This window comes from Oncorhynchus mykiss, chromosome 3 (genome assembly GCF_013265735.2).
Source record: "Oncorhynchus mykiss isolate Arlee chromosome 3, USDA_OmykA_1.1, whole genome shotgun sequence".
Classification (NCBI taxonomy): Eukaryota; Metazoa; Chordata; class Actinopteri; order Salmoniformes; family Salmonidae; genus Oncorhynchus; species Oncorhynchus mykiss.
The window spans coordinates 3,898,020-3,970,108 of NC_048567.1; the positions used below are offsets into that span (position 1 = coordinate 3,898,020).

Sequence of the window (72,089 nt, forward strand, 5' to 3'; positions counted from 1 at the left end):
CCACGTCCCTCAGTAACTTGGCTATTAGCAGCGCCGCGTCCCCGGTCACCCTAGTGTCACGAGAACCCTGCTTACCTCCTCCGGAGTGGTACGATGGAGATTCCGGAACCTGCCAGACTTTTCTATCCCAGTGCTTCCTCATTTTTGAGCTGCAGCCTTCTTCGTTTCCCTCAGACGGCTCGAGGATAGAGTACATCATTACGGTGATGTCTGGGAGGGCACTCGCCTGGGCCACAGCGGTGTGGGAGCACCTCAGTCTGGAGGAGTTCGTGGAGGAAGTTCGGATGGGGTTTGATTCTACGTTCTCAGGGAGAGAGGATGCTCGCAAGCCGCTCCAGCTATGCCAAGATACCGAAGTGTGGCAGACTACACAGTAGATTTCCACACGTTAGCAGCTGAGAGTGCTTGGAACCTGGAAGCGCTATTCGACACGTTCCTACACGGAGTATCGGAGGAAGTAAAGGGCGAGCTTGCAGCCCAGGAACTACCGATGGATTTCGAATCGCTCATCGCCTTGACCATTAGGATCGATGTATGACTATGGGAACGAAGGAAGGAGAGGAGAGTCGATTCTACTTTGCATTCGAGGTATACTGGAAGTCCCCGACGGCTCTGTTGGTTACCTGAGTTCCCACGAGAGCCTCCGAAGACTGATGATTTATCTCTTCCCGAGCCCATGTAACTAGGCAGAGCTAGGCTGTCTCCAGCTGAACGGCTATACAGGCTTCACACTAAGAGTTGCCTGTATTGTGGGTATACTGGTCATTTCGTCTCCACCTGTCCACTAAAAGGCTCTGGTGGGCCATACGGAGAAATTTTCCTCTCCCCTTAATCACATTCCTTTTCATGCCATATTGCTGTGGGGGAACCATTCTAAATCTCTCTGGGTACACATTGACTCTGGAGCTTTACGGACGCTACCCTGGCTTCCGAGCTGGGTATCCCCACTCAGCCCCTCTCCATTCCCATGGACGTTAGAGCAGTAGACGGGTGCTCTATTGGCCGGGTCACCCACAATACCATCAACCTACATGTGTCAGGGAACTACAGAGAGATGACCCAGTTCCTGCTCATTAAGTCTCCTCAGGTTACTGTGGTATTGGGACTCTTTGTCGGGTCTGGAGATCAAGGCTATGGAGACCTACATTGAGGACTCCCTAGCTGCTGGGTTCATCCGTCCTTCTGTCTCCCACTTATAGTATTGATACAGGAAGGGGACGAGTGGAAAACTGCCTTCAATATGACCAGCGGTCACTGCGAGCATCTGGTCATGCCATATGGCCTCAGCAACGCCCCTGCTGTGCTCCAGGCTCTGGTTAATGATGTTCTCTGCGACATGTAGAACTGGTTTGTCTTCATCTATCTCGATGACATCCTCTTCCTCTCCTGCTCCACCCAAGAACACATGTGGGTCGAAAACGCCTGCAACACCCTTCCCTGCTCTGCCACGGGCCTATCACCTTTTGACTGTTCCCTGTTATTTTATTTTTTTTACAATTTCTGCATCTGAGTCATACCTGATAGCAGAATGTCCTCAAACCTGTTTGTCAGTGTTCTTGGCCAGCTGTTTGGCAATGCATGAGTAATAACAATACAATTCTGAATTATAATAATTAATTAATACGTTTTATGTTTTCACTTCAAATTGTCTTTTTCAGTCAGGGCTCAATTCAATCTGTATCGTGGAAGTTCCCCTTTATGGCGCGATTGAAATGTAAAGGCAATGTTCTCGTGTTGGTGGCGACTGCATTCAAGGGAAAACTGCATATGTCAGCTCAATAGGAAATTATCTTCAACCCCGCAGCGCACACACACACACACACACACACACACACACACACACACACACACACACACACACACACACACACACACACACACTTACTCACACACACACACACTTACTCACACACACACACACACACACACACACACACACACACACACACACACACACACACACACACACACACACTTACTCACACACACACACACACACACACACACACACACACACACACACACACACACACACACACACACACACACTTACTCACACACACACACACACACACACACACACACACACACACACACACACACACACACACACACACACACACACACACACACACACACACACACACACACTTACTCACACACACACACACTTACTCACACACACACACACACACACACACACACACACACACACACACACACATTTTTTCTATTGCTTTGTTTGATATTTTCTATATTATCCCATTTATCCCATCCCATATTAGCCCATTTTAATATACTGTGCTGTATGTAGCCTTAGAAATAAGGTTCATGAAAACAATAACTTGATAACATCAGATAAGATTAATATATTAGCCATTTCTGAGACTCACTTAGATCATTAATTTGATGATGCAGCAATAGCAATACAAGGATATAACATCTATAGAAGAGACAGGAATGCTATTGGGGAGGAGTCATATCCCTGTAATGCTTAGAGAAGATCCTATGTCAAGTGTTATTGAAGTGTGGTTGCAGGTTCACCTGGCACATCTAAAGCCCTTTCATTTGGGGTGTTGCTATAGGCCACCAAGTGCTAAAAGTCAGTTTCTAAATAATATGTGTGAAATGCTTAATAGTGTATGTGATGTAAACAGAGAGGTCGACTTTCTTGGGGACCTGAATATTGACTCGTTTTCATCATGTAGTCCGCTCAAGAGGAAGCTTCTCACTGTAAACTGTAATCGGGTTCAGGTTATTAATCAACCTACCAGGGTGTTAACAAACACTACAGGAACAAGATCATCCACATGTATTGATCACATTTTTACTAAAACTGTAGAACTTTGTTCTAAAGATGTATCCGTACCCATTGGATGCAGTGATCACAATATAGTGGCTATATCCAGGAAAGCCACAGTTCCAAAAGCTGGGCCTAAAATAGTGTATAAAAGATCGTAAAAAAATATTTTGCTGTGACTCTTATGTGGATGATGTTAAAAATATTTGTTGGTCTGATGTGATTAATAAGTAGCATCCAGATGCGGCACTTGATACAATTATGAAATGACTTATTCCAACTATTGATAAACATGCACCTGTTAAGAAACGTACTTTTAGAACTGTTAAGGCTCCCTGGATTGATGAGGAACTGAAAAACTGTATAACTGAAAGAGATGGGGCCAAAGGAGTGGCTAATAAGTCTGGCTGCACATCTGACTGGCTGACTTACTGCAAATTGAGATGAAAAAAATAGGAGGATGGTAGCAGACTCTATAGCCTCTACTATCCATCAAATCTTTAATCTGAGCCTAGAGGAAAGTCTTTGTCCTCAGGCCTGGAAAGAAGCCAAAGTCATTCCCCTACCCAAGAGTGGTAAAGCGGCCTTTACTGGCTCTAAAAGCAGACCTATGAGCTTGCTGCCAGCTCTTAGCAAACTGTTGGAAAAAATTGTGTTTGACAAAATACAATGCTACTTCTCTGTAAACAAATTATCAGACTTCCAGCATGCTTATAGATAAGAGCACTCAACATGTACTGTTCTGCACTGACACAAATGACTGATGATTGGTTGAAAGAAATTGATAATAAGATGATTGTCGATAATCAAATCGATAATTTCAATAAGCATTTTTCCACGGCTGGCCATGCTTTCCACCTGGCTACCCCTAACGTGGCCAACATCTCAGCACCCCCTGCAGCAACTTGCCCCCGCCCTCTTCTCCTTCACCCAAATCCAGACAGCTGATGTTCTGAAAGAACTGCAAAATCTGGATCCCTACAATTCAACTGGGCTAGACAATCTGGACCCTGAAATTGATGCAACCCCTATTACTAGCATATTCAACCTCTCTTTCGTATCGTCTGAGATCCCTAAAGATTGGAAAGCTTCCGCACTCATCCCCCTCTTCAAAGAGGGAGGCACTCTAGACCCAAAATGTTACAGACCTATATCCACCCTGCCTTTCTAAAATCTTCGAAAGCCAAGTTAACAAACAGATCACAGACCATTTCGAATCCAACCGTACATTCTCCACTATGCAATCTGGTTTCCGAGCTGGTTATGGGTGCACCTCAGCCACACTCAAGGTCCTAAACGATATCATAACCGCCATCTATAAAAGACAGTACTGTGCAGCCGTCTTCATCGACATGGCCAAGGCTTTCGACTCTGTCAATCACCGCATTCTTATTGGCAGACTCAATAGCCTTGGCTTCTCAAATGACTGCCTCGCCTGGTTCACCAACTACTTCTCAGATAGAGTTAAGTGTGTCAAATCGGAGGGCCTGTTGTCCGGACCTCTGGCAGTCTCTATGGGGGTGCCACAGGGTTCAAATCTTGGGCTGACTCTGTTCTCTGTATATATCAATGATGTCACTCTTGCTGCTGGTGATTCTCTGATTCACCTCTAAGCAGACGACACCATTCTGTATACATCTGGCCCTTCTTTGGGCACTGTGCTATCAAACCTCCAAACGAGCTTCAATGCCATACAACACTCCTGACGTGGCCTCCAACTGATTTTAAATGCTAGGATAACTAAGTGCATGCTCTTCAACCGACTGCTGCAAGCACCCTCCTGGCCAACAAGCATCACTACTCTGGACGATTCTGACCAAGAATATGTGGACAACTACAAATACCTAGGTGTCTGGTTTGACTGTAAACTCTCCCTCCAGAATCTAGAATCCGCTTCCTATTTCGCAACAAAGCCTCCTTCACTCATGGCGCCAACATACCCTCGTAAAACTGCCTATTCTATTGATCCTTGAATTTGGCGAGGTCATTTACAAAATTGCTCCCAACACTCTACTCAGCAAACTGGATGTAGTCTATCACAGCTCCATCCGTTTTATCACCAAAGCCCCATATACTACCCACCACTGCGACCTGTATGCTCTCCTTGGCTGGCCCTCACTAGATATCCATCGCCAAATCCACTGGCTCCCGGTCATCTATAAGTCTTTGCTCTGTAAAGCTCTGCCATATCACAGCTCACTGGTCACCATAGCAACACCCACGCGTAGCACTCGCTCCAGCAGGTATATTTCACTGGTCCTCCCCAAAGCCAACACTTACTTTGTCCGCCTTTCCTTCCATTTCTCTGCTGCCAATGACTGGAACGAATTGCAAAAATCTCTGAAGCTGGAAACTTATATCTCCCTCTCTAACTTTAAGCGTCAGCTGTCAGAGCAGCTTTCGACTATGTCCATCACTGCATTTTTATCAGCAGACTCAATAGCCTTGGGTTCTCAAATGACTGCCTCGCCTGGTTCACCAACTACTTCTCAGATAGAGTTCTGTGTGTCAAATCGGAGGGCCTGTTGTCTGGACCTCTGGCAGTCTCTATGGGGTTGCCAAAGGGTTCAAATCTCAGGCCGACTCTTTTCTCTGTATATATCAATGGTGTCGCTCTTGCTGCGTGTAATTCTCTGATCCACCTCTACGCAGAGGACACCATTCTGAATACATCTGGCCAATGACTGGAATGACTGGAACAAATTACAAAAATATCTGAAGCTGGAGACTTATATCTCCCTCTCTGACTTTCAGCGTCAGCTGTCAGAGCAGCATATCGATCGCTGTACCTGTACACTGCCAATCTGTAAATAGCACACCCAACTACGTCATGCCCATGTTATTACTTGCCCTCTTGCTCTTTTGCACCCCAGTATCTCCACAGGCACATCATCACCTGCACATATATCACTCCACTGTTTAATTGCTAAATTGTAATTATTTTAGTCTCTAGGGCCTATTTATTGCCTACCTCCCTACTCTTCTACATTTGCACACACTGTACGTATATTTTTCTATTTATTTTATATTGTGTTATTGACTGTACATTTGTTTATGTGTAACTCTGTGTTGTTGTTTTTTTGCACTGCTTTGCTTTATTTTGGCCCAGGTCGGAGTTGTAAATGAGAACTTGTTCTCAACTGGCTTACCGTGGAATAAAAAATAAAAAAATAAAAGTTGTGGGTACTGTACTGTTAGATTTCAGCGAAACCTTTGATATTATTGACCATAACCTGTTGTTGAAGAAAGGTATGTGTTATGGCTTTTCAAAGTCTGCCATGTCGTTGATTCAGAGATATCTATCTAATATATCTCAAGGTTTTTTTTTATTTTTGGAAGCTTCTCAAATGTCAAACATGTGAAGTGTGGTGTACCACAAGGCAGCTCTCTCGGCCCTCTACTCTTCTCAATTTTTACCAATGACCTGCCACTGGCATTAAACAAAGCATGTGTGTCCATGTATGCTGATTATTCAACCATACTGTATACGCATCAGCAACCACAACAAATGAAGTCACTGAAACCCGTAACAAAGAGTTGCAGTCTGTTTTGGAATGGGTGGCCAGTAATAAACTGGTCCTGAACATCTCTAAAACTAAGAGCGTTGTATTTGGTACAAATCATTCCCTAAGTTCTAGACCTCAGCTCAATCTGGTAATGAATAGTGTGGCTGTTGAACAAGTTGAGGAGATTAAATTACTTGGTGTTACCTTAGATTGTAAACTGTCATGGTCAAAATATAGATTCAAAGATTGCAAAGATGGGGAGAGGTCTGTCAATAGTACTTTGGTCCCAGCTCTCTGCAGGTCATTCACTAGGTCCCCCCGTGTGGTTCTGGGATTTTTGCTCACCGTTCTTGTGATCATTTTGACCCCACGGGGTGAGATCTCACGTGGAGCCCCAGATCGAGGGAGATTATCAGTGGTCTTGTATGTCTTCCATTTCTTAATAATTGCTCCCACAGTTGATTTCTTCAAACCAAGCTGCTTACCTATTGCAGATTCAGTCTTCCCAGCATGGTGCAGGACTACAATTTTGTTTCTGGTGTCCTTTTTGGTCTTGGCCATAGTGGAGTTTGGAGTGTGACTGTTTGAGGTTGTGGACAGGTGTCTTTTATACTGATAACAAGTTCAAACAGGTGCCATTAATATAGGTAATGAGTGGAGGACAGAGGAGCCTCTTAAAGAAGAAGTTACATGTCTGTGAGAGCCATAAATCTTATTTGTAGGTGACCAAATACTTATTTTCCACCATAATTTGCAAATAAATTCATTAAAAATCCTACAATGTAATTTTCTGGATTTTTTTCTCATTTTGTCTGTCATAGTTGAAGTGTACCTATGATGAAAATTACAGGCCTCTCTCATCTTTTTAAGTGGGAGAACTTGCACAATTGGTGGCTGACTAAATACTTTTTTGCCCCACTGTATATATGGGAGGCAGGCAAATGCCTTTCACTGAGCTGTAGAAAGACAGATTGACAGGGGTGAGACAATTAATTGTAATTTATCATAATGTTATTTTGTTGTTTGCAGGCGCACTATCCTTCTGACCCTATGCAGCCAGGTTCCATCTACTTTTTAACTCTTCGCAAGTGTGGCTTGTTTGGTGTCTGCTGTGCAGGAATACCCCAACAAGTAAACTATTGATTGATGAAGGCATGTCATCCAGCAAAGGCAGCAGCACAGACATCAACTACATGCACCATTTCTTCACCAACTACAGAGTTGGGGAAACACAATTCGACCTGAATTGTGATAACTATAGTGGCCAAAACAAGAACAAGTTTGTGCTCTGGTATTGTGCCTGGCGGACAAATGTACAAGCTCCACCACAGTCTGAAGTACTACTTAAGTATTGTTTGGGGGTATCTACATTACTTTACTATTCATATTTTTGGCAACTTTTACTTCTACTTCATTACATTTCGAAAGAAAACAATGGATTTTAAAACCAAATACTTTTAGACTTTTACTGGGTGATTTTTTTAGTAATTTACTGGGTGACTTTTACTTTTACTTCTGTCATTATCTATTAAGGTATCATTGCATTTACTCAAGTATGACCCTAATACTTTTTCCACCACTGGACGTGGCTGGGGGTTATAGCATTTCTTTCACATGGCCCATCAATTTAGACAAGTGTGTCTGGGTAAGAGCCATCTAATATTTATAAAGTCTTTTGTATCTGGACACTTTCTGTTTACCTGGAATTTTTCCATATTGTTGGCTACTACCACTTTAAATCTTTACTACACTACTCACTGTTTAGCACATGACCTCACATGTGAATCTTTAAATAGATGGGTGGTGCTGGCTTAAGAGTGTGTGAACAATGCTGAATGGGTGTAGACAAAGGAGAGCTCTCCAGTAGGTACCAAAACATTCAAAGGCCCTTTTCTCAAAAGTGAGTTTACAAGTTTATCAACTTTCAAATCAGAATTACTTTCCCATTGTTCCTCAAAAATGCAGTGTATGATATACCATTTTGTAGCTCTGAGTCTCTACTTTTTACCAATGTAAAAAGACCCATTTAAAATGTTGCTACATAAGACCGAATCCAGGTGGTGAGTCACATTTGGTTTGCCTCCCTGTTGTGCTGTCTATCTGTCTCAGCATCTTCTCTGCTGTCACTCTGTGCTTCTTCTTGTTCTCTGTCTACCTGTCTCTCTGCTTAAGCCTTATATTTTATAAAAATAAATCTAACAACTTGGGCTATATTTTAAATCACGTGTCCCCCTGAATGAACATCTACCCTAAGTGTTACTACTACAGAGCTCCAGACTAACATTTTCCTCTGGTGTCACAACATTTTACAGTTGGGGACACCAGCCCTGAGTAATCATCTTATAAAGTCATTCTTATTGCTTTATTAAGAAGTATAAATAATAAACTACTGAGGTATTCAAGTTGTTTCATCTAACATGTCCAAGCAGGAATGCATGATGCAACATAATCCAGTGATTGTCATGAACTTTAGTTGACAACAGACTATAGTTCTTATATTTTACTGTCATAGTAGGACTCCAGAATGTCCAGATTTAGTTGTTTTGGTCAATAGAGATGAATTACATACATCTTCATGTGAACTAACTACTGTACACAGAACGATATAAACGTAACATAAAATGTTGGTCCCATGTTTTATGAGCTGAAATAAAAGATCCCAGAAATGTTCCATACGCACAAAAAGCGTATTTCTCTAAAATGTTGTGCACAAATGTGTTTACATCCCTGTTGGTGAGCATTTCTCCTTTATGGCATATTGTGTGGCATATCAAGAAGCTGATTAAACAGCATGATCACAGATACACCTGGTGCTGGGGACAATAAAAGGCCCCTCTAAAATGTGCAATTTTGTCACACATCACAATGTCACTGATGTCTCAAGTTTTGAGGGAGTGTGCAATTGGCATGCTAAATGCAGGAATCTCCACCAGAGCTGTTGCCAGATAATTTAATGTTAATTTCTCTACCATAAGCCGCCTCCAACGTTGTTTTTAGATAATTTGGCAGTACGTCCTACCGTCCTCACAACCACAGACCACATGTATGGCATGGTGTGGGCGACATTGTGAACGTTGTGAACAGAGTGCCCCATGGTGGCTGTGGGGTTATGGTATGGGCATTTTATTGTTGGCAATTTGAATGCACAGAGATACTGTGACTAGATCCTGAGGCCCATTGTCATGCCATTCATCCGCTGCCTTCACATCATGTTCCAGCACGATAATGCACGGCCCCATGTCACAAGGTTCTGTACACAATTGCTGGAAGCAGAAAATGTCCCAGTTCTTCCATGGCCTGCATAGTCACCAGACATATCACATGTTTGGAATGCCCCGGATCAATGTGTATGATCAATCAATCAATAAATCAAATGTATTTCTAAAGCCCTTCTTACATCAGCTGATGTCACAAAGTGCTGTACAGAAACCCATTGTAAAACCCCAAACAGCAAAGCAATGCAGGTGTAGAAGCACGGTGGCTAGGAAAAACTATCTAGAAAGGCCAGAACCTAGGAAGAAACCTAGAGAGGAACCAGGCTATGTTAGGTGGCCAGTCCTCTTCTGGCTGTGCCGGGTGGAGATTATAACAGAACATGGCCAAGATGTTCAAATGACGGTGTGTTCCAGTTCCAGCCAATATCCAGCAACTCCGCACAGCCATTAAAAAGGACAACATTCCACAGTCAATAACCTGATCAACCCTGTCACAACAGATACTGACTGGTTTTCTGATCCACGCCCCTATGTTTTTTAAGGTATCTGTGACCAACAGATGTATTTCTCCATAGATTAGGGCCTAATTTATTTATTTCAATTGATTGTTTTCCTTATATGAACTGTAAGTCAGTGAAATCTTTGTAATTGTTTCATGATGCATTTTATGGTAAGTTAATAAAGGTGTTCTTTGTCATGCTCCTTCCATCTAGAGCTGATGGAATGTTTAGCAGGTGTAAATGTTCTTTGTCAGGTCACATTTCACAATTAAAACAAGTGTATTTTCTCCCCCCCCCCCTAGGGGTGGTTGACCTGACAGGTAAAACGTGTATGTTATTTCCCCCCCTAGGGGTGGTTGACCTGACAGGTAAAACGTGTATGTTATTTCCCCTCTAGGGGTGGTTGACCTGACAGGTAAAACGTGTATGTTATTTCCCCTCCTAGGAGTGGTTGACCTGACAGGTAAAACGTGTATGTTATTTCCCCTCCTAGGAGTGGTTGACCTGACATGTAAAACGTGTATGTTATTTCCCCCTAGGGGTGGTTGACCTGACAGGTAAAACGTGTATGTTATTTCCCCCTCTAGGGGTGGTTGACCTGACAGGTAAAACGTGTATGTTATTCCCCCCCTAGGGGTGGTTGACCTGACAGGTAAAACGTGTATGTTATTTCCCCCATAGGGGTGGTTGACCTGACAGGTAAAATGCCTCTCTTGTTTTTATAAACTACTATGAAAAACATTATTAACAAACTTACTTCATGTTTTGCCATTTGAAGTGAAGTGTAGTGAAAGTGAAACTGAGTGAAATGAAAAGTCATTAGTAATGATGACTATCTCTTGCAGAATGTTCTCAATCGTGTTTGTCACCACAGGAGGTTGATGGCACCATAATTGGGGAGGATGGGCTCGTGGTAATGACATGAGCCGACTTAGTGGAATGGTATCAAATACAACAAACACATCATTTCCATGTGCTTGATACCATTCCATTTGCTCAGTTCCAGACATTATTTGGAGCTGTCCTTCCCTCAGCAGCCTCCACTGTTTGTCAGTGTTCTTGGCCAGCTGCTTGGCAATGCATGAGTAATAACAATACAATTGTGAATAATAATTAAATAATTAAATAATAGCTTTTCTGCTTTCATCAACTTGTCTTTTTCAGTTAGACTTAGGAGGTATTCTTTGAGACAACCTCTGATGGATTACAGCATTGCAGAATGTACTTTAGTAAATTAATCTGCACTTTAATCATAATGTGAAGATCTTTGAGAAATGTGTTGGTAAAACTAAAATCATGTATACATACATTTTAAATATAATGCCCATGTTATTTTAGCCATGAAAGATCCACACTCGTATTCCTCTGCGGTGGTTCAGGGAGGTGGCACCGCATTTGCTTCCTCCAGTGAGGGACGCACCACAGTGGTCAGTGTGTGGGAGAACATCAACTACTACTACTACTACTACTACTACAACACCAACACCTACATCAGCGGGTGAGCAGACCCTGACCCATGAACAGACACCACTGACTCAGTCCAACTACATTGCTCAACAGACACCACTGACTCAGTCCAACTACACTACCCAACAGACACCACGACTCAGTCCAACAACACTACCCAACAGACACACTCTTTCTATATGTATTGTGAAAATCCTGCTCTGGTTCTGAGGTTCTAGCTGAGATACGGCTACAACTGGTCTCCTGTGATTGGTTGCGAAGTTGGTGAAGAGCAGGAGATGGAGCCATCGTCCAGGTGTCTGGGAAGTACAACCCTCTAAAATACATCTACACCTTGGTGTTCACCACCAACCGGGGGCTCTCTCTGTTGGCCGGCCAGCCCTTCCAAGTCTCCTTCAACTTCTACCCAGCCCACATGGGAAATGAGCTGAGGCTGAAGCGGTCGCTTCAACGGTGCCGGCATCACCTCCATTGGAGCCCACTGGGGATTGGTGTACTTGGAAGAGGCTTGAAACAGCACCTTCTCTTAATTGGAAAAAAAAGTATGTCTTGCTCTTTGGGTTGGTTCCCTGGAAACAGATTAAGCCTAGTTCTGGACCAGTTCCGATTAATGGAGATTCTCCATTGGGCATTTCCAAAAGAAATATTATAGTTTGATTACATGTTAGGGTATCTGAGGAGTAAATATAAACTAATTTTGACTTGTTGAAACAAAGTTTAGGGGTAGATTTTCGGATTCCTTTCTCTGCAAGTTGAATGAGTTGATTACTCAAATCGATGGAGCCAACAAGACAGACTTTCTGGGATATAAAGAAGGATTGTATCTAACAAAACGACACTACATGTTATAGCTGGGCCCCTTTGGATGACAAATCAGAGGAAGATTTTCAAAAATTAAGTGAATAGTTAATAGTTATGTAAATGTAGGAAACCTGTTCCCGTGGAAAAATATTTTGATGTTGTCATGCGTAGATGTAATAGGTGGCAGGGAAGTCAGGCGCAGGAGAGTCAAATGGAGTGTAAAATGGAGTCTTTTAATAAAGTCCACGGAGTATGCTCCATAACACTAAATGTACATAAACATGGGTACAAGGACCCGACGCACACCTATACAACAATCACACTACACTGACAATAAAACAATCTCTGACAAAGACATGAGGGGAAACAGAGGGTTAAATACACAACAGGTAATGAATGGGATTGAAAACAGGTGTATGGGAAGACAAGACAAAACCAATGGAAAATGAAAAAAGGATCAATGATGGCTAGAAGACCGGTGACGTCGAACGCCGAGCACCGCCCGAACAAGGAGAGGCAACGACTTCGGCAGCAGTCGTGACAGTACCCCCCCCCCTGACGCGCGGCTCCAGCTGCGCGTCGACACCGGCCTCGGGGACGACCCGGAAGGCGAGGTGCAGGGCGATCCGGATGGAGACGGTGGAATTCTGATAACATGGAAGGATCTAACACGTCCTCCACCGGAACCCAGCATCTCTCCTCCGGCCCGTACCCCTCCCAGTCCACGAGGTACTGAAGGCCCCTCGCCCGACGTCTCGAATCCAAAATGGATCGAACAGAGTACGCCGGAACCCCCTCGATGTCTAGAGGAGGCGGAGGAACATTACGCACTTCAGCCTCCTGGAGCGGGCCAGCCACCATCGGCCTGAGGAGAGACACATGGAACGAGGGGTTAATACGGTAATGAGTGGGTAGTTGTAACCTATAACATACCTCGTTCACTCTCCTCAGGACTTTAAACGGCCCCACAAACCGCGGACCCAGCTTCCGGCAGAGAAGGCGAAGGGGCAGGTTTCGGGTCGAGAGCCAGACCCTGTCCCCTGGTGCGAACACTGGGGCCTCACTGCGGCGACGGTCTGCGCCAATTTTCTGGCGCCTTATTGCACGCTGAAGGTGGACGTGGGCTGCCTCCCAGGTCTCCTCAGCGTGCCGAAACCAATTGTCCACCGCAGGGGCCTCGGTCTGGCTCTGATGCCAAGGAGCCAGAACCGGCTGATACCCTAATACACATTGAAAGGGAGTAAGGTTAGTGGAGGAGTGACGTAGCGAGTTCTGAGCCATCTCTGCCCAGGGCACGAACTTCGCCCACTCCCCCGGCCGATCCTGGCAATAAGACCGCAGAAACCTACCCACATCCTGGTTAACTCTCTCCACCTGCCCATTACTCTCGGGGTGAAAACCTGAGGTAAGACTAACCGAGATCCCCAGACGCTCCATGAACGCCTTCCAGACCCTTGATGTGAACTGGGGACCCCGATCAGACACTATATCCTCAGGCACCCCATAGTGCCGGAAAACGTGTGTAAACAGGGCCTCTGCAGTTTGTAAGGCCGTAGGGAGACCGGGCAAAGGGAGGAGACGACAGGACTTAGAAAACCGATCCACAACGACCAGGATCGTGGTGTAACCCTGTGAAGGTGGAAGATCGGTCAAAAAATCCACCGACAGGTGTGACCACGGCCGTTGAGGAACGGGTAGAGGTTGTAGCTTACCTCTGGGCAGGTGTCTAGGAGCCTTGCACTGGGCGCACACCGAGCAGGAAGAAACATAAATCCTCACGTCCTTAGCTAAAGTGGGCCACCAGTATCTCCCGTCAAGACAGCGCATCGTCCGACCTATCCCAGGATGACCAGAGGAGGGTGACGTGTGAGCCCAATATATCAATCGGTCGCGTACAGCAGACGGAACGTACAGACGACCAGCTGGACACTCAGGGGGAGAAGGCTCTGCACGTGACGCCCGCTCAATGTCCGCGTCCAGCTCCCACACTACTGGCGCCACCAAACACGAAGCTGGGAGTATGGGAGTGGGATCCATGGACCGCTCCTCTGTGTCATACAGCCGAGACAATGCGTCTGCCTTAACGTTCTGGGAGCCTGGTCTGTAAGAAAGAGTAAACACAAAACGAGTGAAAAACATGGCCCACCTTGCCTGGCGAGGATTCAATCTCTTTGCCTGCCGGATATACTCCAGATTGCGGTGGTCAGTCCAGATGAGAAAAGGGTGTTTAGCCCCCTCAAGCCAATGCCTCCACACCTTCAAAGCTTCTACGACAGCTAACAGCTCCCGGTTCCCCACATCATAGTTTCGCTCCGCCGGGCTGAGCTTCTTAGAAAAGAAAGCACAGGGGCGAAGCTTCAGTGGCGTACCCGAACGCTGAGAGAGCACTGCTCCTATCCCAGCTTCGGATGCGTCCACCTCCACTATGAATGGCAAAGAGGGATCCGGATGAGCCAGCACAGGCGCAGAAGTAAACAGAGTCTTCAGGTGCTCAAAAGCCCTGTTCGCCTCAGCCGACCACTGCAAGCGCACCGGGCCCCCCTTTAGCAGTGAGGTAATGGGAGCTGCCACCTGACCAAAACCCCGGATAAACCTCCGGTAGTAATTGGAAAACCCCAAAAAACGCTGCAACTCCTTTACCGTGGTTGGAGTCGGCCAATTACGCACGGCTGTAATGCGGTCGCTCTCCATCTCCACTCCTGAAGTGGAAATCCGATGCCCTAGGAAGGAGATGGATTGTTGGAAAAACAAGCATTTCTCAGACTTGACATATAGATCATGCTCCAACAGGCGACCAAGCACCCTGCGCACCAGGGACACATGCTCGGCGCGTGTAGCAGAGTATATCAGAATATCATCGATATACACCACTACACCCTGCCCGTGCAGGTCCCTGAAGATCTCATCTACAAATGATTGGAAAACTGATGGAGCATTCATCAACCCATATGGCATGACCAGGTACTCATAATGACCTGAGGTGGTGCTAAATGCCGTCTTCCACTCATCACCCTTCTTAATACGCACCAGATTGTACGCACTCCTGAGATCCAATTTTGTGAAAAAACGTGCCCCGTGCATTAACTCAATAATCGTATTGATCAGAGGTAGCGGGTAACTATATTTCACTGTGATTTTATTAAGACCTCGATAATCAACGCACGGGCGTAAACCGCCATCCTTTTTTTTCACAAAAAAGAAACTCGAAGAGACGGGTGAAATGGATGGCTGAATGAACCCCTGATGCAGGGATTCAGAGATATATGTCTCCATAGCCTCCGTCTCCGCTTGCGACAGGGGATACACGTGACTCTTGGGATATGCAGCGTCTACCAGGAGATCTATCGCACAATCCCCCAGTCGATGGGGTGGTAATTGAGTCGCCTTCTTTTTACAGAAGGCGAGAGCCAAATCGGCATATTCGGGGGGAATGCGCACGGTGGAGACCTGGTCTGGACTTTCCACCGTAGTAGCACCAACGGAAACCCCTAAACACCTACCTGAGCATTCTCGCGACCACCCTGTGAGAGCCCTCTGTGGCCAAGAAACAGTGGGGTTATGACAAACTAACCAGGGTAGGCCTAGCACCACAGAATACGCAGGAGAATCAATAAGGAAAAGACTAATCTTCTCCTTGTGACCCTCCTGCGTTATCATACACAAAGGTGCGGTTACCTCCCTGATAAACCCTGACCCTAATGGTCGACTATCTAAGGCATGAATAGGGAAAGGCATATCCACAGGAACAATAGGGATCCCTAAACTATGAGCTAGACTTTTATTAATGAAATTTCCAGCCGCACCCGAATCTACTAGCGCCTTATACTGGGAATGCAGTGAAAAGTCAGGAAAAGAGACAGAGACAAACATTAGTGCAGCAGAGGGCTCTGGATGAGAATGGTGCCTACTCACCTGGGGTGACGCCAGAATGCCCTGCCTGCCCTCTCTATTCCCAGAGGAACCAACCCGGCACCGACCAGCAGTGTGCTCTCTGCGACCTTGAATGGTGCTCGAGCGGGAACCCCCTCCGGTCTCCCTGCGCACCATCCCTCCCAATTCCATAGGTTCGGGAGAGAGGGTGCGGGAGGATGGAACAACCAGACCCCGATCTAGACGTCCACGAGTAGCCAGCATGTTGTCCAGCCTGATGGACATGTCCACCAGCTGGTCGAAGGTGAGGGTGGTGTCTCTACAGGCCAGCTCCCGACGGACGTCCTCGCGTAGACTACAACGGTAATGGTCGATCAGGGCCCTGTCGCTCCATCCAGCGCCGGCAGCCAAGGTCCTAAACTCCAAGGCAAAATCCTGTGCACTCCTCGTCTCCTGCCTCAGATGATAGAGAAGCTCACCCGCTCCTTTGCCTTCAGGTGGGTGATCGAATACTATCCGGAATTGGCGGGTGAACTCCTCAAAATGGTCCAGCGCCGCAACCTCCCTACTACACACAGCGCTGGCCCATTCCAGGGCTTTCCCGGTGAGGCATGAGACGAGGGCGTAACTCTTCTCACGGTCAGATGGTACTGGGGAGGCCGTGGCTAGATACAAGTTCAGTTTAAGGAGGAAACCCTGGCAGCCGGCAGTATCTCCGTTGTATCCCGTAGGTAGGGATAAATGGATCCTCGATTCCGGAGAGGAAAAATCGTTCACGGGAGATTCCGGTTGTGGTGGTGGTGGCGCTGGAGAAACTCCCTGTCTCTCCCAGCGATCCATTTTCATGGCAATGTGATCCATGACGGAGCTGATAACGTCAATCTCCCTAGCTTGTTCCTGAACGCGTTCCTCCAGCTCCATGGGCATAGTGTCCTCTCCTGCTGACTTCATATATTTGGTCAGAGATTCTGTCATGCGTAGATGTAATAGGTGGCAGGGAAGTCAGGCGCAGGAGAGTCAAATGGAGTGTAAAATGGAGTCTTTTAATAAAGTCCACGGAGTATGCTCCATAACACTAAATGTACATAAACATGGGTACAAGGACCCGACGCACACCTATACAACAATCACACTACACTGACAATAAAACAATCTCTGACAAAGACATGAGGGGAAACAGAGGGTTAAATACACAACAGGTAATGAATGGGATTGAAAACAGGTGTATGGGAAGACAAGACAAAACCAATGGAAAATGAAAAAAGGATCAATGATGGCTAGAAGACCGGTGACGTCGAACGCCGAGCACCGCCCGAACAAGGAGAGGCAACGACTTCGGCAGCAGTCGTGACAGATGTGGGGCGCCTTCCTCAAACAATTGCATGGCATGTTTTCGCTGTAATAGCTACTATAAATTGGACAGTGCAGTTAGATTAACAAGAATTTAAGCTTTCAGCCGATATAACACACTTATATGTACATAAATGTTTAAAATCCATAATATTCATGATTATTTATTTGAATTGCGCGCCCTCCAGTTTCCCGGAAGTTGTCCTGCTTGTGGGACACCTATCCTTAAGAAGTTTTTAATTAATTTTGAATGTTTAGAATATTATTGAGTATTTTCTAAATATGCACACTTTTCTTTTTGAGGTCACGCCTTTGAAGGAGAAGAGTCACATACAGGTCACATGCATTATTGTAGGTTGTATTTACCACAACAAATGAAAAGATGAGTATGTATGAGTTTATCAGAATACATTTAATATACAGTACATGAGTTCAGCTTGTTATCTTAGCGTTATACAGCAAACAAATGTTTTGTAAGGGAAGCTACCAACTGGGCAAAGACGTCAATTCAACGTCTATTCCACATTGGTTCAACATAATTTCATTGAAATGACGTGGAAACAACGTTGATTCAACCAGTGTGTGCCCAATGGGTAGTTATTGAGATAAATTCATGTTCTTACCCAACTAAAAGAAAATAGATAACTCAACTTACATACACAAAAGTAGTTAATATAGCAATTTTGATTCATTTTGACCTTTATTTTTGATAAATTAGGTCCTACATTATATATTTGTATTAATGTGTTAATTGAACTAACACATATTATGGATAGGTAGTCACAAGTGCCTCGGGTATTTCACCTTGTCATCTGTATACAAACTTTTATTTTATCACTTTGTAACTTCTACTGATATTTATCTGGTCATCTGCAGAAAAATAAATCAGATTGTTTTCCTGTAGTAACATGAACAGGTTGTCAGTGATTTAATGAAGATGTGAGTGTTGTAACAGACTGCAGAAAACGTTGGAAAATAATGGAGACAGAAAATGTAGAATCTCATCTGCCCCTCTAGAATTAAATGGAAAAACATGTTCTGAAACAAATATTCTACAATAAAATACTGTAGATATTTGAGCAAACCAATGAACTAACCATCCTGTTAATGACCAGCTCCACTTGTCTTTTTCAGCGTGTTAATGTTTAAAGGGAAGGAGTTCCTCCTGGTGTAATAAAACAACTGAAGATTGGGAGACTGATTTTGAGCGATTTTCGTACACATTCATACGATGCTGGTATATTATTTTAATTGTTCGGTTGTTAGATTGTATCTTTTTTTGATCCCTATTTCAGAACATTAATTTGTTACAATTCAAAAGAACACAATTATTATTTCCTTATAGTACTTCCTTGATACTCCCTCCCAAAGTAGCCTCGACCAATTAGAAAACAATGTCTGACTTCTCAATAGTGACTGACTAAAGGTGTTCTTTGTCATGCTACTTCCATCTAGAACTGATGGAATGTTCAGCAGGTATAAATGCAGTTCTTAGAGGAAGCAGTAGACTAGAAGGACCTGGCAGAGACAGAGAGACAAAAAGCTTTCACAGGTTTTGACACACATCTCAAGATAGCACTGTGGGTAACTACACAACTAACTAAATAGAAAATGTGCACTTGTATTTAATGCATAATACTGGTGTGGGAAATGTTATGAAGTTAATACTCATTATCTCTTGGTTCTTGGGCACAAACAATATGCCCTTTGGCCTCTAAATGTAAATGAAATGATCTGACTTTAAAAAAGTTTTACAGTAGCTTAGCACTGCAAGAGTGATTGTAGTAAACAAGAGGAGGTTCAACTTTTTAGAGCTGTTTTATAACATTTCACATTAAGAATGGTTTGTTGTTTGTTACGTCACAATTCAAAAGGTTATTTTCTTTTCCCTCCTAGGAAACACTGACCTGACAGGTAAAATGACTTATTTGTTTTGACAAACTACTATGAAAAACATTATTAACTACATTATTTCAAGTTTTACCATTTAAAGTGAAACGGAATGAGAGTGAAATTGACTGAAATTAAAGGTCTTAAGTGTTGATGCCTCACTTTTGCAGAATGTTCTTAATCCTGGTTGTCACAATGTTCTTGGCTGGCTGCTTGGCTTTGCGTGAGTTATAAAAATACAAATCTGAATTATAATGATTAAATTGTGATGATTAAAGAGGAGGAGAAAAGGTAACCTAACAACGACCAGCAGAGGGAGACAGGGTGAAGGGAAAGGACAGAAACACACAACATGACAATACATGACAGTACCCCCCCACTCACCGAGCGCCTCCTGGCGCACTCGAGGAGGAAACCTGGCGGCAACGGAGGAAATCCTCGATCAGCGCACGGTCCAGCACGTCCCGAGAGGGAACCCAACTCCTCTCCTCAGGACCGTACCCCTCCCAATCAACGAGGTACTGGTGACCACGGCCCCGAGGACGCATGTCCAAAATCCTGCGGACCCTGTAGATGGGTGCGCCCTCGACAAGGATGGGGGGGGGGGGGGGGAAGACGAGCGGGGGCGCGAAGAACGGGCTTAATACCGGAGACATGGAAGACCGGGTGGACGCGACGAAGGTATCGCGGAAGAAGAAGTCGAACTGCGACAGGATTAATGACCCGAGAAATACGGAACGGACCAATGAACCGCGGGGTCAACTTGCGAGAAGCCGTCTTAAGGGGAAGGTTCTGAGTGGAGAGCCAAACTCTCTGACCGCGACAATATCTAGGACTCTTAGTTCTACGCTTATTAGCAGCCCTCACAGTCTGCGTCCTATAACGGCAAAGTGCAGACCTGACCCTCTTCCAGGTGCGCTCGCAACGTTGGACAAAAGCCTGAGCGGAGGGGACGCTGGACTCGGCGAACTGAGATGAGAACAGCGGAGGCTGGTACCCGAGGCTACTCTGAAAAGGAGATAGCCCGGTCGCAGACGAAGGAAGCGAGTTGTGGGCGTATTCTGCCCAGGGGAGCTGTTCTGACCAAGACGCAGGGTTGCGAAAAGAAAGACTGCGTAAGATGCGACCAATAGTCTGATTGGCCCGTTCTGCTTGACCGTTAGACTGGGGGTGAAAGCCGGAAGAGAGACTGACGGAAGCCCCAATCAAACGGCAAAACTCCCTCCAAAATTGAGACGTGAATTGCGGACCTCTGTCCGAAACGACGTCTGACGGAAGGCCATGAATTCTGAAAACATTCTCGATGATGATTTGTGCCGTCTCTTTAGCAGAAGGAAGCTTAGCAAGGGGAATGAAATGAGAGAACCTATCGACAACCATAAGAATAACAGTCTTCCCCGCTGACGAAGGCAGTCCAGTGACAAAATCTAAGGCGATGTGAGACCACGGTCGAGAGGGAATGGGAAGCGGCCTGAGACGGCCGGCAGGAGGGGAGTTACCGGACTTAGTCTGCGCGCAGACCGAACAAGCAGCCACGAAACGACGCGTGTCATGCTCCCGGGTGGGCCACCAAAAACGCTGGCGAATGGAAGCAAGCGTACCCCGAACGCCAGGGTGGCCGGCTAACTTGGCAGAGTGAGCCCACTGAAGAACGGCCAGACGAGTAGGAACGGGAACGAAAAGAAGGTTCCTAGGACAAGCGACGGAGTGTGAGTGAGCGCTTGCTTTACCTGCCTCTCAATTCCCCAGACAGTCAACCCGACAACACGCCCCTCAGGGAGAATCCCCTCGGGGTCAGTGGAGGCTACTGAAGAACTGAAGAGACGAGATAAAGCATCAGGCTTGGTGTTCTTAGAGCCCGGACGATAAGAAATCACGAACTCGAAACGAGCGAAAAACAGCGCCCAACGCGCCTGACGCGCATTAAGTCGTTTGGCAGAACGGATGTACTCAAGGTTCCTATGGTCAGTCCAAACGACAAAAGGAACGGTCGCCCCCTCCAACCACTGTCGCCATTCGCCTAGGGCTAACCGGATGGCGAGCAGTTCGCGGTTTCCCACATCATAGTTACGTTCCGACGGGGACAGGCGATGAGAAAAATACGCGCATGGGTGGACCTTGTCGTCAGAGAGGGAGCGCTGAGAAAGAATGGCTCCCACGCCCACCTCTGACGCGTCAACCTCGACAACGAACTGTCTAGAGACGTCAGGTGTAACAAGGATAGGAGCGGATGTAAAACGATTCTTGAGGAGATCAAAAGCTCCCTGGGCGGAAACGGACCACTTAAAGCACGTCTTGACAGAAGTAAGGGCTGTGAGAGGAGCTGCCACCTGACCGAAATTACGGATGAAACGACGATAGAAGTTCGCCGAGAAAGCGCTGCAGCTCGACGCGTGACTTAGGGGCGGGCCAATCAATGACAGCTTGGACCTTAGCGGGATCCATCTTAATGCCTTCAGCGGAAATAACAGAACCGAGAAATGTGACGGAGGAGGCATGAAAAGTGCACTTCTCAGCCTTCACAAAAAGACAATTCTCTAAAAGGCGCTGGAGGACACGTCGAACGTGCTGAACATGAATCTGGAGTGACGGTGAAAAAATCAGGATATCGTCAAGGTAAACGAAAACAAAGATGTTCAGCATGTCTCTCAGGACATCATTGACTAATGCCTGAAAGACAGCTGGAGCGTTAGCGAGGCCGAAAGGAAGAACCCGGTATTCAAAGTGCCCTAACAGAGTGTTAAACGCCGTCTTCCACTCGTCCCCCTCCCTGATGCACACGAGATGGTAAGCGTTACGAAGGTCCAACTTAGTGAAAAACCTGGCTCCCTGCAGGATCTCGAAGGCTGAGGACATAAGAGGAAGCGGATAACGATTCTTAACTGTTATGTCATTCAGCCCTCGATAATCTATGCAGTGGCGCAGAGACCCGTCCTTCTTCTTGACAAAAAAAAAACCCCGCTCCGGCGGGAGAGGAGGAGGGGACTATGGTACCGGCGTCAAGAGCTACAGACAAATAATCCTCGAGAGCCTTACGTTCGGGAGCCGACAGAGAGTATAGTCTACCCCGGGGGGGAGTGGTTCCCGGAAGGAGATCAATACTACAATCATACGACCGGTGTGGAGGAAGAGAGGTGGCCCTGGACCGACTGAACACCGTGCGCAGATCGTGATATTCCTCCGGCACCCCTGTCAAATCACCAGGCTCCTCCTGTGAAGAAGAGACAGAGGAAACAGGAGGGATAGCAGACATTAAACATTTCACATGACAAGAGACGTTCCAGGAGAGGATAGAATTACTAGACCAATTAATGGAAGGATTATGACAAACTAGCCAGGGATGGCCCAAAACAACAGGTGTAAAAGGTGAACGAAAAATCAAAAAAGAAATGGTTTCGCTATGATTACCAGAAACAGTGAGGGTTAAAGGTAGCGTCTCACGCTGAATCCTGGGGAGAGGACTACCATCCAGGGCGAACAAGGCCGTGGACTCCCTTAACTGTCTGAGAGGAATGTCATGTTCCCGAGCCCAGGTCTCGTCCATAAAACAGCCCTCCGCCCCAGAGTCTATTAAGGCACTGCAGGAAGCTGACGAACCGGTCCAGCGTAGATGGACCGACAAGGTAGTGCAGGATCTTGAAGGAGAGACAGGAGTAGTAGCGCTCACCAGTAGCCCTCCGCTTACTGATGAGCTCTGGCTTTTACTGGACATGAAGTGACAAAATGACCAGCAGAACCGCAATAGAGACAGAGGCGGTTGGTGATTCTCCGTTCCCTCTCCTTAGTCGAGATGCGGATACCTCCCAGCTGCATAGGCTCAGCTCCCGAGCCGGCAGAGGAAGATGGTAGTGATGCGGAGAGGGGGGCAACGGAGAACGCGAGCTCCTTTCCACGAGCTCGGTGACGAAGATCAACCCGTCGCTCAATGCGAATAGCGAGTTCAATCAAGGAATCCACGCTGGAAGGAACCTCCCGGGAGAGAATCTCATCCTTTACCTCTGCGCGGAGACCCTCCAGAAGACGAGCGAGCAAAGCCGGCTCGTTCCAGCCACTGGAGGCAGCAAGAGTGCGAAACTCAATAGAGTAGTCTGTTATGGATCGATTGCCTTGACATAGGGAAGACAGGGCCCTGGAAGCCTCCTCCCCAAAAACAGATCGATCAAAAACCCGTATCATCTCCTCCTTAAAGTCCTGATACTGGTTAGTACACTCAGCCCTTGCCTCCCAGATTGCCGTGCCCCACTCACGAGCCCGTCCAGTAAGGAGAGATATGACGTAGGCGACACGAGCAGTGCTCCTGGCGTAAGTGTTGGGCTGGAGAGAAAACACAATATCACACTGGGTGAGGAACGAGCGGCATTCAGTGGGCTCCCCAGAGTAACACGGCGGGTTATTGATTCTGGGCTCCGGAGATTCGAAAGCCCTGGAAGTGGCCGGTGGATCGAGGCGGAGATGGTGAACCTGTTCTGTGAGGTTGGAGACTTGGGTGGCCAGGGTCTCAACGGCATGTCGAGCAGCAGACAATTCCTGCTCGTGTCTGCCTAGCATCGCTCCCTGGATCTCGACGGCTGAGTGGAGAGGATCCGAAGTCGCTGGGTCCATTCTTGGTCGGATTCTTCTGTTACGGTGAGTGAATGAGGACCCAAAAGCGAATTAACTTAAACAGAGCTTCTTTAATAACCAAACATAGGTAGGCTCAGATAGACCGGCAGATTCCGACAGGACAGGACAAGGTTACAGCAAACATGACGATAGTCTGGTTCAGGCATGAAACACAACAAACAAGAATCCGACAAGGACAGGAACAAAAACAGAGAGAGATATAGGGACCTAATCAGAGGGAAAAAGGGAACAGGTGGGAAACGGGGTGAATGGGTAGTTAGGAGGAGACAAGGCACAGCTGGGGGAAAGAGGAGGAGAAAAGGTAACCTAACAACGACCAGCAGAGGGAGACAGGGTGAAGGGAAAGGACAGAAACACACAACATGACAATACATGACATAAATAATAGCTTTTGTGCTTTCACCAATTTGTCTTTTTCAGTTAGACTTAGGAGTTCTTCTTTGAGACATAAACTGATTGATTAAATCATTGCAGAATGTACTTTAGTTAATTCATCTGCACTTTATTAATAATGTAAAGATCTTTCAGAAATGTGTTGTTAAAAATAAAATGATGTATATATAAATATGTATTATTAATATAGTAAATATAGTAAACATATTGGCCATGTTATTTTAGCCATCAAAGATCCATACTCGTATTCCTCTGAGGTGGGTCAGGGACTTGGCACCCCATTTTCTTCCTATGGTGAGGGGCGCATTACGGGAGTCAGAGTGTGGGAGACCAACAACAACTATTACTACTACTACTACTACTACAACTACAACAGCAACAACTACATCAGTGGGTGAGTAGACCCTGACCCATAAACAGACACCACGACTCAGTCAAACTACACTACCCAACAAACACCACTGACTCAGTCCAACTACACTACCGAACAAACACCACTGACTCAGTCCAACTACACTACCCAACAAACACCACTGACTCAGTCCAACTACACTACCCAACAAACACCACTGACTCAGTCCAAATACACTACCCAACATTCACCACGACTTAGTCCAACTACACTACCCAACATTCCCCACGACTTAGTCCAACTACACTACCCAACATTCACCACGACTCAGTCCAACTACACTACCCAATAGACTTTCGTTCTTTCTTTCTTTCTTTATTTCTTTATGTATTTATGTATTTATTCATTTGTTGTGTTTATTACATATTCAGTACATGACCAAACAATAGTGTTATCGTATCTAACCCAGAGTACAATGTAAAATGTAATTCCTTGATATTCTCTGACGCTACCTGCTGTCTCGGTCTGAATGTGCCTTATCAAAACACAACCAACTTGAAAAGCTTCCTCTGTTTTAGGTTGCAGCTCAGATACGGTAGCAACTGGTCTCCTGTGTTTGGTGGTGAAGGGGGCTTAAAGCAGGAGATTGAGCTGTTTAATGATGAGGCCATCGTTGAGGTGTCTGGGAAGTACAACCCAGCAGACTACATCTGCTACCTGGTGTTAACCACCAACATGGGGCGCACTCTGTCAGCCGGCATGCCCAACCAGGTCTCCTTCAACTTCTACCCAGACAACATGGGCAATGAGCTGAGGCTGCTCAGTGGTCGCATCAATGGTGCCGGGATCACCTCCATCGGAGCCCACTGGGGATTGGTGGACATGGAAGGGGCTGGAAACTCCTCCATCGGAGCCCACTGGGGATTGTTGGACATGGAAGGGGCTGGAAACAGTACTCTGGAAACAGCACTGGAAACAGTAACTCCTATTTTTTAGGGGGAAAAAAGTATGTCTTGCTCTTTGGGATGGTATCCCAGATACAGATTAAGCCTAATCCTGGACTAGTTACTTTCAATGGAGATTCTCCATTCAACATGCTTTTTAGTCCAGGAGTAAACTTAATCTGGGTCCAGGAAACTGACCCTATATGTTGGACGGATGTTTGACATAGACGCTGACAGAACAGTTTTTTATATCACTATCTAATGGATGCTTCATGAGAATTTAAACTGAATTAATTTGAAAGTTTAAAAGTATTTTTGTACTGCTTCAAGTGAGGAATCACCTCAAAAATATTCCAAATTATTCAAAACATTCAAATTCATTCAGTTTCTCATTCTCTCTCCCATCAGATAGTGAAATAAAAAACAGTTCTGTCAGCGTCCATCAGATAGGAATATTCAAACAGTCCTGTCAGCTTGGGTCAACATGCGTTGTTATCACATTTTATCACAATAAAGGAAAGATTCATGTGGGATTTAAAGGATTAATTATATCTTTGATTAATGGAACAATCAAATATTATGGGGAGATAATAGTGTTTCAGGGTGTTTCACCTTCACTATTTTATACACGCTGCTTTTGTTATTTGTTGATCCTTTTCTGCTACATCTGCTTCTGGACATTTTAATAAAAAGCATATCTTTAATCATTATATTTCATTGTATTCCTTTTGATAAGACAATACATACAGTAGTGGCCAAAAGCTACGATAAACTAATCTGTCATCTTAACAAACCCTACCTCAATGGTGTCAATAAGGAACTACATTTATAACAGCAAGACTGTTGAAACGCCTATTCAATAGTAAACAAGGGGAAAAAATGGATAGTTACATATCGGGATATTATTTTCCACGATATATCATGTTGTATCGCATCAACAATATCAAACTATTATTTTTGTGCTAGTTGGCTGTCCCTGCACTAAAACTCTTATTTGTCTTCGTAGACTGTTTTCCTTCACATTTTCATTTTAAATAGGAAGCGCATTTTTGGGGGGCAATTTTACTTCCATTACTTTCTCATGCTTTCTAGTATCTCTGCCACAGACATATAGTGAGCAATGTTTGGAACATCGAATCACAATAAATAACAGTATATAACCACAATAAGTGTAGAATCAGGAGAATCATAATACATATCATACCAACACCATATAATTGTTATAATATGGGGCTGCATAGTGTTTTAGTTAAAGCTAAAGTCTGAGATTTGGGAAGCTGTTCAATGTATAGCTGTATACCAAAACAAGTGGTGGGGAAGGACACCACTTTGTTACGAATCACAGACTGTGTGGATGGTCTAGATTAGACAGTTTGATAGATGGGGTTTATACAGTATATGGATGGTCTAGATTAGACAGTTTGATAGATGGGGTTTATACAGTATATGGATGGTCTAGATTAGACAGTTTGATAGATGGGGTTTATACAGTATATGGATGGTCTAGATTAGACAGTTTGATAGATGTGGTTTATACAGTATATGGATGGTCTAGATTAGACAGTTTGATAGATGGGGTTTATACAGTATATTGATGGTCTAGATTAGACAGTTTGATAGATGGGGTTTATACAGTATATGGATGGTCTAGATTAGACAGTTTGATAGATGTGGTTTATACAGTATATGGATGGTCTAGATTAGACAGTTTGATAGATGTGGTTTATACAGTATATGGATGGTCTAGATTAGACAGTTTGATAGATGGGGTTTATACAGTATATGGATGGTCTAGATTAGACAGTTTGATAGATGTGGTTTATACAGTATATGGATGGTTCAACAGTCAAAGCTGCTTAACTAGTTTTGGTGAGATAGAATGAAAGTAGGAAATGCTTTTTTTATGGTCTTTGTTTTACAGAATAAGTCTGTGGTTCCTTGAAACATTGTTTTAGTCCCAGTAAATCCGAGCGAATCTGAGGAACAGACATCGATTTAAATGGTGCAAAAATTATATGGATTTTTTTCTATTTGCATTTAGTGTAATGGGGATGATACTGCAATGGGATGGCTGTAAATCTTAAATAAATTATATGTGATTTTTCTAAAATGTTAGCTTGACTACTGCTTCACTACAGTATCTCCCTGTATTGCATCACAAAGCAAAACCCTGGCAGCATTTCCAATGATGTACAGTAGGTGTTTTTGACAGGTTTCCATACTATGTACACTGAACAACAACAAAAAAGACAACATGTAAAGTGTTGGTCCCAGGTTTCACATTCCTCTAATTTGTTTTGTTTACATCGGTTAGTGAGCATTTCAACTTTGCCAAGACAGGTGTGGCATATCAAGAAGCTGATTAAACAGCATGATTGTTATACAGGTGCACCTTTTGCTGGGGAAAATAAAAGGCCACTCTAAAATGTGCAGTTGTGTCACACAACACAATGCCAAAGATGTCTCAAGTTGAGGGAGCATGCAATTGGCATGCTGACTGCAGGAATGTCCACCAGCGCTGTTGCCAGAGAAGATAATGTTAATTTCTCTACCATAACCGTCTCCAACACCATTTTAGAGAATTTGGCAGTACTTCCAACCAGCCTCATAACCGCAGACCACTTGTAACCACGCCAGCCCAGGACCTCCACATCTGGCTTCACCCACTGAGGGATCGTCTGAGACCAGCCACCAAGAAAGTTGATGAATCTGTGGGTCTGCACAACCAAAGAATTTCTGCACAAACTGTCAGAAACTGTGTCAGGAAAGCCAACCTCCAACATTGTTTTTAGATAATTTGTCAGTACTTCCAATCGGCCTCACAAGAACAGACCACATGTATGGCGTCATGTGGGCGAGATTATGAACGTTGTGATCAGAGTGCCCCATGGTGGCGGTGGGGTTATGGTATGGGCAGGCATAAGTTATGGACAACGAACACAATTGCATTTTTATCGATGGCGATTTGAATGCACAGAGATACCGTGACGAGATCCTGAGGCCCATTTTCGTGCCCTTCATCCGCTGCCTTCACCTCATGTTTCAGCATGATAATGCACAGCCCCATGTCGCAAGGGTCTGTACACAATTCTTGGAAGCTGAAAATGTCCTAGTTCTTCCATGGCCTGCATACTCACCAGACATGTCCCCCTTTGAGCATGTTTGGAATGCTCTGGACCAGGGTGTACGAAAGCGTGTTCCAGTTCCCGCCAATATCCAGCAACTTTGCACAGCCATTGAACAGGAGTGGGACAACATTCCACAGGCCAAAATCAATGGCCTGATCAACTGAAGGAGATGTGTCGCGCTGCTTGAGGCAAATGGTGGTCTCATCAGATACTGACTGGTTTTCTGATACCCACCCCTACTTTTTTAAAGGTACCTGTGACCAACAGATGCATATCTGTATTCCCAGTCATGTGAAATCCATTGATTAGGGCCCCCCCAAAACAATTATTGACTGATTTCCTTATATGAACTGTAACTCTGTAAAAGTTTCTAAATTGTTGCATGCTGCATTTATATTTTTGTTCAGTGTAGCAGACTCGTAGCTAGCTAAACAATGAACCATAATCCCAACTCATGACGTCACCAACCTGGCTCAATGTTAGCTAGCCAAGCAAATGGCTATGAGATACGAATAATAAGAGCATACACGTAATGTTAGCTAGCGAGCCTGCCAGCTAACATTAGTTAGCTAACAGTACACTGACTTGAAATGGAACCACTTTCTTTCTTACCCGTATACATGGACGCATCTCCTGTCAAGGATGCCATGATTGCCCTTAGTTTGAAAATGTAATCCGGAGACATGTGTTTTCTCCATCTCCTTAGCTATCATACTCAAGTTTCAGAGAGTGGAGAGCAACACACAAGCAGTTTTACTATGCGATACATTTTTAAAAAGCTGCATTAGCCAGGATTACCAACACATACTGATCAGCTCAATAGACAGTGCTATATGGCAGACCAATTCAAACTCATCTCTCGGCATGTCCAGCCCACTCATTTTCCTCAGCGGTTAGCAAGAAGACTACTGTCTTTTTCTGTGGCTAAACCAACTAGGCTCATAATTTAACAATTGTATTCGTATTTACAGATAGTACAAGTTTGTTATTAAGGCACATGAAAGTTCACATGTTCGAGAAGGCATTTCTGCCAAAAAAACGCATGATAAAAAAAAAGTTTACATTCAAACGCCAGTCCTGTGAAGTAGTGACCCGCAACATAGGACAAGTTTCCTGAAACGGGTCACATATATGAATATATTATTCGTATGTGATACTTTTATTGAACAATCAATAAGAGAATGAACTGTAATGTTCTTCATCAGCCCTGTTTCTTAGCCTTGTATTGTAGCACCATCTAGTGTGGGACAACATTACTGTCCAATCCATTTTAATATTGGAGTTAAAGCTTTGATCTCCAGCTTCAGAAAAACAGAATAGGTTATTAGCCTATTCAAAATGTGTATATAATGCACATAAAATATACAGGTCAAACAGACTGCAAATCTGTATAAAAGTAATGGCATTCAGCAAATGACAAACTCTTCCCTTTTTCAGAACTAATTGTGCCCCTATGATAAGGGTACAATTAGACATGTGATACAAGGTATGAACAATATAAAATGTCTGATCTTCATAATGTGTTTAATTTGTTTAATCAACAAAGCGGTATTGATTCCCTCCATGAATTCTGATGGCAGTTATTGTGAGAAAGATGGTAAAAGCCACTGCCAAAGTGATTTCAATAAATTATTACATCAAACTTGGACACAAATATGTTTGTGTTGTAGTTAGGACATCACTCTCCGCAACTGGATCCTAAACCCCCTGAGGGGTAGACCACAGGCTGTGAGGATTGGCAACAACACCTCCTCTACACTGACTCTTAACTCAGGGGCCCCCCAGGGGTGTCCTCAGTCCTCTGCTGTACTCCCTGTTCATCCACAACTGTGTGGCTTTGCACAACACCAACTCCCTCATGAACTTTGCTGATGACAACACGGTTATAGGCCTGATAACCAACGACAACGAGTCAGCCTATAGAGAGGAGGTAAGTGAGCTGGCATTGTGGTGTCATGACAACAACCTCTCCCTCAAAGTCAGCAAAACAAAGGAGTTGATTGTTAAGTTCAGGAAGCAGAGGTGGGAACATGTCCCGATCCACATCAACTGGACTGCAGTAGAGAGAGTCACTAGTTTTAAGTTCCTCACCATCCACATCACTGAGGACATGGACCAACACCACCACCACTGTTGTAGGCGTTATCACAGTGTGCGTCGCTGCTCCTTCCATCTTCAATATCAAACTACCGCTTTTGGATCCTGGCCCTCTGAATTAAGAAAAACTCTAATCAATGGAAGGTGGAAAACTCTAATCAATGGAAAGTGGAAAAAATAGCCATGGTCTTTCCTGAGTAGGCAACAAGACTTCTGCGGAACTCTGTGAATTTGTGAAACAACTAGTTTTTGTTTATTTTAGATATTAATCTAGGACCTGTCTGAATGCTATTCTGTCGTCGTATAACAAAGCCTACTGTATGTAGGCAAAGTCACTGAGTTGAGAGTGGTTGCATAAAGAGGAACTTATTTTTGATGGTAGGGAAATCGGCCTGCCAAAAAGTATTGCCTTTTCATGCTCGTATGGTTGGTAATGTTTTGCATAGGGTGCTGTATTTCAGAGGACCCGAGCAGGAACAATCTACAGCCAAAGACTGAAGAGAGACCTAGCCAGTAGAATGCTGATTGTAGTTTTGAAACGGAGGTAAAAGTGGAGTAACTGCAGTCGGCTGTCTTATTTCGGATGCAATAATTGCTCCGTACTGCAGATATACTGGATTCTAACTGCAGTTATACTGCACTCTGACTGGAATCTTTTTTCATAAGGGCAATGACAGCAGGTGGAGTCTTACTTCTAAAGGAGTGCATAATGCAGGTTAGCTGTGGATTATTAATTTACTAAACTGTAATCGCACCTTTGCTCAAACAGATACTGTACAGTGTGCCTTCTGGTCAAACAGAACAGTGTGTGTTCAGTTAACGACTGTCTAGACCTGCTGGGGCATGTCCAATAAGGACCATAGTCCTGGCCTAATGTACCTTCGCTAAACCAGACAGTTGTTGATGTAGTTTTCAATCATTGATTAGTTACTACTCTCTCCAGTTAGAAACTCGATATTCATCACCATGTCCTCAGTGTGACAGTAATAAATGTGTTCTGTGGTAGTGTCTAATCTGGACCAGCAGATGGCAGCATATAGACAGACAAAGATCATGGGGAGAGGCAAAGGAAAATGTGAAAACAGCTGAAGGCTTAACTACAACTTTTATATAGTCTTAACAACCAACATAACAGACGATGTAATTACATCAAAACATAATATTATACACGTGTTAATACTGCTAAGAAATGTAAGTATGGACACTTAAGTTCACCCTGTAACAAACTGAAGGGGAGGGCCAGGGACAGGTTGAGAGAGCAGTGGGGAGAGGCATTGTGTGTTAATACAAGGCTCCTATCTGGGAACCCTCCTCATCACGAATAAATAAATGCAAAACAGGACTTAATCAATTCATTCATAAGTGACTTGTGTTTGACTGTGCTACATCTTGTGACATTCTCATTAAGAATATTCATAGTGATATATTTTTGTTTTAAGTCCGCTATACATCCAAATGGTATGGAGGCCAAAATATCACTGGGACACTCCATAGTAATCTTCATCAAAAGCACATCCACTTTGTTGTATGCATTGTTTATTTATGATTATATAATGGGTGGGTCTAATTCTGAATGCTGATTGGTTAAAACCGCATTCCAGCCTTAAAACCCCATTAAAGCCGGTGTCTATTCCACAAGTTACCACCGGCTAAATCTATAACGTTAAAATGCCTATTTACTCTGTTCCATTTGCCTGCGCAATCCACTGTCTCATCAGCCCAGCCAGGCAATTTATAAACTTGTTCACCACTATAAAAGGCATCTAGACATTATCTCAAGTTTCTTTTAGACTAACATTTTGTTTTCAACAGCGGAGATTTGTATAAACCTTGGGGTCTGTCTTTCCGACTTTGGCAACATTATTTCAATATTCAAGCTGTCCCATAGTAATGAAAGTGTCGGGAGGAGACAGACAGGCAGGCCGCATTTCTCAGCCAGTCAAAATCATGAATCAGTTGGCATAATGTTTATGGATATAAACAAAGAAATGTCAATAGAAAGCAGGTCAAACGAAACAAAGTGCAACTAGTATGTCGTTTTTCCAGCTTCAGTTTGAAGTGATTGTGTTAGCTGTGTTGTTGGCTAGCTCCTCTGAACAACAATGTCCTGACAAGAGAGCACATTTCCTATGCCAGGTGAAATTGCGGCTTATTAGCTCATTGTTATGGATGTATCCAAATGTCTCTAGAAAACTGCGTTATCAAATGCAAATTCAGGTACTTTGTTGTTTTCTGGCTGCACTGTTTGATGTGACTGAAAGTTAGCCGTAGTTGGCTAGCTAGCAAGCAAGGGATGTGAACGTTGCCAGCCAGTATGGCAATAGAACATTTAGATCGAACGATTGGGTCGCGTCCATAGATACAGAACAAAAAGACTGAACCGATAGAACAAATTACTAGCTGGCATGGGTAGCAACCCTATATTTGTGTTGGGACTATATCTTGTGGAAGGATAAAATAGTATGAATAAATTAATTAAAATAACATTTAAAAAAAATATATGTCAATCATTATTTGAATATGTTGGTAACCCGTTCTATAAAAGTGATAATGCCAGAGAAGCTGGTGTTTGGAGGATATTTTGCCCGCATGTGGTAAGGGTAGGTAACAAAACATTCAACGAGCTGATCCACAACATGGGGGCCCCTCAGGGGTATGTACTTAGTCCCCTCCTGTACTCCCTGTTCACCCACGACTGTGTGGCAAAACATGACTCCAACACCATCATTAAGTTTGCTGAGGACACAACAGTGGTAAACCTGATCACCGACAACAATGAGACGGCCTATAGGGAGGAGGCCATAGAATTGGCAGAGTGGTGCTCGGACAACAACCGCTACCTCAATTTGAGCAAGACAAAGGAGCTGATCGTGGACTACAGGAAAAGGCGGGCCGAACAGGCCCCCATTTAACATCACCGATTTACATTGACCCCCCCCTCCCTTTTGTACACTGACGCTACTCGTTGTTTATTATCTATGCATAGTCACTTCACCCCTACCTACATGCACAAATGAACTCAACCTGAACAATGATGTGAGGGGGCTGTCAATGTGTTGTCCCGGCCCTACCTGTAGATGCACTACACCCCTACCAAAGCATCTTGTCTGCTCAATGTGTATATCGATGTTTTTATATTGTTGTGATTGGTGTTTTATGTTGTCAATGTGTCTTTGTATAAAACGTTATGTGCTGCTATTTTGGCCAAGTCTTTCTCTTAATAATTTTTTATCTCAATGAGAATAATTTGGTAAAATAAAATGGGAATTTCGAATTCATCTGGATTTTGGCATATTCATGTAACTGGTGTTTTGTTTAGTGTAAATCTTTTTAAAATTCCTATCAGTGGTGTGCATTCATGGATGCATTCATGGATGCCAAGGGCAACCAGGCTTTGAATCTTTTGTCTGTCTGTGTTCCCTAATTTTGATAGTTTCGCTGATAGTGTATCATCATCAAGCCTAAAAACTATTTTCTTTGAAGGGAAGACGTGGTGCTTTTGAAATACTTTAATTTGTCTCTTTCATTATTCTCTTTTCATTTCTCTCTTTTCATTTGTCTCTGTTGTGTATTGTTCTTGTATGGGTAAGGTATTCCTTTGCAATCTGTTAACATGTTGTGAATCAGTGCACTGCTCTCTTAGTCTGCACAGTGGGCAGAGAAGCCTGATGGTTTAGACTGGATACACTTCAGAACACTTGTTGTTCTTTTGTTCCTGTACAACTTTAGATCATGTTACGCATATTATTGGCCTATGAAGTGGATTGGGGTTAAAAGTTTTGCGTGACAGAGTTTTTAGCATATCCTCATTCCTGTGTGTGTATATGTGTGTGTGTGTGTGTGTGTGTGCATAGTGTACTGTGTTTTAAATCATTATTTTTAAGGCAAGGTTTCTAAGTGTGTCTCACCACATTTGACTATTTAATAGAGATAAATAATGTATGTCTTATTCCCTTCCTAGATTTTGACCAATATGCAGCACCTATTGGGGCCTTTGTTGAACTTTGTGTCTGAGACAAAAGTACTGTTTTTTTTGGTCCGATCTAAATATTCCCCCTAAAAGCAATGCCAATCATTTTTCTGCTCCATCAAGTAGTCAAACAGGCTCGACACTGAGGTGAGAACATGAACTAGGTGATACTTTCTGGATCTGGGTTGGACTTTCCTATTGTTATGATGATAAAGCTCAGTGACAGAGAGATATATCCCCATTCCATTCTATTCATCAGGCAGGCAGGCTGTGGGAAACTGTTCTAATTGTCACGGCCGTCTTCCTGGAAGGAATAAGTGGACCAAAGCGCAGCGTGGTGAGTGTACATTACTTTATTTCTAATGTCGCCAACAAAACAATAAACAATACAAAACGACCTTGAAGCTTAAGAGGGCTATAGTGCCACTAACAAAGTCAACTACCCACAAATACAACATGGAAAGAAGTCTGCCTAAGTATGATTCCCAAGTTTGCTGGCAAGAGCATCCTGTCTTGTACAGAGGTCAACAAGACCTATGGTGTAATCACTACCGTGTTTCGCCACCTTGGCCTGGATGAGGGCAAGGTTCTTGGCAGTCTGGCGAAGTCCACTTCCAAGCAAGGGCTTTGGGATGGAGATGCAATATGGCAGTCGTGCCAGCTTATCTCATCACCCACCTGGTGGAAGAGACATTAGGATCTCAGGCTCTTTCCCTTGTTGCCTCCATCCTCCTCAAAATCAAACCAACATCAGCCACCTCAGAGCGCAATTGGTCCTCGTTTGAGAACACACACACCAAAGCACACAACAGGCTGACTAATACAAGGGTTGAAAAATTGGTGGCCATCCGGGCAAATTTGAGGCTTTTTGAGCCTGACAACGAGCCATCCCCAACAAGGTTGGAAAGTGACAGTGAAGATGAGATGCCCATACAATACAGATATCTCTATCTTAATCTGACAGATTTTGATGGGGATTTTTAAAATAGTGTTACAGTAGACTCTAGTGGATTTTAAACTCTGTAACTGTTGTCATGACTTGCTATGTTGGGTGTGGATCATAGGTGCCAAATCCCCCCCCCCCCCCCCCCCCCCACCGTTGGATTTGGCAGGATTGAGGGGAAAGAAACATAATTCCACTTTGACATTATGGGGTATTGTGTGTAAGCCAGTGACAAAAATTTAAATTAAACTCACCACTCTAACTGGGCCTCTGCTCGAGCCATTTGTGACCCGATTCAGAAAAGGCGTATGTCACAAGTCATGACTTCACAGGAGAGCAGTTGGAACGTATTTTTTTTCTCAAACGTGAACTTTCATGTGCCTTAAAACCTCTCAAGGGTAGCGTCCCACCTGGCCAACATCCAGTTAAATTGCAGAGTGGGAAATTCAAAAATACTAAATTCAAATATTTAACATTCTTGAAAATATATACATCAAAATAAAGCTTAACTTCTTGTTAATCCAGCCACCATGTCAGATTTCAAAAAGGCTTTACCGCGAAAGCAAACCATGCGATTATCTGAGGACAGCGCCGCGCATACAAACAGATGAAAATCATGTTTCAACCAGGCAGGTGCGACACAAAAGTCAGAAATAGCGATGTAAAAAATGCCTTACCTTTGATGATCTTCTTCTGTTGCCACTCCAAAAGGTCCCAGTTATATCACAAATGGTCCTGTTGTTCGATAATGTCCTTCATATTGTCCATAAAAACTCAGTTTAGCTCGCTCGCTTCAGTCAATAATCCACCCATTTTCCCTCCATCATAATGCATACAAAATGAATCCCAAACGCTACTAATAAACTTTTCCAAACACGTCAAACAACGTTTATAATCAAACCATAGGTATCCTAATACGCAAATAAATGATACAATTTAATACGGAGAATTAGTTAATGTCTTTGCCAGAGAAAAAATACCAAAGAACGCGCTTTCTTCAACCCGCTTGGAAACACTACAGCCAAAATGGAAGCCACCTAGAAAAACTAAAATTTCTGGGTCATTTAGTGGAAGCCCTAGGAACTGCAATCTGGGAGAACTTGGCCTTATAATTAAAGTAATAGCCATTGAAAAAAGTGGTAAGCTGATTTTTGTTTGGGGGGGGGGGGTGGTTTGTCCTCGGGGTTTCGCCTGCCATATTAGTTGTGTTATACTCACATACATTATTTCAACAGTTTTATAAACTGTAGAGTGTTTTCTATCCAAGTCTACCAATTATATGCATACCCTAGCTTCTGGGCCTGAGTAACAGGCAGTTTACTTTGGGCATGCTTTTCATCCGGATGTCAAAATACTGCCCCCTACCCCAGAGAGGTTAATAACAAACTTGTATGCCATCTGTAAATAAGTAACAAATTGTTAAAATACAAGCCTAGTTGTTTTAGCCACAGAAAAAGTAATCAACATTCCCTATAGCCATAAATGACAGAGATAATGAGTGGACTGGACATGCCTAGAAATTCGTTTGGATTGGTCTGCATCAGCGTCTATAAAATGAGCTGCTAGTTATGCGTAGATAGTCATTTCTGCTGCAGTTTTTTCTAAATATATAATTTTAGCCATGGAGAACTGCAAATATGTTGCTACTGCTCTCAATAACATTACTGCCCTGAATTTATCCGGCTCTATCAACAAAAGTCAGTGGACTTTCTGGAGGATGATCGTGGCGTGCTGACTCTCTCTGACTGAAAATTAATCAGACGATGAGGAAATCCCTGGTTTAGGTAAAAACATTTTCATTGAAGAAGACATTGTAGAGTCTTCTGATGACAGTGATGGGGAAGAAACAGCAATCAACAGTGTTGTTATCACAGAAGGAGTTGACCGAGTTTGCTAGTAAAAGCTTGCTGTTAGCTAGCCAGCTGAAGTTTGATGGCTAGTTTGCTAGCTAACATTGAACCTATCTGGTTAACTTTAGCTAACAATGACAATCGATTTGTATTGATAGTAACATTACTCTATGGATTGGGATTTTAGATCCTTTTTTTATCTAGCTTGCTAACGTTAACATTACATGTCTAAACAAAAGAACCCAAGTTAAAGCTTGCTGTTGGCTAGCTAACGTTAGCAGAGGTTAGATGGCTGACTTGACTTATATATGAAGTGTGTGTAATGTTAGTGAGGTTTTCTCAGAATGCCATTTTGCATTGCTAGTTATAGCACTTTGGTGGAAAGCTGCTGCCGTCCCACGTGACAATAGCAACAGTGTGGCGTCTCTACAAGGAATTGATGACAATACTTAGTATGTAAAGCATAAACACATTTTGATTATTTAATTGACCTCCAACATGATTGGCACTACTTTTATTGATCTCACATTATTTCTGTATTTTCCAGAGATACGTGTAGTCTGGCTGTCGTCCTTCAGGAATCTGTGGAGAAAATTGCTGCCCCACATCTTGAGCAATAAGACCAGGACAGACCTGTACTGGCAGTGCCAGGTGAACAACTATCAGGTCTTCAGATCTGCCAATCTGCCAGAAGCTGTTAAATCAGCCAAGCTGAAGAAGCAAGAGCAGCATCTCCTGCTTGTTCAGAGTGAGCCGTCTGTCTGCCAGACGATGGTTGCTGACTGTAAGACAACCTGTCAAGACCTGCAGTTGTCTCTGGTGGCCCCTACTGAAAGAGCAAGCAAAGTCATCAGGATGCATTACAGCTTTGATTTTGCATGTAAGCAACATTTCCTCCGTTATACTGATTAAGGACATAGATGGCTAGATAGATATACACACACAACAGAAGAAAAAATATATATATTTTATATATATGAAAATAATCATGGCCTCTAAATCTTCAAGCTGCATACTGGACCCTATTCCAACTAAACTACTGAAAGAGCTGCTTCCTGTGCTTGGCCCTCCTATGTTGAACATAATAAACGACTCTCTATCCACCGGATGTGTACCAAACTCACTAAAAGTGGCAGTAATAAAGCCTCCCTTGAAAAAGCCAAACCTTGACCCAGAAAATATAAAAAACTATCGGCCTATATCAAATCTTCCATTCCTCTCAACATTTTTAGAAAAGGCTGTTGCGCAACAACTCACTGCCTTCCTGAAGACAAACAATGTATACGAAATGCTTCTGTCTGGTTTTAGACCCCATCATAGCACTGAGACTGCACTTGTGAAGGTGGTAAATGACATTTTAATGGCATCGGACCGAGGCTCTGCATCTGTCCTCGTGCTCCTAGACCTTAGTGCTGCTTTTGATACCATCGATCACCACATTCTTTTGGAGAGATTGGAAACCCAAATTGGTCTACACGGACAAGTTCTGGCCTGGTTTAGATCATATCTGTCGGAAAGATATCAGTTTGTCTCTGTGAATGTTTTGTCCTCTGACAAATCAACTGTAAATTTCGGTGTTCCTCAAGGTTCCGTTTTAGGACCACTATTGTTTTCACTATATATTTTACCTCTTGGGGATGTTATTCGAAAACATAATGTTAACTTTCACTGCTATGCGGATGACACACAGCTGTACATTTCAATGAAACATGGTGAAGCCCCAAAATTGCCCTTGCTAGAAGAATGTGTTTCAGACATAAGGAAGTGGATGGCTGCAAACTTTCTACTTTTAAACTCGGACAAAACAGAGATGCTTGTTCTAGGTCCCAAGAAACAAATAGATCTTCTGTTGAATCTGACAATTAATCTTAATTGTTGTACAGTCGTCTCAAATAAAACTGTGAAGGACCTCAGCGTTACTCTGGACCCTGATCTCTCTTTTGAAGAACATATCAAGACCATTTCAAGGACAGCTTTTTTCCATCTACGTAACATTGCAAAAATCAGAAACTTTCTGTCCAAAAATTATGCAGAAAAAGTAATCCATGCTTTTGTCACTTCTAGGTTAGACTACTGCAATGCTCTACTTTCCGGCTACCCGGATAAAGCACTAAATAAACTCCAGTTAGTGCTAAATACGGCTGCTAGAATCCTGACTAGAACCCCAAAATTTGATCATATTACTCCAGTGCTAGCCTCTCTACACTGGCTTCCTGTCAAAGCAAGGGCTGATTTCAAGGTTTTACTGCTAACCTACAAAGCATTACATGGGCTTGCTCCTACCTATCTCTTTGATTTGGTCCTGACGTACATACCTACACGTACGCTACGGTCGCAAGACGCAGGCCTCCTAATTGTCCCTAGAATTTCTAAGCAAACAGCTGGAGGCAGGGCTTTCTCCTATAGAGCTCCATTTTTATGGAACGGTCTGCCTACCCATGTCAGAGACGCAAACTCGGTCTCAACCTTTAAGTCTCTACTGAAGACTTATCTCTTCAGTGGGTCATATGATTGAGTGTAGTCTGGCCCAGGAGTGGGAAGGTGAACGGAAAGGCTCTGGAGCAACGAACCGCCCTTGCTGTCTCTGCCTGGCCGGTTCCCCGATTTCCACTGGGATTCTCTGCCTCTAACGCTATTACAGGGGCTGAGTCACTAGCTTACTGGGGCTCTCTCATGCCGTCCCTGGAGGGGGTGCGTCACCTGAGTGGGTTGATTCACTGATGTGGTCATCCTGTCTGGGTTGGCCCCCCCCCCCCCCCTTGGGTTGTGCCGTGGCGGAGGTCTTTGTGGGCTATACTCAGCCTTGTCTCAGGATGGTAAGTTGGTGGTTGAAGATATCCCTCTAGTGGTGTGGGGGCTGTGCTTTGGAAAAGTGGGTGGGGTTATATCCTTCCTGTTTGGCCCTGTCCGGGGGTGTCCTCGGATGGGGCCACAGTGTCTCCTGACCCCTCCTGTCTCAGCTTCCAGTATTTATGCTGCAGTAGTTTATGTGTCGGGGGGCTAGGGTCAGTTTGTTATATCTGGAGTACTTCTCCTGTCCAATTCTGTGTCCTGTGTGAATCTAAGTGTGCGTTCTCTAATTCTCTCCTTCTCTCTTTCTTTCTCTCTCTCGGAGGACCTGAGCCCTAGGACCATGCCCCAGGACTACCTGACATGATGACTCCTTGCTGTCCCCAGTCCACCTGGCCGTGCTGCTGCTCCAGTTTCAACTGTTCTGCCTTATTAATATTTGACCATGCTGGTCATTTATGAACATTTGAACATCTTGGCCATGTTCTGTTATAATCTCCACCCGGCACAGTCAGAAGGGGACTGGCCACCCCACATATGCTCTCTCTAATTCTCTCTTTCTTTCTCTCTCTCGGAGGACCTGAGGCCTAGGACCATGCCCCAGGAATACCTTACATGATGACTCCTTGCTGTCCCCAGTCCACCTGACCGTGCTGCTGCTCCAGTTTAAACTGTTCTGCCTTATTATTATTCCACCATGCTGGTCATTTATGAACATTTGAACATCTTGGCCATGTTCTGTTATAATCTCCACCCGGCACAGCCAGAAGAGGACCCCACATAGCCTGGTTCCTCTCTAGGTTTCTTCCTAGGTTTTGGCCTTTCTAGGGAGTTTTTCCTAGCCACCGTGCTTCTACGCCTGCATTGCTTGCTGTTTGGGGTTTTAGGCTGGGTTTCTGTACAGCACTTTGAGATATCAGCTGATGTACGAAGGGCTATATAAATACATTTGATTTGATTTGATTTGATTTGATATATATGGGAGGCAGGCAAATACCTTTCACTGAGCTGTGGAAAGACAGATTGATAGGGGTGAGACAATTAATTTTAATTTATCATATTGTTATTTTGTTGTTTGCAGGCGCACTATCCTTCTGACCCTATGCAGCCAGGTTCCATCTACTTTTTAACTCTTCGCAAGTGTTGCTGGTTTGGTGTCTGCTGTGCAGGAATACCCCAACAAGTAAACTATTGATTGATGAAGGTATGTCATCCAGCAAAGGCAGCAGCGCAGTCATCAACTACATGCACCATTTCTTCACCAACTGCAGAGTTGGGGAAACACAGTTGGACCTGAATTGTGATAACTGTAGTGGCCAAAACAAGAACAAGTTTGTGCTCTGGTATTGTGCCTGGCGGACAAATGTACAAGCTCCACCACAGTCTAAAGTACTACTTAAGTATTTTTTGGGGGTATCTACATTACTTTACTATTCATATTTTTGGCAACTTTTACTTCTACTTCACAACATTCTGAAAGAAAACAATGTACTTTTTACTCCATACATTTTCCCTGACACCCAAAAGTACTCGTTACATTTTGACAGGAAATGTAACGAGAGAACGTCCCTGGTCATCCATACTGCATTTGATCTGGCAGACTCACTTAACACAAATGCTTCATTTGTAAATTAGTGTTGGAGTGTGACCCTGGATATTCGTCAATTTAAAAATAATAAGAAAATTGGGCTGTCTGGTTACATATTTGGAATTTGAAATTATTTATACTTTGACTTTTGAGACTTAAGTATTATTAAAACCAAATACTTTTAGACTTTTACTCAAGTAGTATTTTACTTGGTGACTTTTACTTTTTACTTCTGTTATTTTCTATTAAGGTATCATTACATTTACTCAAGTATGACCAGAATACCTTTTCCACCACTGGACGTGGCTGGGGGTTATAGCATTTCTTTCACATGGCCCATCAATTCAGACAAGTGTGTCTGGGTAAGCGCCATCTGATATTTATAAAGTCTTTTTTATCTGGACACTTTCTGTTTACCTGGAATTTTTCCATGTTGTTGGCTACTACCACTTTTAATCTTTACTACACTACTCACTGTTTAGCACATGACCTCACATGTGAATCTTTAAATAGATGGGTGGTGCTGGCTTAAGAGTGTGTGAACAATGCTGAATGGGTGTAGACAAAGGAGAGTTCTCCAGTAGGTACCAAAACATTCAAAGGCCCTTTTTTCAAAAGTGAGTTTACAAGTTTATCAACTTTCAAAGCAGAATTACTTTCCCATTGTTCCTCAAAAATACAGTGTATGATATACCATTTTGTAGCTCTGAGTCTCTACTTTTTACCAATGTAAAAAGACCCATTTCAAATGTTGCTACATAAGACCGAATCCAGGTGGTGAGTCACATTTGGTTTGCCTCCCTGTTGTGATGTCTATCTGTTTCAGCATCTTCTCTGCTGTCACTCTGTGCTTCTTCTTGTTCTCTGTCTACCTGTCTGTCTGCTTAAGCCTTATACTTTATAAACGTAAATCTAATAACGTGGGCTATATTTTAAATCACGTGTCCCCCTGAATGAACATCTACCCTAAGTGTTACTACTTCAGAGCTCCAGACTAACATTTTCCTCTGGTGTCACAACATTTTACAGTTGGGGACACCAGCCCTGAGTAATCATCTTATAAAGTCATTCTTATTGCTTTATTAAGAAGTATAAATAATAAACTACTGAGGTATTCAAGTTGTTTCATCTAACATGTCCAAGCAGGAATGCATGATGCAACATTATCCAATGATTGTCATGAACTTTAGTTGACAACAGATTACAGTTCTTATATTTTACAGTCATAGTAGGACTCCAGAATATCCAGATTTAGATGACAACAGACTATAGTTCTTATATTTTACTGTCATAGTAGGACTCCAGAATGTCCAGATTTAGTTGACAACAGATTACAGTTCTTATATTTTACTGTCATAGTAGGACTCCAGAATGTCCAGATTTAGATGACAACAGATTATAGTTCTTATGTTTTACTGTCATAGTAGGACTCCAGAATGTCCAGATTTAGTTGACAACAGACTATAGTTCTTATGTTTTACAGTCATAGTAGGACTCCAGAATGTCTAGATTTAGTTGACAACAGATTATAGTTCTTATGTTTTACTGTCATAGTAGGACTCCATAATGTCCAGATTTAGTTGTTTTGGTCAATAGAGATGAATTACATACATCTTCATGTGAACTAACTACTGTACACTAAATAAAAAATATAAACGCAACATATAAAATGTTGGTCCAATGTTTCATGAGCTGAAATGAAAGATCCCAGAAATGTTCCATATGCACAAAAAACATATTTCTCTAAAATGTTGTGCACAAATGTGTTTATGTCCCTGTTAGTGATAATTTCTCCTTTACGAAGATAATCCACCCATGCGACACGTATCGCATATCAAGAAGCTGATTAAACAGCGTGATTATTTTACAGATACACCTTGTGCTGGGGACAATAAAAGGCCCCTCTAAAATGTGCAATTTTGTCACACATCACTGATGTCTCAAGTTTTGAGGGACCATGCAATTGGCATGCTAAATGCAGGAATGTCCACCAGAGCTGTTGGCAGATAATTTATTGTTAATTTGGCAGTTCGTCCAACCGGCCTCATAACCACAGACCACGTGTACGGCGTCGTGTGGGGCACTCTGATTGTGATCAGTGTGCTCCATGGTGGCGGTGCTGTTATGGTATGGGCCGGCATAAGCTATGGACAGTGAACACATTTGCGTTTTATCATTGGCAATTTGAATGCACAGAGAAACCGTGACAAGATCCTGAGGCTCATTGTCGTACCATTCATCTGCTGTCTTCACCTTGTGTTCCAGCATGATAACCCACTGCCCCATACAGATACACCTTGTGCTGGGGACAATAAAAGGCCCCTCTAAAATGTGCAATTTTGTCACACATCACTGATGTCTCAAGTTTTGAGGGACCATGCAATTGGCATGCTAAATGCCACCTAGAAAAACTCAAATTTCTTGGTCATTTTTTCAAAACTCAGCCTAAAAATCTTTCTAAAGACTGTTCACATCTAGTGGAAGCCCTAGGAACTGCAATCTGGAAGGACTTGGCCTTATAATTAAAGTAATAGCCATTGAAAAAAGTGGTAAGCTGAATTTGTTGGGGGAGGGATGGTTTGTCCTCGGGGTTTCGCCTGCCATATCAGCTGTGTTATACTCACAGACATTATTTTAACGGTTTTAGAAACGTTAGAGTGTTTTCTATCCAAATCTACCAATTATATGCATACCCTAGCTTCTGGACCTGAGTAACAGGCAGTTTACTTTGGGCACGCTTTTCATCCGGATGTCAGAGAGGTTAAAAACAAACTTGTATGCCATCTGTAAATATGAATAAAATTGTTAAAATACAAGCCTACTTGGTATAGCCACAGAAAAAGTAATCAACCTTCCCTATAGCCATAAATGACTGAGATAATGAGTAGACTGGACATGCCGAGAAATTCATTTGGATTGGTCTGCGTCTATAAAATGAGCTGCTAGTTATGCGTAGATAATACTTTCTGCTGCAGTTTTTTCTAAATATATAATTTTAGCCATGGAGAACTGCAAATATGTTGCTACTGCTCTCAATAACATTACTGACCTGAATTTATCAGGCTCTAGTCTGTGGACTTTCTGGAGGATGATCGTGGCGTGCTGACTCTCTCTGACTGAAAATTAATCAGACGATGAGGAAATCCCTGATTTAGGTAAAAACATTTTCATTGAAGAAGACATTGTAGAGTCTTCTGATGACAGGGATAGGGAAGAAACGGCAATCAACAGTGTTGTTATCACGGAAGGAGTTGACCGAGTTTCCTAGTAACAGCTTGCTGTTAGCTAGCCAGCTGAAGTTTGATGGATGGTTTGCTACTTAACATTGAACCTATCTGGTTAACTTTAGCTAGCAATGACAATCGGTTTGTATTGATAGTAAAGTTACTCTATGGATTGGGATTTTAGATCCTTTTTTATCTAGCTTGCTAACGTTAACGTTACATGTCTAAACAAAAGACCCCAAGTTAAAGCTTGCTGTTGGCTAGCTAACGTTAGCGGAGGTTAGATGGCTGGCTTGCTAGCTAACATTGACTTACATATATATATGAAGTGTGTGAAATGTTAATGATGTTTTCTCAGAATGCCATTTCGCATTGCTAGTTATAGCCTAATGTTAGCTAGCTAACTAGCTAACATTGAATCGATTTGGTTAACTTTAGCTAGCTATGGCAATCAGTTTGTATTGCTAGTTAAAGCATGCTGTTGGCTAGCCAGCTGAAATTCGATGGCTGGCTAGCTAGCTAACATTACGTGTATGAACTGTGTGTAGTGATGTTATCTCAGAATGCCATTTCGCATCCATTGTATAATGTAATAACATATTAAAACATGTAATGACGCATTCACTGACTGTTGTCTGCCTGGGCTTAACCATGCAATTTTGGCTTGTACTCTGTGTTATACCTTCCCCCTCTCTCTGTTACTCTATATACTAACTACACTGGAAACCTCCACACGGGTGGCGGACTAAGATAATAAACACACTGAAAACCCATAAATATACGCACACACTCAAAACCCTTTGGGATGGGCTCCAAAGACAAAGAACTCTGTCAAGAACCAATGGGATACTGACACCAGGCTGGAGAGGACTGTCTATCACCTACGAACAACCTACCAGGAGCCAGGACTACCAGAATCTACCTACGTCATTTCAATGTATAAATGAACTGCACAAATATGTTTTAGGTCTCTCTTCTTCCGAAAGCTCCCTAAGAGCTGGACGAATGGGAGCCGTGCAGCACGTTTTGCCAGATATCATTACGCTTGAATAAACAGCCTTTAATATACCGAATCCGCCTTGTCCAGAGTCTCATCTTGGTCTCGTTTCTCCAATAACGAATCATTAACAAATTGGTAGCAGAGGATGGTTGAAACCCATGAATTCGGTCCATAGACTTGATGAGAGAAAAGACAAGTTGACGACAGATTCTAGAAGGACGGGCGACCTGTCTACAGGAGTCATCGGGGATTCAACTCGCCTCAGGAAACTGATCAAAGAGCTCGACACTATAAGGTAAGCAGAACCTGTTAAATCAAAATCTGCATATTATATCATAGTCAATATCCAAATTATGATCAGGAGTACTGAGTGCGTGAGTATGAATTGTCGTTAAATTAATGAAAAATTTTCCGATAACCAAAGGCATTTGCACAATGATATCTGTGTAAATATATTGTTTAAAATCTAATCCATATAGTCTGGCAACAATTGATATGTAAATCGGTTGGGTGTAACGGTGAAGGATTTGATAACAGAATTTGATGGAATGTGATGCACTGTTTTAATCGGATCCATATAGTCTGGCAATATTCGATGTGGCAATCGTTTAGGTGTTACGGTGAGGGATTCGATAACTCAGTGAAATGAAATATGAATGAGATGATGAAATGTTTTGTTAATTGATCGAGACATATATTTAAGACTGGAACTAGTGGAGTAGGCATCCCACTAGGAGCATCAGTTAATAAGCTAAATAATTGGACTAGGAGTGAAGGAATTAAACCTGATCTCTCCAGATTAATGTCACTGATTCACCGTTCCATGAGACCGAGTGATACTGACCACCGGCTCTAAATTTGACCGCCGAGTCAAAAGTTTGGGCGGGGATTGTGCGGCCGCCGTGCCGTGTAACGAATTGATTTCTGTTCTCTTTGTGCTGTTGGGGTTGCCTAGAATTAATTTGACAAATATTATAGAAGGCATCTGAATGCATTGTCATTGACCCAAAAGTAGGCGTTTGGGACACTAACATTTCGCCAGGCCCTAGAAATGTGTGAAGCTGTAAAATTACTCCAATAAAATACCCTAGACGCATAATTATCTCGCGAATATCCCTTTTCGATATTATAGTACAGTAATTCTACAAAACTCTGTGTGCACGAGGGTGAGACACGAGAGATAAGTCTGTGTTGGCACCAGGGATACATCGCTGGTTTCGACCAAGTGACGGGCTAAGTGCACATAGTTGCTGAGGGCCATAGTGCAATGTCTTGTTAGCACATTTAGTTGTTTTTTAATTGTTTTACATTATTTTTTATCGGACCCAGACATAGTGAATCGTCAATATGGCCTCAATTACCGTTCCCAAACTCAAATTCAATGAATATTTAGATCAGAGAATACAGGAAAGGGCAGGAGGAAAACAGGAGTATAAAACAATAAAGAAGATATGGGGGGAAATTAGGCTGAGATGGACCCAGGCAGGTTACATTAGTGGAGGTGCCCCGTCAAGGGAACAGCTCAGCGCTATGGAAAGAGAATTAGAGGAGGCAGTCAGGCACAGGAGAGAGAGCTGAGGCTAAGCTGAGAATAGGGACATGGGCAATAGAGGAGACACCACACCAGCAGCCATACAGGCCCCGGTCTTCATGATGCAGGGAGGACAGCTAAAAGGGAACATGACTGTGGGGATTCAAGAAGGCCTCCTCGTCTGTGAAGAAAGGCCCGATTGCTCAAGCCCCACAGCACTACAAGGCCCAGGTGGGTCCCTGCCGAACTACCCACAAGGAAGGGAAGGTGGATCTCAACCGGGCCTCCTAAAGAGAGAAAGGCCACGATCTTATTCAGTTCTCCTCTACTCCAAACACAGACAATTAGCTGAAATCATAGGCTTGACACAAGCACTGAAAGGAGCAGGAAGGGGCCTACCAACTTCCCCTACGCCCAGCAGCTGATCCACACTTCGTTGAGTACCAGCCTTGGAAGACCACATTGATGGGACAGATGCCCAGCCTACATGGAGGAGCCTCTACATGAAAACACTACTAGCCAAAGCCACGAACACAGGATGAGGAGGAGGAAGAAGAGGACCCCCTCCTCTACAATACAACCACCCAGGACCCAGCCACATGCAGCAGCAACAGCAAGATTACAACCAACCACAGTTTCAAGGTATGGCAGGGAACACCATGCCCTGGCCATAAAAGATGCCCACACTGTCTGAAACCCCAGAAGTGTACTGGCTAAAATGCCTACCCACAGGGCCTGCCACCCCTCACATCCAGTTTAAGTTCAACCAACTGAAAGCTCAAATCTACACTCTGCACCCATATAAGACTCCCCAAGCTGAGATCCATTGCACACTCAATGCAACAGAAACTGATGACTGCCTCTACACTGCAGACTGGGACGAAGACATGATGCACCTGACCACACCTATCAGGTGTTGTACCATTGTGTGTGGCCCAGAGGGGGTGGCAGCACCGGTCATCCTACGATCAAGGAACCTCCATGCACCCCTGGCCTGGACGGCTGAAGCATCAACAGCCATAGCACTCCTGACAACAGATCTATCAGCGGCAGCAGCTCTGACTGCACCTGACTACAAGAACAAGTTCCATTTGGATGTTTCTGAAAGGGAAGGATTCACCTCATCCGTCCTATTCCAGAAACAAGAGGGGGAGAGAAGGGTCTTGAGGTACTACTCTTCCAAACTTGACCACATTGAGGTAGAACAGACAACATGCTCCAGATACGTTGCTGCAGTAGCAAAAGCTATTGAAAAAACAGCTCACCTCGTGATGTCACCCTTCAATCAGCCATCATCCCTCAACCAGCATCGGCCCAATTAGCTGAAATCATCGGATTGACGCAGGCCCTCATCAGAGGAAAAGGAAAGACTGTGAATATCTATACAGACTCAGCCCATGCCCATGAAGCAGTCCACACTGATGGACCCAGAACTTTTATGAGAAGCACATGGCCCCACACACGAAGGCAAACTAAAGACCCTCCAAAAGGCCTCGCACATCTGGTGGCAACCTCACATGAAAAATATGACTGACTTATTTTATGACAATGATTTATTTTGTGATGAATGCAATGTTTGTGACAGACACAACCCAAAGAAACCATATCGAACACCAATGGGCTCATACCCAGTACCTAAGACATGATTTCAGGATATTAGCATAGATTACACTGACATGGGGACGAATAATGTGGTTAATGGGAAATAATACCTATTAGTGATGGTGGATAGGTTTTCCAGATGGGTAGAGGCAATTCCAACGGCGGGGGAGGATGCGAAATCAGTTATAGGCCACAATCCCAAGGTCTCATGGAACGCGCAAGTCAAAGGTATGTGCCGAGTCGAAGTTGAAATGGGTCGAAGCCCTGCCCCTGGCGTTGATGGCCATGAGAGCCTCACCAGGGTCAGGCACCCATCTCTCTCCTCATGAGATAATGACTGGTAGAGTCATGCCTGGCCCACCAAGGGAGGGAGGTCATATGCCCGCCCTTGATGTGCAATAAATTGTAATGTCTAATTATGTGAAAAAACTGACGGTTCTCTCTGCAGCACTCTCTACCCAGGTTCACAAGGTCCAGGAGGGGGAGCTGCCGGGGGACACACCACCACTGAAGGTAAAAGTTGGAGACTGGGTAAGGGTAAAGGTCCACAAGAGAAAGTGGCTGGAACCCAGGTGGACTGGTCCGTACGAAGTGAAGGAGGTTACTTCACACTCAGTCCAGGTCAAAGGTAAATTGGGCGCACCTTGGCACCACCTCACACATTGTACACCAGCTCCAACCCCTTCCCGCACACTGACGGAAGTCAGAACCGACCTAAGTGGTCTACATTCGGCCCTAAATCTTGCACCTCCTTAGTCAGGGAAAATGGGAGGTTCAGCCCCATATTCACTGACTAAGTCACACCGTACTCCTTGGGAATGGTTGGGGATCTCTGTTTGTTATTTTTCTTCTCATGGGAGGAGTCACTGTATGTACACTCACATGGCTTATAGACCAACAGATGCACCCACTACAGACTCACACACTGAATTCTACTCTGCCAGGTGAAACTAACTCTCTCTCTTTTCCCTCTTATCTACCACAAGACCATACCGTTTCTAGGCGTGAGGTGGGGGTCACTAAGTGCACCCCCCAGGAGTTGAAGAGCACTACCTTGTGTTTGCCTTTCAATGCCACCACCACCGTTTACCTGCCTTGGGGCCTTTTTGGGTCATGCGCAAAATAGTTTGGGGCTACCTGCCTGGACCTATTCCAGTTTTAACTGGTATATAACCAAAGGGGATATGGTGAGTGGTCTTGGAAAAACCTGGTGGCGGAAACAGGGTATGACTGGTCCAGCTATTCCAAGGGACGGGTTGTCCTTGCCTGGCGCAAACGGCTTACACTTTCACGCACTGGTTTTCAACTAAAGCTGATTGTACGACCTGGGACCACTATGGGTTGTCAGGTTTTTTACGTTGGCCCCATATGTAGATACCAACAGGGCTGAAGTCCATTTCACACTATATATCTGCGTTACGCCACAACCACAGCCTACTTCTGTGACGGTGCGTGACGATATGGCAAAGCCACATACCCTACCCCAGCACAGGGATGGGTGGGGTTCTGCTGTTTTAGTGGTCACCACCCCTACCCCGGATGAGAACATTCGGGTTGCTACAGGTATCTCAGGTTTGTCTAACAATTGGTTATTATTGACCGAACAAGCAGCCAATACAACCCCCACTAGTTGCGTAGTTTGCATGGGTGCTAGACCATTGCTCCGCATTGTCCCGGCCACTGTCGAGATCGGATGTTTAATGCCCCTTATGGACAAAGACAATCCGACTGGTAATTGCTCCTTGTGGGATGCAGTTTACCCTGTTGTCTCCGCTACGGTCAGGGCACCAGTATTTTCTTCTGATGTTGCCAGGGCCGAATTCTCCTGTATTAACATGACAGGGGGTATACTACTGTTAGGGTTACTCCCTGTTGGTTGGTGTACAAATACTATTGTAGTAGTTGGTGGTTTTAAGCCAGTGATCAGGGCTGACATCTGATGGTGGTGTGGGGGACCTCTGCTTTTTGACAGACCTCCCAATAAGGCTACGGGTACTTGTGCGCTTGTAACACTTCTGCTGCCTATCTCTGTTTACCCTATAGGTGTGGGTGATTTGGTGACCCGGATACAGGTTGTGGACCCACAGTTTCTGCCCACCAGAACCAAGCGGAAAACAGCCCTGACTGTTGGGGATCCCACGTATATTGATGCTATAGGTGTTCCTAGGGGGGTCCCTGATGAGTACAAGCTGGTGGACCAGGTCGCCACAGGTTTTGAATCATCTCTCTGCTGGTGGTGCACTGTGAATAAAAATGTTGACCGCATTAACTATATACATTTCAATGTCCAAAAATTAGGTAACTGGACTCAACAAGGTTTTGAGGCCGTACATGATCAACTGGCGGCTACCTCCCTTATGGCTTTTCAAAATCGCATTGCCGTTGACATGTTGCTGGCTGAGAAGGGTGGGATATGTTTTATGTTTGGGGAGCAATGTTGCACATTTATCCGCAATAACACAGCCTCTGATGGCAGTCTCACTGTTGCGTTAGAAGGCCTGCGTACCCTGAATGGTAAAATGAAATCCCACTCTGGGGTTGATACCAGCACGTGGGACTCCTGGATGGATGCATTTGGTAAATATAAGGTCCTGGTCTCTTCTATTCTGGTCTCTATCTCTGTGTTTGTTGCAATATTAACCCTCTGTGGCTGTTGTTGCATCCCATGTGCCCGCTCCCTGCTTTCTCGAGTTATTACTTCTGCTATTGCACCAAATAATGACCCTGCACTGATGTTCCGCCTCCTACAACAGGAGGATCCTCTGGTGGAGTTTGAAACATGCACATATGAGTAGTTTTCACGTCTCTTTGGAGACGTGAAGCGGGGGACTACAAATTTCCTAAATTTCCTGTTCTATTTTTCTTACTTTTAGTTTTTGTCACGTCTAATAGAAGTGAAGAGGGGGATTTGTAATAACATATTAAAACATGACGCATTCACTGACTGTTGTCTGCCTGGGCTTAACCATGCAATTTTGGCTTGTACTCTGTGTTATACCTTCCCCCTCTCTCTGTTTCTCTATATACTAACTACACTGGAAACCCCCACACGGGTGGCGGACTAAGATAACAAACACACTGAAAACCCATAAATATACGCACACACTCAAAACCCTTTGGGATGGGCTCCAAAGACAAAGAACTCTGTCGAGAACCAATGGGATACTGACACCAGGCTGGAGAGGACTGTCTATCACCTACAAGCAGCCTACCAGGAGTCAGGACTACCAGAATCTACCTACGTCATTTCAATGTATAAATGAACTGCACAAATATGTTTTAGGTCTCTCTTCTTCCGAAAGCTCCCTAAGAGCTGGACGAATGGGAGCCGTGCAGCACGTTTTGCCAGATATCATTACGCTTGAATAAACGGCCTTTAATATACCGTATCCGCCTTGTCCAGAGTCTCATCTTGGTCTCGTTTCTCCAATAACTAATCATTAACAATAATAATGTTGACATTTTTGTTTCTGGAATTTGTCTTTCAGCATCAGTAAAATAAGACTAACTCTCCTCCACTAGTCATACATGGAGAATGGTCTAATGTCTCCCATCAAAAAGAGAGCTGGCCCAAGCAAGCACAGGTGACACCTGAAGCATGAGGACTTGCAGCGAGTGGTGAACTTCATCAACAACTACACAGAGGATAATGCAATAGCATTTCCAGGACCCCACCCAGGACACAAACACTTTGGTGGAAAGCTGCTGCCATCCCATGTGACAAAAGCAGCAGTGTGGCGTCTCTACAAGGAATTGATGACAATACTTAGTATGTAAAGCATAAACACATTTTGATTATTTAATTGACCTCCAACATGATTGGCACTACTTTTACTGATCTCACATTATTTCTGTATTTTCCAGAGATACGTGTAGTCTGGCTGTCGTCCTTCAGGAATCTGTGGAGAAAATTGCTGGCCCACATCTTGAGCAATAAGACCAGGACAGACCTGTACTGGCAGTGCCAGGTGAACAACTATCAGGTCTTCAGATCTGCCAATCTGCCAGAAGCTGTTAAATCAGCCAAGCTGAAGAAGCAAGAGCAGCATCTCCTGCTTGTTCAGAGTGAGCGGTCTGTCTACCAGACGATGGTTGCTGACTGCAAGACCACCTGTCAAGACCTGCAGTTGTCTCTGGTGGCCCCTACTGAAAGAGCAAGCAAAGTCATCAGGATGCATTACAGCTTTGATTTTGCATGTAAGCAACATTTCCTCCTTTATACTGATTAAGGACATAGATGGCTAGATAGATAGACACACACAACAGAAGAAAAAAAATATATATATATGGGAGGCAGGGAAATACCTTTCACTGAGCTGTGGAAAGACAGATTGACAGGGGTGAGACAATTAATTGTAATTTATCATAATGTTATTTTGTTGTTTGCAGGAGCACTATCCTTCTGACCCTATGCAGCCAGGTTCCATCTACTTTTTAACTCTTCGCAAGTGTTGCTGGTTTGGTGTCTGCTGTGCAGGAATACACAACAAGTAAACTATTGATTGATGAAGGCATGTCATCCAGCAAAGGCAGCAGCGCAGTCATCAACTACATGCACCATTTCTTCACTAACTACAGAGTTGGGGAAACACAGTTGGACCTGAATTGTGATAACTGTGGTGGCCAAAACAAGAACAAGTTTGAGCTCTGGTATTGTGCCTGGCGGACAAATGCACAAGCTCCACCACAGTCTAAAGTACTACTTAAGTATTTTTTGGGGGTATCTACATTACTTTACTATTCATATTTTTGCCATCTTTCTGTTTACCTGGAATTCTTCTACTTCACTACATTCCAAATAAAAACAATGTACTTTTTACTCCATACATTTTCCCTGACACCCAAAAGTACTCGTTACATTATGACAGGAAATGTAACGAGAGAACATCCCTGGTCATCCATACTGCATTTGATCTGGCAGACTCACTTAACACAAATGCTTCATTTATAAATTAGTGTTGGAGTGTGACCCTGGATATCCGTCAATAAAAAAATAATATGAAAATTGGGCCGTCTGGTTACATATATTGAATTTGAAATTATTTATACTTTGACTTTTGAGACTTAAGTATTATTAAAACCAAATACTTTTAGACTTTTACTCAAGTAGTATTTTACTGGGTGACTTTTACTTTTACTTCTGTCATTTTCTATTAAGGTATCATTACATTTACTCAAGTATGACCAGAATACCTTTTCCACCACTGGACGTGGCTGGGGGTTATAGCATTTCTTTCACATGGCCCATCAATTCAGACAAGTGTGTCTGGGAAATCGTCTTCTAATATTTATAAAGTCTTTTTTATCTGGACACTTTCTGTTTACCTGGAATTTTTCCATGTTGTTGGCTACTACCACTTTTAATCTTTACTACACTACTCACTGTTTAGCACATGACCTCACATGTGAATCTTTAAATAGATGGGTGGTGCTGGCTTAAGAGTGTGTGAACAATGCTGAATGGGTGTAGACAAAGGAGAGTTCTCCAGTAGGTACCAAAACATTCAAAGGCCCTTTTTTCAAAAGTGAGTTTACAAGTTTATCAACTTTCAAAGAAGAATTACTTTCCCATTGTTCCTCAAAAATGCAGTGTATGATATACCATTTTGTAGCTCTGAGTCTCTACTTTTTACCAATGTAAAAAGACCCATTTCAAATGTTGCTACATAAGACCGAATCCAGGTGGTGAGTCACATTTGGTTTGCCTCCCTGTTGTGCTGTCTATCTGTCTCAGCATCTTCTCTGCAGTCACTCTGTGCTTCTTCTTGTTCTCTGTCTACCTGTCTGTCTGCTTAAGCCTTATACTTTATAAACGTAAATCTAATAACGTGGGCTATATTTTAAATCACGCGTCCCCCTGAATGAACATCTACCCTAAGTGTTACTTCTACAGAGCTCCAGACTAACATTTTCCTCTGGTGTCACAACATTTTACAGTTGGGGACACCAGCCCTGAGTAATCATCTTATAAAGTCATTCTTATTGCTTTATTAAGAAGTATAAATAAGAAACTACTGAGGTATTCAAGTTGTTTCATCTAACATGTCCAAGCAGGAATGCATGATGCAACATTATCCAATGATTGTCATGAACTTTAGTTGACAACAGATTACAGTTCTTATGTTTTACTGTCATAGTAGGACTCCAGAATGTCTAGATTTAGTTGACAACAGATTATAGTTCTTATATTTTACTGTCATAGTAGGACTCCAGAATGTCCAGATTTAGTTGACAACAGATTATAGTTCTTATATTTTACTGTCATAGTAGGACTCCAGAATGTCTACATTTAGTTGACAACAGATTACAGTTCTTATGTTTTACTGTCATAGTAGGACTCCAGAATGTCTAGATTTAGTTGTTTTGGTCAATAGAGATGAATTACATATATCTTCATGTGAACTAACTACTGTACACTAAATAAAAAATATAAACGCAACATATAAAATGTTGGTCCCATGTTTCATGAGCTGAAATAAAAGATCCCAGAAATGTTCCATATGCACAAAAAGTGTATTTCTCTAAAATGTTGTGCACAAATGTGTTTACATCCCTGTTGGTGAGCATTTCTCCTTTACCAAGATAATCCATCCATGTGACAGGTATGGCATATCAAGAAGCTGATTAAACAGCATGATCATTATACAGATACACCTTGTGCTGGGGACAATAAAAGGCCCCTCTAAAATGTGCAATTTTGTCACACATTACTGATGTCTCAAGTTTTGAGGGACCATGCAATTGGCATGCTAAATGCAGGAATGTCCACCAGAGCGGTTGCCAGATAATCTTATTTTAATTTGGCAGTACGTCCAACCGGCCTCACAACCACAGACCATGTGTATGGCGTCGTGTGGGCGAGCGCTTTGCTGATTGTGATCAGAGTGTCCCATGGTGGCGGTGGGGATATGGTATGGGCAGGCATAAGCCATGGACAGTGAACACATTTACGTTTTACCATTGGCAATTTTAATGTATTTTAAGTATTTATGCTGCAGTAGTTTATGTGTCGGGGGGCTAGGGTCAGTTTGTTATATCTGGAGTACTTCTCCTGTCCTATTTGGTGTCCTGTCTGAATCTAAGTGTGCGTTCTCTAATTCTCTCCTTCTCTCTTTCTCTCTCTCGGAGGACCTGAGCCCTAGGACCATGCCCCAGGACTACCTGACATGATGACTCCTTGCTGTCCCCAGTCCACCTGGCTGTGCTGCTGCTCCAGTTTCAACTGTTCTGCCTCATTATTATTCGACCATGCTGGTCATTTATGAACATTTGAACATCTTGGCCATGTTCTGTTATAATCTCCACCCGGCACAGCCAGAAGAGGACTGGCCATCCCACATATGCTCTCTCTAATTCTCTCTTTCTTTCTCTCTCTCGGAGGACCTGAGCCCTAGGACCATGCCCCAGGAATACCTGACATGATGACTCCTTGCTGTCCCCAGTCCACCTGACTGTGCTGCTGCTCCAGTTTCAACTATTCTGCCTTATTATTATTTGACCATGTTGGTCATTTATGAACATTTGAACATCTTGACCATGTTTTGTTATAATCTCCACCCGGCACAGCCAGAAGAGGACTGGCCACCCCACATAGCCTGGTTCCTCTCTAGGTTTCTTCCTAGGTTTTGGCCTTTCTAGGGAGTTTTTCCTAGCCACCGTGCCTCTACACCTGCATTGCTTGCTGTTTGGGGTTTTAGGCTGTGTTTCTGTACAGCACTTTGAGATATCAGCTGATGTACGAAGGGCTATATAAATACATTTGATTTGATTTGATTTGATTTGAGTTTGATTTGATTTGAATTTGATTTGATTTTGATTTGATTTTGATTTGATTTTGATTTGATTAATGCACAGAGATACCGTGACAAGATCTTGAGGCCCATTGTCGTGCCATTCATCCGCCTCCTTCACCTCATGTTCCAGCATGATAATGCACAGTCCCATGTTGCAAGGATCTGTACACAATAGCTGGAAGCAGAAAATGGCCCAGTTCTTCCATGACCTGAATACTTACCAGACATGTCACCCACTGAGCACGTTTGGAATGCCCCAGGATCAATGTGTATGACAGCAATATCCAGGAACTCTGCACAGCCATTCAAAAGGAGTGGGACAACATTCCACAACACAAATTCCACTGGTCAACCCTGTCACACCAGATACTGACTGATTTTCTGAGCCACGCCCCTATTTTGTTTTAAAGGTATCTGTGAACAACAGATGCATACTGTATCTGTATTCCCAGTCATGTGAAATCCGTAGATTAGGGCCTAATTTATTTATTTCAATTGACTGTTTTCCTTAAATGAACAGTAACTCAGTAAAATCTTCGTAATTGTTGCATGATTTATTTTATAGTAAGTTAATAAAGCTGTTCTCCATCATGCACCTTCCACCGAGAGCTGATGGGATGTTCAGCAGGTGTAAATGTTGTTTGTTAGGTCACATTTCACCATTCAAAACGTGTATGTTATTTTCCCCCTAGGGGTGGTTGACCTGACAGGTAAAACGTGTATGTTATTCCCCCCCTAGGGGTGGTTGACCTGACAGGTAAAACGTGTATGTTATTTCCCCCCCTAGGGGTGGTTGACCTGACAGGTAAAACGTGTATGTTATTTCCCCCCTCTAGGGGTGGTTGACCTGACAGGTAAAACGTGTATGTTATTCCCCCCCTAGGGTGGTTGACCTGACAGGTAAAACGTGTATGTTATTTCCCCCCCTAGGGGTGGTTGACCTGACAGGTAAAACGTGTATGTTATTTCCCCCCTCTAGGGGTGGTTGACCAGATAGGTAAAACGTGTATGTTATTCCCCCCCTAGGGGTGGTTGACCTGACAGGTAAAACGTGTATGTTATTTTCCCCACTAGGGGTGGTTGACCTGACAGGTAAAACGTGTATGTTATTCCCCCCTAGGGGTGGTTGACCTGACAGGTAAAACGTGTATGTTATTTTCCCCCTAGAGGTGGTTGACCTGACAGGTAAAATGTGTATGTTATTCCCCCCCTAGGGGTGGTTGACCTGACAGGTAAAACGTGTATGTTATTTCCCCATCTAGGGGTGGTTGACCTGACAGGTAAAACGTGTATGTTATTTTCCCCCTAGGGGTGGTTGACCTGACAGGTAAAACGTGTATGTTATTTCCCCCCTAGGGGTGGTTGACCTGACAGGTAAAACGTGTATGTTATTTCCCCCCTAGGCGTGGTTGACCTGACAGGTAAAACGTGTATGTTATTTCCCCCCCCTAGGGGTGGTTGACCTGACAGGTAAAACGTGTATGTTATTTCCCCCCTAGGCGTGGTTGACCTGACAGGTAAAACGTGTATGTTATTTCCCCCCTAGGGGTGGTTGACCTGACAGGTAAAACGTGTATGTTATTTCCCCCCCTAGGGGTGGTTGACCTGACAGGTAAAACGTGTATGTTATTTTCCCCCTAGGGGTGGTTGATCTGACAGGTAAAACGTGTATGTTATTTCCCCCATAGGGGTGGTTGACCTGACAGGTAAAACGTGTATGTTATTTCCCCCCTAGGGGTGGTTGACCTGACAGGTAAAACGTGTATGTTATTCCCCCCCTAGGGGTGGTTGACCTGACAGGTAAAACGTGTATGTTATTTCCCCCCTAGGGGTGGTTGACCTGACAGGTAAAACGTGTATGTTATTTCCCCCTCCTAGGGGTGGTTGACCTGACAGGTAAAACGTGTATGTTATTCCCCCCCATAGGGGTGGTTGACCTGACAGGTAAAACGTGTATGTTATTCCCCCCCTAGGGGTGGTTGACCTGACAGGTAAAACGTGTATGTTATTCCCCCCTAGGGGTGGTTGACCTGACAGGTAAAACGTGTATGTTATTTCCCCCTCTAGGGGTGGTTGACCTGACAGGTAAAACGTGTATGTTATTTCCCCCATAGGGGTGGTTGACCTGACAGGTAAAACGTGTATGTTATTTCCCCCTCTAGGGGTGGTTGACCTGACAGGTAAAACGTGTATGTTATTTCCCCCCTAGGGGTGGTTGACCTGACAGGTAAAACGTGTATGTTATTTCCCCCCTAGGGGTGGTTGACCTGACAGGTAAAACGTGTATGTTATTTCCCCCCTAGGGGTGGTTGACCTGACAGGTAAAACGTGTATGTTATTCCCTCCTAGGGGTGGTTGATCTGACAGGTAAAACGTGTATGTTAGTCCCCCCTAGGGGTGGTTGACCTGACAGGTAAAACGTGTATGTTATTCCCCCTCTAGGGGTGGTTGACCTGACAGGTAAAATGTGTATGTTATTCCCCCTCTAGGGGTGGTTGACCTGACAGGTAAAACGTGTATGTTATTTCCCCCCCTAGGGGTGGTTGACCTGACAGGTAAAACGTGTATGTTATTTCCCCTCCTAGGGGTGGTTGACCTGACAGGTAAAACGTGTATGTTATTTCCCCTCCTAGGGGTGGTTGACCTGACAGGTAAAACGTGTATGTTATTTCCCCGCTAGGGGTGGTTGACCTGACAGGTAAAACGTGTATGTTATTTCCCCCCTAGGGGTGGTTGACCTGACAGGTAAAACGTGTATGTTATTTCCCCATCTAGGGGTGGTTGATCTGACAGGTAAAACGTGTATGTTATTTTCCCCCTAGGGGTGGTTGACCTGACAGGTAAAACGTGTATGTTATTTCCCCCCTAGGGGTGGTTGACCTGACAGGTAAAACGTGTATGTTATTTCCCCCCTAGGCGTGGTTGACCTGACAGGTAAAACGTGTATGTTATTTCCCCCCCCTAGGGGTGGTTGACCTGACAGGTAAAACGTGTATGTTATTTCCCCCCCTAGGGGTGGTTGACCTGACAGGTAAAACGTGTATGTTATTTTCCCCCTAGGGGTGGTTGACCTGACAGGTAAAACGTGTATGTTATTCCCCCCCTAGGGGTGGTTGACCTGACAGGTAAAACGTGTATGTTATTCCCCCCCTAGGGGTGGTTGACCTGACAGGTAAAACGTGTATGTTATTCCCCCCCATAGGGGTGGTTGACCTGACAGGTAAAACGTGTATGTTATTCCCCCCCTAGGGGTGGTTGACCTGACAGGTAAAACGTGTATGTTATTCCCCCCTAGGGGTGGTTGACCTGACAGGTAAAACGTGTATGTTATTTCCCCCCCTAGGGGTGGTTGACCTGACAGGTAAAATGTGTATGTTATTTCCCCCCCTAGGGTTGGTTGACCTGACAGGTAAAACGTGTATGTTATTTCCCCCCCTAGGGGTGGTTGACCTGACAGGTAAAACGTGTATGTTATTTCCCCCCCTAGGGGTGGTTGACCTGACAGGTAAAACGTGTATGTTATTTCCCCGCTAGGGGTGGTTGACCTGACAGCTAAAACGTGTATGTTATTTCCCCCCTAGGGGTGGTTGACCTGACAGGTTAAACGTGTATGTTATTTCCCCCCTAGGGGTGGTTGACCTGACAGGTAAAACGTGTATGTTATTTCCCCGCTAGGGGTGGTTGACCTGACAGGTAAAACGTGTATGTTATTTCCCCCCTAGGGGTGGTTGACCTGACAGGTAAAACGTGTATGTTATTTCCCCCTCCTAGGGGTGGTTGACCTGACAGGTAAAACGTGTATGTTATTTCCCCCCCTAGGGGTGGTTGACCTGACAGGTAAAACGTGTATGTTATTCCCCCCCTAGGGGTGGTTGACTTGACAGGTAAAACGTGTATGTTATTCCCCACCTAGGGGTGGTTGACCTGACAGGTAACATGTGTATGTTATTTCCCCCCCTAGGGGTGGTTGACCTGACAGGTAAAATGTGTATGTTATTTCCCCCCATAGGGGTGGTTGACCTGACAGGTAAAACGTGTATGTTATTTCCCCCCTAGGGGTGGTTGACCTGACAGGTAAAATGTGTATGTTATTTCCCCCCCTAGGGGTGGTTGACCTGACAGGTAAAACGTGTATGTTATTTCCCCCCTAGGGGTGGTTGACCTGACAGGTAACATGTGTATGTTATTTCCCCCCCTAGGGGTGGTTGACCTGACAGGTAAAATGTGTATGTTATTTCCCCCCATAGGGGTGGTTGACCTGACAGGTAAAACGTGTATGTTATTTCCCCCTCTAGGGGTGGTTGACCTGACAGGTAAAACGTGTATGTTATTTCCCCTCCTAGGGGTGGTTGACCTGACAGGTAAAACGTGTATGTTATTTCCCCCCATAGGGGTGGTTGACCTGACAGGTAAAACGTGTATGTTATTCCCCCCCTAGGGGTGTTTGACCTGACAGGTAAAACGTGTATGTTATTTCCCCCCTAGGGGTGGTTGACCTGACAGGTAAAACGTGTATGTTATTCCCCCCTAGGGGTGGTTGACCTGACAGGTAAAACGTGTATGTTATTTCCCCCCTAGGGGTGGTTGACCTGACAGGTAAAACGTGTTTGTAATTTTCCCCTCTAGGGGTGGTTGACCTGACAGGTAAAACGTGTATGTTATTTCCCCCACTAGGGGTGGTTGACCTGACAGGTAAAACGTGTATGTTATTTCCCCCACTAGGAGTGGTTGACCTGACAGGTAAAACGTGTATGTCATTTCCCCCCCCTAGGGGTGGTTGACCTGACAGGTAAAACGTGTATGTTATTCCCCCCCTAGGGGTGGTTGACCTGACAGGTAAAACATGTATGTTATTTTCCCTCCTAGGGGTGGTTGACCTGACAGGTAAAACGTGTATGTTATTCCCCCCCTAGGGGTGGTTGACCTGACAGGTAAAACGTGTATGTTATTTTCCCCGCTAGGGGTGGTTGACCTGACAGGTAAAACGTGTATGTTATTCCCCCCCTAGGGGTGGTTGACCTGACAGGTAAAACGTGTATGTTATTCCCCCCCTAGGGGTGGTTGACCTGACAGGTAAAACGTGTATGTTATTTTCCCCGCTAGGGGTGGTTGACCTGACAGGTAAAACGTGTATGTTATTTCCCCTCCTAGGGGTGGTTGACCTGACAGGTAAAACGTGTATGTTATTCCCCCCCTAGGGGTGGTTGACCTGACAGGTAAAACGTGTATGTTATTTCCCCTCCTAGGGGTGGTTGACCTGACAGGTAAAACGTGTATGTTATTCCCCCCCTAGGGGTGGTTGACCTGACAGGTAAAACGTGTATGTTATTTCCCCTCCTAGGGGTGGTTGACCTGACAGGTAAAACGTGTATGTTATTTTCCCCCTAGGGGTGGTTGACCTGACAGGTAAAACGTGTATGTTATTCCCCTCCTAGGGGTGGTTGACCTGACAGGTAAAATGTGTATGTTATTTCCCCCTAGGGGTGGTTGACCTGACAGGTAAAACGTGTATGTTATTCCCCCCCTAGGGTGGTTGACCTGACAGGTAAAACGTGTATGTTATTTTCCCTCCTAGGGTGGTTGACCTGACAGGTAAAACGTGTATGTTATTCCCCCCCTAGGGGTGGTTGACCTGACAGGTAAAACGTGTATGTTATTTCCCCCCTAGGGGTGGTTGACCTGACAGGTAAAACGTGTATGTTATTCCCCCCCTAGGGGTGGTTGACCTGACAGGTAAAACGTGTATGTTATTTCCCCCTAGGGGTGGTTGACCTGACAGGTAAAACGTGTATGTTATTCCCCCCCTAGGGGTGGTTGACCTGACAGGTAAAATGTGTATGTTATTCCCCCCCTAGGGGTGGTTGACCTGACAGGTAAAACGTGTATGTTATTCCCCCCCTAGGGGTGGTTGACCTGACAGGTAAAACGTGTATGTTATTTTCCCCGCTAGGGGTGGTTGACCTGACAGGTAAAACGTGTATGTTATTTTCCCCGCTAGGGGTGGTTGACCTGACAGGTAAAACGTGTATGTTATTCCCCCTCTAGGGGTGGTTGACCTGACAGGTAAAACGTGTATGTTATTTCCCCCCTAGGCGTGGTTGACCTGACAGGTAAAACGTGTATGTTATTTTCCCCCTAGGGGTGGTTGACCTGACAGGTAAAACGTGTATGTTATTTCCCCTCTAGGGGTGGTTGCCCTGACTAGTAAAATGCCTCACTTGTTTTTATAAACTACTATGAAAAACATTATTAACAAACTTATTTCAACTTTTACCATTTGAAGTGAAGTGGAGTGAAAGTGAAACAGTGAAATGAAAAGTCATTAGTAATGATGAAAGGTCATTAGGTGCTTCTACACCTGCATGGCTTGCTGTTTGGGGTTTTAGGTTGGGTTTCTGTACAGCACTTGGAGATATCAGCTGATGTACGAAGGGCTATATAAATACATTTTATTTGATTTGATTAGTAATGATGACTATCTTTGGCAGAATGTTCTCAATCTTGTTTGTCACCACAGGAGGTTGGTGGCACCTTAATTGGGGAGGATGGGCTCGTGGTAATGACATGAGCCAACTTAATGGAATGGTATCAAGTACAACAAACACATGATCTGAATGTGTTTGATGACATTCCATTTGCTCAGTTCCATTATTGTGAGCCGTCCTCCCTTCAGCAGCCTCCAGTCCGTCAGGGTTCTTGGTCAGCTAGTTGACAATGCGTGAGACAAAAACTGATGGATTCAATCATTGCAGAATGTACTTTAGTTAATTAATCTGCACTTTTTTCAAAATGTCAAGATGTTTGAGAAATGTGTTGGTAAAATTAAAATGATGTATACATACATTTTTCTTATTAATATACTGAATATACTGCCCATGTTATTTTAGCCATGAAAGAACCACACTCGTATTCCTCTGCGGTGGTTCAGGGAGGTGGCACCCCATTTGCTTCCTCCGGTGAGGGACGCACCACAGTGGTCAGAGTGTGGGAGAACATCAACTACTACTACTACTACTACTACTACTACAACAGCAACGCCTACATCAGCGGGTGAGCAGACCCTTGGACCCATGAACAGACACCACTGACTCAGTCCAACAGCACTACCCAACAGACACCACGACTCAGTCCAACAACACTATCCAATTTCTCACCACTCACTCAGTCAAACTACACTACCCAACAGACACCACTGTCCAACTACACTACTCAACAGACACACTTTCTATATTTATTGTGAAAATCCTTCTCTGTTTCTTTGGTTCCCGCTGAGATACGGCTACAACTGGTCTCCTGTGTTTGGTCACGATGCTGGTGAAGAGCAGGAGATGGAGCCGTCGTCCAGGTGTCTGGGAAGTACAACCCTGGAAACTACATCAACAGTGGGCGCTCTCTGTCGGCCGGCCAGCCCTACCATGTCTCCTTCAACTTTTACCCAGCCCACATGGGCAATGAGCTGAGGCCGCTGAGCTATCGCTTCAACGGTGCCGACATCACCTCCATCGGAGCCTACTGGGTATTGGTGCTGGAAATAATTTGTGGGGGAAAAGTACGTCTCAATCTTTAGGTTGGTTCCGGGGAAACAGATTAAACCTAGTCCGGGACTAGTTCCTTTTAGTGGAGATTCTCCATTGAACATGATTTTTAGTCAAAGAGTAAAATTAATCTGGGTCTGGGGAACTGACCCTTAACGATTTGGATGTTTGACATAGACGCTGACAGGACTGTTTTGGTATTTAAGATACATTAACTGAGCCGTTTGAAGGTTAATGAATTTGAATGTTTAGAATATCATTGAGTATTTTCTAAATATGCACACTGTTATTTTTGAGGTTACCCCAATGAAGGAGGAGGGTCACGTACGGGTCACACTGTTATTTTTGAGGTTACCCCAATGAAGGAGGAGGGTCACGTACGGGTCACACTGTTATTTTTGAGGTTACCCCAATGAAGGAGGAGGGTCACGTACGGTTCACACTGTTATTTTTGAGGTTACCCCAATGAAGGAGGAGGGTCACGTACGGGTCACACTGTTATTTTTGAGGTTACCCCAATGAAGGAGGAGGGTCACGTACGGGTCACACTGTTATTTTTGAGGTTACCCCAATGAAGGAGGAGGGTCACGTACGGGTCACACTGTTATTTTTGAGGTTACCCCAATGAAGGAGGAGGGTCACGTACGGGTCACACTGTTATTTTTGAGGTTACCCCAATGAAGGAGGAGGGTCACGTACGGGTCACACTGTTATTTTTGAGGTTACCCCAATGAAGGAGGAGGGTCACGTACGGGTCACACTGTTATTTTTGAGGTTACCCCAATGAAGGAGGAGGGTCACGTACGGGTCACACTGTTATTTTTGAGGTTACCCCAATGAAGGAGGAGGGTCACGTACGGGTCACGCTGTTATTTTTGAGGTTACCCCAATGAAGGAGGAGGGTCACGTACGGGTCACACTGTTATTTTTGAGGTTACCCCAATGAAGGAGGAGGGTCACGTACGGGTCACACTGTTATTTTTGAGGTTACCCCAATGAAGGAGGAGGGTCACGTACGGGTCACACTGTTATTTTTGAGGTTACCCCAATGAAGGAGGAGGGTCACGTACGGGTCACATTTGAGGTTGTATTTACCACAACAAATGAAAAGATGAGTATGTTTGACTTCATCAGAATACATTTAATATACATTAGTTCAGCTTGTTATCGTAGCGTTATACAGCAAACAAATGTTTTGTAAGTGTCACACCCTGATCTGGCTCACCTGTCCTTGTGATTGTCTCCACCCCCTCCAGGTGTCGCTAATTATCCCTAGTGTATTTATCCCTGTGTTTCCTGTCTCTCTGTGTCAGTCAACCAGCGGTTTTCCTTGCCCCTATTTTTCCCAACCTCTGTTAATTTCTATTCCTCCTGGATTCGACCCTTGCCTGTCCTGACTCCGAACCCGCCTGCCTGACCACTCTGCCTGTTCTGACTACCAGCCTGCCTATCCCCTTGTATACTGTTTTGGACTCAGATCTAGTTTCTGACCCCTGCCTGGCCTGACTTCGAGACTGCCTATCGCCTGGTACTGTTTGGTCTCTGACCTGGTTTATGAACTCTCGCCTGACCCCGACCTGTCTTTGCCTACTCTCTTTGTTATAATAAATATCGGAGCTCAACCATCTGCCTCCTGTGTCTGCATTTGGGTCTCGCCTTGTGCCCTTATAGTAAGGGGAGCTACCAACTGGGCAAAGACGTCAATTCAACGTCTATTCCACATTGGTTCAACATAATTTAATTGAAATGACGTGGAAACAACGTTGATTCAACCAGTTTGTGAGCAATGGGTAGTTATTGAGAAAGAAAGAAAATAGATAACTCAACTTACATACACAAAAGTTGTTAAAATTGCAATTTGACCTTTTAACTTATCCTTTTTTAAATGTATTTTTATTTTTTAGCACTTAAGTCCTACATTATATATTATTATATTATTATTTGTATTAATGTGTTAATTGAATATTATGGATAGGTAGTCACAAGTGCCTCGGGGTATTTCACCTTGTCATCTGTATACAAACTTTTATTTTATCACTTTGTAGCTCCTACTGATATTTATCTGGTTAATCTGCAGAAAAATAAATCAGATTGTTTTCCTGTAGTAACATGAACAGGTTGCCAGTGGTTTAATGAAGATGTGAGTATTGTAACAGACTGCAGAAAACGTCGGACAATAATGGAGACAAAAAATTGAGAATCTCATCTGCCCCTCTAGAATTAAATGGAAACACATGTTCTGAAACAAATATTCTACAATAAAATACTGTAGATATTTGAGCAAACCAATGAACTAACCATCCTGTTAATGACGAGCTCCACTTGTCTTTTTCAGTGTGTTAATGTTTAAAGGGAAGGAGTTCCTCTTGGTGTAATAAAACAACTGAAGATTGGGAGACTGATTTTGAGCGATTTTTGTACACATTCATAAAATCTTGGTACATTCTTGAAATTGTTTGGTTGTTAAATTGTATTTTCCTTTTAATCCCTATTTCAGATCATTAATTTGTTACAATTCAAAAGAACACAATTATTATTTCCTTATAGTAATTCCTTGATACTCCCTCCCAAAGTAGCCTCGACCAATTAGAAAACAATGTCTGACTTCTCAATAGTGACTGACTAAAGGTGTTCTTTGTCATGCTCCTTCCATCTAGAGCTGATGGAATGTTCAGCAGGTATAAATGCAGTTCTTAGAGGAAGCAGTAGACTAGAAGGACCTGGCAGAGACAGAGAGACAATAAGCTTTCACAGGGTTTCACACATCTCAAGATAGCACTGTGGGTAACTACACAACTAACTAAATAGAAAATGTGCACTTGTATTTAATGCATAATACTGGTGTGGGAAATGTTATGAAGTTAATTCTCATTTTCTCTTGGTTCTTGGGCACAAACATTTTGGCCCTTTTGCCACTAAATTTAAATTCAGTGATCTGACATTATTTTTAATGTGACAGTAGCTTAGCACTGCAAGAGTGATTGTAGTAAACAAGAGTAGGTTCAACTTTTTAGAGCCGTTTTATAACATTTCACATTCAACAATGGTTTGTTGTTTGTTACATCACAATTCAAAAGGTTATTTTCTTTTCCCTCCTAGGAAACACTGACCTGACAGGTAAAATGACTTATTTGTTTTGACAAACTACTATGAAAAACATTATTAACTACATTATTTCAAGTTTTACCATTTAAAGTGAAACGGAATGAGAGTAAAATTGACTGAAATTAAAGGTCTTAAGTGTTGATGCCTCACTTTTGCAGAATGTTCTTAATCCTGGTTGTCACAATGTTCTTGGCTGGCTGCTTGGCTTTGCGTGAGTTATAAAAATACAATTCTGAATTATAATTATTAAATAATAGCTCTTGTGCTTTCACCAATTTGTCTTTTCAGTTAGACTTAGGAGTTCTTCTTTGAGACATAAACTGATGGATTAAATCATTGCAGAATGTACTTTAGTTAATTCATCTGCACTTTATTAATAATATAAAGATCTTTCAGAAATGTGTTGTTAAAAATAAAATGATGGATATATAAATATGTATTATTAATATAGTAAATATAGTAAACATATTGGCCATGTAATTTTAGCCATCAAAGACCCGTACTCGTATTCCTCTGCGGTGGGTCAGGGAGGTGGCACCCCATTTGCTTCCTACGGTGAGGGGCGCATCACAGCGGTCAGAGTGTGGGAGACCAACAACAACTACTACTACTACTACTACTACTACAACTACAACAGCAACAATTACATCAGCGGGTGAGCAGACTCTGACCCATGAACAGACACCACTGACTCAGTCTAACTACAATACCCAACAAACACCACTGACTCAGTCCAACTACACTGCCCAACAAACACCACTGACTCAGTCCATCTACACTGCCCAACAAACACCACTGACTCAGTCCAACTACACTGCCCAACAAACACCACTGACTCAGTCCATCTACACTGCCCAACAAACACCACTGACTCAGTCCAACTACACTACACAACAAACACCACTGACTCAGTCCAACTACACTACCCAACAAACACCACTGACTCAGTCCAACTACACTACCCAACAAACACCACTGACTCAGTCCAACTACACTACCCAACAAACACCACTGACTCAGTCCAACTACACTACCCAACAAACACCACTGACTCAGTCCAACTACACTACCCAACAAACACCACTGACTCAGTCCAACTACACTACACAACAAACACCACTGACTCAGTCTAACTACACTACCCAACAAACACCACTGACTCAGTCCAACTACACTACCCAACAAACACCACTGACTCAGTCCAACTACACTACCCAACAAACACCACTGACTCAGTCCAACTACACTACCCAACAAACACCACTGACTCAGTCCAACTACACTACCCAACAAACACTCTTTCTTTCTTTGTTGTGTTTATTACATATTCAGTACATGACCAAACAATAGTGTTATCGTATCTAACCTAGAGTACAATGTAAAATGTAATTCCTTGATATTCTCTGATGTTACCTGCTGTCTCGGTCTGAATGTGCCTTATCAAAACACAACCAACGTGAAAAGCTTCCTCTGTTTTAGGTTCCAGCTGAGATACGGCAACACCTGGTCTCCTGTGTTCGGTAACGAAGGGAGTGTAAAGCAGGTGATGGAGCTGTTTAATGATGAGGCCATTGTCGAGGTGTCTGGGAAGTACAACCCAGCAGACTACATCTGCTCCCTGGTGTTAACCACCAACATGGGGCGCACTCTGTCAGCCGGCATGCCCAACCAGGTCTCCTTCAACTTCTACCCATCCAACATGGGCAATGAGCTGAGGATCCTCAGCGGTCGCTTCAACGGTGTTGGAATCACCTCCATCGGAGCCCACTGGGGATTTGTGGACATGGAAGGGGCTGGAAACAGTACTCTGGGAACAGCACTGGAAACAGTAACTCCTGTTTTTTAGGGGGAAAAATGCTTTTTAGTCCAGGAGTAAACTTAATCTGGGTCCAGGAAACTGACCTTATATGATGGACGGATGTTTGACATAGACGCTGACAGAACAGTTTTTATTTCACTATCTGTTTGTTATTTCACTTTTATTTCACTGATTGAATTTGAATGTTTTGAGTACTTTGGAAGTACTTTTGAGGTGATTCCTCACTTGAAGCAGTAATAAAATATTTCTTAACATTCAAATTCATTCAGTTCAAATTCTCATGAAGCATCCATTAGATAGGAATATTCAAACAGTCCTGTCAGCTTGGATCAACATGCGTTGTTATCACATTTTATCACAATAAAGGAAAGAATCATATGGGATTTAAAGGATTAATTATATCTTTGATTAATTGAACAATCAAATATTATGGGGAGATAATAGTGTTTCAGGGTGTTTCACCTTCACTATTTTATACACGCTGCTTTTGTTATTTGTTGATCCTTTTCTGCTACATCTGCTTCTGGACATTTTAATAAAAAGCATATCTTTAATCATTATATTTCATTGTATTCCTTTTAATAAGACAATACATACAGTAGTGACCAGAAGCTACAATAAACTAATCTGTCATCTTAACAAACCCTACCTCAATGGTGTCAATAAGGAACTACATTTATAACAGCAAGACTGTTGAAACGCCTATTCAATAGTAAACAAGGGGAAAAAATGGATAGTTACATATCGGGATATTATTTTCCACAATATATCATGTCGTATCGCATCAACAATATCAAACTATTTTTGAGTTAGTTGGCTGTCTGCACTAAAACTCTTATTTTCCTTCATAGAAAGTTCAACGTTTTCATTTGAAATAGGAAGCACATGTTTGGAGGACATTTTATTTCCATTACTTTCTCATGATTTCTAGTCTCTCTGCCACAGACATATAGTGAGCAATGTTTGGAACATCGAATCACAATAAATAACAGTATATAACCACAATAAGTGTAGAATCATGAGAATCGTAATACATATCATATCAACACCATATAATTGTTATAATATGGGGCTGCATAGTGTTTTAGTTAAAGCTAAAGTCTGAGATTTGGGAAGCTGTTCAATGTACAGCTGTATACCAAAACAAGTGGTGGGGAAGGACACCACTTTGTTACGAATCACAGACTGTGTGGATGGTCTAGATTAGACAGTTTGATAGATGGGGCTTATACAGTATATGGATGGTCTAGACTAGACAGTTTTATAGATGTGGTTTATACAGTATATGGATGGTCTAGATTAGCCAGTTTGATAGATGGGGCTTATACAGTATATGGATGGTCTAGATTAGACAGTTTGATAGATGGGGCTTATACAGTAAATGGATGGTTTAACAGTCAAAGCTGCTTAACTAGTTTTGGTGAGATAGAATGAAAGTAGGAAAAATATATATATTGTCTTTGTTATACAGAATAAGTCTGTGTTTCCTTGAAACATTGTCTTAGTCCCAGTAAATCCGAGCTAATTTGAGGAACAGACATCGATTTAAATGGGGCAAAAATTATATGGATTTTTGCTATTTGCATTTAGTGTAATGTGGATGATACTGCAATGGGATGGTTGCAAATCTTAAAGACATGATGTGTGATTTTTTAAATTATAGTTGTTAAACCATGAACAATGCTACATTATAGTTTATTATAGAGCCTAAAATGTTAGCTTGACTACTGCTTCCCTACTGTATATTCAGACCAGAATCACTAATCTGAGTAAATGTATTCCCCTGTATTGGACCCTCAAGGCATCACAAAGCACAACCTGCGCAACATTTCAAATGATGTACAGTAGGTGTTTATGACAAGTTTTCAGTGTATGAACACTGAACAACAGAAAAACGCAACATGTAAAGTGTTGGTCCCATGTTTCCAAAAAAATGTCACAGGCATTTCAAGTTGAGGAAGCGTGCAATTGAGATGCTGACTGCAGGAATGTCCACCAGCACTGTTACCAGAGAAGATAATGTTAATTTCTCTACCATAAGCCGCCTTCAATGCCATTTTAGAGAATTTGGCAGTACTTCCAACCGGCCTCATAACCTCAGACCACATGTAACCACACCAGCCCAGGACCTCCACATCTGGCTTCTTCCCCTGAGGGATCGTCTGAGACCAGCCACCCGGAGAGTTGATGAAACTGTGGGTTTGCACAACAAAATTATTTCTGCACAAACTGTCAGAAACTGTCTCAGGGAAGCTCATCTGTGTGCTCGTCGTTCTCACCAGGGACTTGACCTGACTGCAGTTTGGGAATGTACCTGACTAATGTGGGAAAAATGCCCACCTTCAATGGCCACTGGCCCGCTGGAGAAGTGTGATCTTCACAGATAAATCTCGGTTTCAACTA

General features: G+C 43.6%; 2 protein-coding genes and 1 pseudogene across 2 annotated transcripts; all 3 read left to right on the forward strand.

Annotated features, from left to right (window-relative positions):
• The first annotated feature begins 206 nt into the window (after positions 1-206).
• On the forward strand, positions 207-12,018 carry LOC118964350 (annotated as a pseudogene).
• Positions 12,019-18,971: 6,953 nt separating this feature from the next.
• LOC118944821 (zymogen granule membrane protein 16-like) lies at positions 18,972-26,421 on the forward strand. Its single transcript, XM_036966134.1, has 6 exons — positions 18,972-19,093; positions 19,406-19,423; positions 19,570-19,622; positions 24,641-24,809; positions 25,346-25,649; positions 25,701-26,421. Exons 3-6 carry the CDS (start codon positions 19,571-19,573, stop codon positions 25,761-25,763), a joined length of 588 nt encoding a protein of 195 aa, XP_036822029.1. The 5' UTR covers positions 18,972-19,093; positions 19,406-19,423; position 19,570; the 3' UTR covers positions 25,764-26,421.
• A 41,017-nt stretch (positions 26,422-67,438) lies between these two features.
• Positions 67,439-70,246, forward strand: LOC110520766 (zymogen granule membrane protein 16). The gene is made up of 5 exons (XM_036966131.1): positions 67,439-67,546; positions 67,862-67,879; positions 68,026-68,078; positions 68,354-68,522; positions 69,347-70,246. Exons 3-5 carry the CDS (start codon positions 68,027-68,029, stop codon positions 69,711-69,713), a joined length of 588 nt encoding a protein of 195 aa, XP_036822026.1. The 5' UTR covers positions 67,439-67,546; positions 67,862-67,879; position 68,026; the 3' UTR covers positions 69,714-70,246.
• Positions 70,247-72,089: the final 1,843 nt, after the last annotated feature.

Excerpts from the sequence above, each read along its gene's own strand:
- LOC118944821 (XM_036966134.1), top strand. The coding sequence starts at position 19,571 with ATGTTCTTAATCCTGGTTGTCACAATGTTCTTGGCTGGCTGCTTGGCT. Across the intron at positions 19,623-24,640 it reads GGCTGGCTGCTTGGCTTTGC|CCATCAAAGATCCATACTCG; the intron begins GTGAGTTATAAA and ends ATGTTATTTTAG. Across the intron at positions 24,810-25,345 it reads AGCAACAACTACATCAGTGG|GTTGCAGCTCAGATACGGTA; the intron begins GTGAGTAGACCC and ends CCTCTGTTTTAG.
- LOC110520766 (XM_036966131.1), top strand. The coding sequence starts at position 68,027 with ATGTTCTTAATCCTGGTTGTCACAATGTTCTTGGCTGGCTGCTTGGCT. Across the intron at positions 68,079-68,353 it reads GGCTGGCTGCTTGGCTTTGC|CCATCAAAGACCCGTACTCG; the intron begins GTGAGTTATAAA and ends ATGTAATTTTAG. Across the intron at positions 68,523-69,346 it reads AGCAACAATTACATCAGCGG|GTTCCAGCTGAGATACGGCA; the intron begins GTGAGCAGACTC and ends CCTCTGTTTTAG.